The 68458-nt window shown below is 57.6% G+C and overlaps 8 protein-coding genes across 8 annotated transcripts in view; 7 read left to right on the top strand and 1 right to left on the bottom strand.

The window, feature by feature from the left end:
• Positions 1 to 11210: 11210 nt before the first annotated feature.
• VOLCADRAFT_104442 (uncharacterized protein) lies at positions 11211 to 13933 on the top strand (the record flags this gene model as incomplete). The annotated part of the gene is made up of 6 exons (XM_002949740.1): positions 11211 to 11615; positions 11871 to 11972; positions 12260 to 12343; positions 12810 to 12916; positions 13334 to 13408; positions 13775 to 13933. The coding sequence occupies exons 1-6, from the start codon at positions 11432 to 11434 to the stop codon at positions 13931 to 13933; spliced, it is 711 nt and encodes a 236-aa protein (XP_002949786.1). The 5' UTR covers positions 11211 to 11431.
• A 421-nt stretch (positions 13934 to 14354) lies between these two features.
• Positions 14355 to 32836, bottom strand: VOLCADRAFT_90164 (uncharacterized protein; the record flags this gene model as incomplete). The annotated part of the gene is made up of 38 exons (XM_002949626.1): positions 14355 to 14378; positions 14456 to 14509; positions 15023 to 15149; positions 16018 to 16082; positions 16493 to 16566; positions 16911 to 17031; positions 17117 to 17242; positions 17415 to 17494; positions 17881 to 17968; positions 18245 to 18394; positions 18699 to 18896; positions 19460 to 19603; positions 20032 to 20196; positions 20669 to 20848; positions 21046 to 21199; positions 21561 to 21649; positions 21842 to 21937; positions 22186 to 22539; positions 22747 to 22973; positions 23285 to 23455; positions 23807 to 23897; positions 24404 to 24565; positions 24705 to 25011; positions 25355 to 25494; positions 25998 to 26079; positions 26462 to 26560; positions 26704 to 26912; positions 27236 to 27388; positions 27902 to 28246; positions 28585 to 28788; positions 29164 to 29229; positions 29527 to 29704; positions 30056 to 30318; positions 30647 to 30999; positions 31469 to 31590; positions 31849 to 32072; positions 32447 to 32532; positions 32629 to 32836. 38 exons carry the CDS (start codon positions 32834 to 32836, stop codon positions 14355 to 14357), a joined length of 5979 nt encoding a protein of 1992 aa, XP_002949672.1.
• Positions 32837 to 33705: 869 nt separating this feature from the next.
• VOLCADRAFT_104441 (uncharacterized protein) lies at positions 33706 to 37771 on the top strand (the record flags this gene model as incomplete). The annotated part of the gene is made up of 10 exons (XM_002949739.1): positions 33706 to 33877; positions 33985 to 34070; positions 34151 to 34199; positions 34306 to 34671; positions 35260 to 35301; positions 36033 to 36131; positions 36434 to 36559; positions 36786 to 36887; positions 37174 to 37227; positions 37532 to 37771. Exons 1-10 carry the CDS (start codon positions 33860 to 33862, stop codon positions 37769 to 37771), a joined length of 1182 nt encoding a protein of 393 aa, XP_002949785.1. The 5' UTR covers positions 33706 to 33859.
• A 3475-nt stretch (positions 37772 to 41246) lies between these two features.
• VOLCADRAFT_90162 (uncharacterized protein) lies at positions 41247 to 43513 on the top strand (the record flags this gene model as incomplete). Its single annotated transcript, XM_002949738.1, has 4 exons — positions 41247 to 41552; positions 41642 to 41811; positions 42655 to 42746; positions 43434 to 43513. The coding sequence occupies 4 exons, from the start codon at positions 41247 to 41249 to the stop codon at positions 43511 to 43513; spliced, it is 648 nt and encodes a 215-aa protein (XP_002949784.1).
• Positions 43514 to 44249: 736 nt separating this feature from the next.
• VOLCADRAFT_90161 (uncharacterized protein) lies at positions 44250 to 46681 on the top strand (the record flags this gene model as incomplete). The annotated part of the gene is made up of 3 exons (XM_002949737.1): positions 44250 to 44470; positions 44611 to 44884; positions 45737 to 46681. 3 exons carry the CDS (start codon positions 44250 to 44252, stop codon positions 46679 to 46681), a joined length of 1440 nt encoding a protein of 479 aa, XP_002949783.1.
• Positions 46682 to 49827: 3146 nt separating this feature from the next.
• Positions 49828 to 52297, top strand: VOLCADRAFT_90160 (uncharacterized protein; the record flags this gene model as incomplete). The annotated part of the gene is made up of 5 exons (XM_002949736.1): positions 49828 to 49831; positions 50305 to 50333; positions 50738 to 50793; positions 51184 to 51361; positions 52232 to 52297. 5 exons carry the CDS (start codon positions 49828 to 49830, stop codon positions 52295 to 52297), a joined length of 333 nt encoding a protein of 110 aa, XP_002949782.1.
• Positions 52298 to 55550: 3253 nt separating this feature from the next.
• On the top strand, positions 55551 to 63294 carry VOLCADRAFT_120801 (uncharacterized protein; the record flags this gene model as incomplete). The annotated part of the gene is made up of 9 exons (XM_002949735.1): positions 55551 to 56207; positions 57234 to 57404; positions 58424 to 58591; positions 58737 to 59362; positions 59944 to 60092; positions 60482 to 60545; positions 61209 to 62377; positions 62429 to 62571; positions 62755 to 63294. The coding sequence occupies exons 1-9, from the start codon at positions 55791 to 55793 to the stop codon at positions 63292 to 63294; spliced, it is 3447 nt and encodes a 1148-aa protein (XP_002949781.1). The 5' UTR covers positions 55551 to 55790.
• A 2444-nt stretch (positions 63295 to 65738) lies between these two features.
• Positions 65739 to 68458, top strand: part of VOLCADRAFT_90158 (uncharacterized protein) — a gene marked incomplete at both ends in the record, with an annotated part of 15221 nt that continues 12501 nt past the window's right edge. The window contains 3 exons of the mRNA XM_002949734.1: positions 65739 to 66541; positions 66962 to 67385; positions 67918 to 68037. Coding sequence (XP_002949780.1) covers positions 65739 to 66541; positions 66962 to 67385; positions 67918 to 68037 — 1347 coding nt within the window. The remainder of the gene's footprint in view (positions 66542 to 66961; positions 67386 to 67917; positions 68038 to 68458) is intronic.

The raw sequence follows: 68458 nt of genomic DNA, 5'->3' as shown, positions 1-68458 counted from the left end.
TCTCGATTTGACGTTTATCGTCACTTGACATGCTGCAATACAATGTAGTGTGGGCATGTTGTGTATGGGATATTTGAGCGCAACGCCAAGTTGCGGTTGCTTGGCCGATGGCAACTTCGGTCGTCCTGGGGACGCGGCCGGACTGGGCCCGGAGCACGCTCGGCATACCCATAGACACGATTGTGCGAGTACACCCGGGGCCGGCTGGCGGTGAGATGCGGAGGGGTGGGGCAGTCTATCGCCAGGGGTGCTGGGTTCCCAAGTTACGGTTTGTGTGCTGGCACAGCACATGGCCCTGGCAGCTCATCGCAGCATGCTAAGCTCCTGCACCGTGCACTCCATCTGCTTGCGGCTTGTATCCGCTGTTGCCAGAAGCATGTGGCCCCACGGTTTCGCTGCTCCCCGCCAGGCTTTGCTTAGCAGGGGTTTTACCAACAGCGCGGAAGACCTTGCCGTAGTTGACAATACATAATCGTTTGGGAGGATGGGCGAGCCTAAAGCTGATCCCTGGCGAAGATTTGAAGCAAATGATACAGATACATAGCTCCAGGAGTTTTACCTTGACAGCAGGGATCACTCACAATAGCCCCTCAGGGGCTCCCTCCCTTCCCTGCGGAGGGGGGCCACGTAGATTCATACCCAGGCGCTTTGCGTGCAATCCATTCAAGGTGGGGAAGTGGCACACGAGGTCCTTTCGTGCAGCTCTTCGAGCGCCTGGAACCGCGGGCACCGTCTCTTGAGGCGTTCGGCAAACGGGGATGAGGCTTTCCTGCTGCTCAACTGGCGGACGGGCTGGGGTTTCCCCCTTCACCACGCTCTTGAGGAAGTTGCACTTTAGTCTGCGCCGCTATAACTGCTCGATACGCTGAATTGTCACGCCCGTCATTTGGATTGGAGGTGTACTATTTCTGCTTCGCCGCATTGCGTCGCCGCAGCCAAGCCCGACCTCGCCTACTCGCGCAACCGGGTCTCGGTGTCCCGTGTGCCTGGTGCGACCGCCCGCCCGTGAGTACAGTAAATGGGGCACCGGAAGGAAGCGAACAGCGATGGGACGAACCGAAACGGGTGCATGCGCAGCAGCACACGGGCAGCCGACCCAATTTCCTGGTATTTGCTTGTTTCGCTTTAAATTCGACTGGTGGGGTTGGATCCCATCCGTACTGTTGAGGGAGCACTATATAAGTGGGCTGACCCTTCAACTGGCTGGCTGACAGCTATGATCGGATCTCATGTCTCTGGTCATCGCACATCACAAGATCACAAGCACTGCTACGGGTGCTGGTTCTCCTGCTGCTGGTGGTCCTGCTCCTGCTCCTCAACCGGCGCAGGGAGGACGAGTATGATGTGGGCTACGTGTACGGCCCGGAGGCCACGCATCAAGACATCGCGGCAAGGTCGCTGCTGCCGCTGCTGCGCAAGTTCGTGGACGGATACAATGTGGCGGTGATGGCGTTTGGAGCCACAGGTGCGGACGTGGCGGGGAGCGCTTCCCTTCATACACACACATTCACTTGTGCACACATGCGCGCCGAGCACAACCAGAGGTTCTCAAGCCGGATGAACGTTCCCTCGCCTGGCTTTCTTTTCCAGACCGCAAACCTGACGTCAATCGTCCCTACCCTCTACCCGTCCGTTTGCGCCCTGCCTCCCTGAACCCCCTTCCCTTCTCCACAGGCAGCGGCAAGACGCACTTGTTGGAAGGCTCCCAGGCTAAGGAGCGCACCTCACCCGAGGGCAACGGACTGGTCCACATCGCAATCGACGAGCTGTTCAAGCTGCTGGCGGAGAAGGCCATCTACGTGGGTGAGTGGGGCCCAGAGGCTCCGGCAGCCAGTCACCTCGGCAGGAAGGGGCCGGGTATGCGCGTGCGGCGGGGATTAGCAACGTGGAAAAACGATTCACTTTGCTTTTGTGGGGGAGAGGGAGAGAGGAAAAGGGGCATATAGCTGGTAATGAGATCTGCAACTAGGGAGGGGCAATCCTGGGCGCTAAAGTGGAGGAGGCTTCTAAAAATTCTACCCAGCCGAGCAGAGAAGACTAAAAATCCCGCATCGTTACGACGAGTGGCACCTCATTTTGCAGCAGCATCGACTGGGGGGGTAACCCGGCTCCCCGACTCGCCTTCCGCGACCCCGCCCCGACTGCGGCGGACTGCCAAGCGCGGCGAAGACCAGGTCAAAAGCACCACCTAGCTGGTCAGGTCGCCAGTTCCCACAGCCATAGGCGTCCGGAACTCGGTGCTCAGCCTCACTCCTTCCACTCCTACAGTGTGTATCACGGGTATCAGCAGTGATAGCCGGCTGCGGTCACACCTCATCAAGCCCCGCCATGCACCTGCCCGCGCGGTCACCCCGCGGTCACTTGTTCGTGTCCCTGCCCTGAACAGGGAACGTGCTCGCGGAGAAACGCCGCACGACTTCCGCACGCGCGTTCGACTTCTTCCTGGAGTCGTCCTTTTTGGAGCTGTACCGCGAGGAGGCTTACGATTTGTACCGCAAGCCTCAGGCCTCCCGTACACCGCTGCAGGTAGGCGCTGCCTGGCTTTCTGTAAACTGACAGTGCAGAGTTGCAGCAGATCGGGTGGATGCCAGGCAGGCCCTAACCTCGTCAAGCCGTTAAAACTCTTCTCAGTCTCCTGCCTTCATTGCATCGCCTGGATTTAAGCCTCGGGTTGCACACCGCACGAGGAGGCGTTTCGGTTCCACTGCATATCGGCGTATCGGCTTTCTCACTATGCCCATGCCCTCTGCGCCAACGGCCCCCACCGCTTGTCTCTTACCACCACCATCGCCACCACCATCACCACCACCACCACCATCACCACCATCACCACCATCACCACCACCACCACCACCACCCTCCTCTCCTGCAGGTGTTCGAGGACGTCACGGAGGGCTATGTGGTGTCCGGACTGATACACCGCATCACCAAGACGGCATCCGAGCTGCGGACCGCCTTCAACGCGGGGAGGTGCATGCGGGACAACACGGTGAGCTGAGTTTACACAGTGACCATGTCGTGTCACACAGGGTGTGGGTGCCCGGGCAACGACGTACACGTCGCCGGGGAGCGTGCAAGGAAGGGAAGCGGGAAAGAGAGAGGTAGCTTCGACGGCCTGGCGGGCTTTGGTATTGGCGTTGGGGGGCTGCCGTGCGTGGCCCCATCATGATCGCGCATTCCTTCAGGACAGCCAGTCTCGCAGCTGGAGATGGTTAAGAACCATCTGTTCGGTTCGCAAAGTTGGGTTTCGCTGCTTGTGCTCGCTTTCGTGAAGGCCAGGCAGCGGGTTATGATACACACTTAAAGTTTCACCATCCGCGCCATCCTCACCCACACATGGCCTGCCCTTATCGCAGCGGGAGGATGTGGGCAGCGTGCACGACCGCGCCGCCGCCATCTTCACCATCCACCTGGCTCAGTACTCCCCGGCTTCGGGACCTGGGGAAGAGGACCGCATACTGGTGGGTGAGCGCTTGAGGGAAAGGCGAGACGGACATGTTGACGATGTTTTCGTTCCTTTGCTGTGGATGAGTGTGGATGCGTGTGGAAGCGGCCGCCACCGGAAACACACAGGAGAAGACATAGGGCCCTTTATTCCGCGGCCACTGCACAGGTCTCCAAGATCCAGTTCGTGGATCTGCCTGGATCCGAACGTCTGGCTGAGGATCCGGAGATCCTGCGCCTCCGCGAGGGGCCCATCCTAAACCGTGCCCTTCACGCATTCGGGGCCACCCTGAGGTCTCTGGCGGAGGGCCCCGGCGGAGGTCTGGCACCGGCCGCGGCCGCGGCAGCTGCAGCCGCCGCGGCGGCGGCGGCGGCCCGGTATGGCGGGCCCGCGCTGACGCCGGCGGCAGCCGCTGCGTCAGCGGCGGCCAAGGCCGCCGCCGGCGGCGGCCTGTCAGCCGCTGCGGCGGGGTCCGGGGTCCCGTTTGTGAACTACGAGGCGAGCGTACTGACCAAGCTATTGGCCGGTGGGTGTTTGGAAACAAGGGGGACCCTACGTGCGCTGAGGGCGGGCGCGCAGCTGGGGTGAAGCGATGAGTGCAGGTGCCGGCAGGGTAGTAGGAATATGGGCTTGTGGATCTGGCGGCGGATGCATGTCAGGTCCTCTGTTCCTGAAGCGGGGTGTTGAGGGAGAGCTGTGCGCCGGGGGATGAGGAGGATGAGTGGGTGTCGGTGAATGGGGAAGTGAAGAACGTAAGGAACATTTGGGCGTAGGGTCCCCGTTACTCACCCATGAAAATACCCCCACTCTCAACCGGTCAGTAAGACGCGTGGGACCAAACGCGCATGCTCGGTCCTTCCCCCACTCCTTTCTCGCATCCTCCCTCCCTGGTCCCCTCGCTCACCGCGTGCACACTTTCTTCCTCTCTCTCTATCTCCCATCCAGACGCTCTGGGCGGCAATTCGCTGTGTCTGCTGGCGAGCACAATCCGCCAGGCGGACGGCGTCGGGGGCCTGCAGGCACTGAACACATTGCAGTATCTCACCATCGCGGCTGCAGTGAGGAACTTCCCCATCATCAACCACGGCAGGTGAGGCGTGGGATGGGGGCGGGAGGTCAGGCATGTGAAGGGAGGGGCTGAAAGGCTGTCCATCTGCTGCAGCTTTCCATTCTGCGCGTCTTGCGTCGCAAGACGTGGATGGGTGACGCGGATTGCGATTGGGCGTCGACGTGTACGTCTAGGTGAGAGGTTAGCCGCGAGGCGCACTGGTCGGAGGCGTTACATGCGCAATATTGCCGAAGCAAGTAGTTCCGCCTTATGTGGTTGAGAGATGACTGAATTGCTTTGAAGATTTCTAAAAGGAGAAGGGCGCCAGAGTGAGCAGAAGTAGCCGTCGCTACAGCGGTGATGAACTGCTGCGTGGTGGGGTGCTAGGGCTGGGGTGCTTGGGTCGACTGCTGTGTGTGTGTGCGTGTTACAAGTTACAAGTTCCACACACAAGAGTGCGGGTGTGTCCATGAAAGCCGGGGTGGCCATGGACGTTGTATTGGTATTGATACGGGTGCGCGGGAAGCCATCATCGTCCTCCCTCCTTCGCTTCAGGGCGATGAAGTGCTAGGGGAGAGGGGAAACATCGTTGTGAGGCGAAGGCAGGGTATGTTCTTTTGTTTTCGTTGGGAACACTCCCGTGGAAATCGTGTCGTTTCAGAGATCTGTGCTTGTGTGCTTTGTGCACGTATGGGCCTTGCCACACCTCAAGCCTCGTCTCTACCCCCCCTCCCCCCCCCTCCCTGCCACGCAGGTCTCGCGGCCTCATTCAGAAGCTCCGGTACCGGCTGATGGCAGTGGTGGAGGACCGCCAGGTGGGGCTGGGAGAGGGGTGCGGGGTGAAGGGAAAAGCCGGGCGGGGCCCAGCCATCCGGGCGCGGTAGGCCAGGGGCGGGACTTGATTGCTGACTCATAAGGTAGTGTGCTGGTTGGTTGGGTACTGGTTGGGTACTGGTGGTTTATTGGCTAAGGAAAGCCGGCAGGTTGAGTGGCTATTGGCGCTGCGGGACGTCAGAAAATGTTGAGCTGCCGCCTTGGTGTCGGCTTTGAAGCCTCTACAGGGTCATAAGACCTGCGTGGCTGTCACCTCGGTCACCTGTGGTGCCACCCCTTGATAGCGCCCTTCCCTCACTAATGGGCCCCGCTCCGGCGCCCTCCTGAAGGCGCTCCGAGACCTGCTGGACTCTACGCCGGCAGAGGGAGACCCCAACTCCATGGCGCTACACATTGCGAAGGTGAGCGGTGCTACTCCGGGCGGCGGATGGGGGAGGGCTTGGGAAGAGGCTGCTGAAGCGTGTTGGGGAGGAAGGGAATCCGGAGCCGGGAGGAAGCGAGGAGGAACACCGCCACGTAACACAGGATTGAAGAAATAGAAGTTGGTGCGTGCGCGGCGCCTTGCCTTTCCCTTCCGCCTTTTGGGCCGTTTGCGATGGGGTATTGCCTGGGCCCAGTGATCTTTTCCTGGACCAGGGGTCGCTGTGCCGCGAACCCCGCCAGGAATCTTGTCCTCCCCCTCTGCCCACCCCCTACCCCTTCCACCCTTTCTGCAGCTCCGAGACCTGGAGGCCCGGCTGCTGGCGGTGCGCTCCGAAAACGCCGAGCTGCGGGAGGAGAAGCAGGCGCTGCAGGTACGGTATGGGAAGACGCGAGAGAGGCTATGATTGTGATATGCCCTTGGGGCTGGGGGGGTAGCTGGGCGGCACAGGGAGGCTTCTGCCCTTGTGCAAGTCTCAGGCGGGAGCTGGGGCCCGGGGGCTACTTCGTTTCCCTGCCAGTTGTTAATGAAGATAGGTAAGGCATTGCTTCGTTCGCATGGCCTGTGTTTGATGTACCCCTCCTTTTCCTCCCCTTGGCCCGCTCAACCCCTGTGACGCGATGTGATGTGATGTGTTGGTGGTGACGCTGCTGCTGCCTGCAGGCTCGTCTACACAAGATCCACAAGGTAGGGTACGGTAGTACGACATCCCGGTTGGTGTGTGGGGCCTCCTTGGCAGTCGGCCGAAGTTAAAATACCAGCCACCCTTGTCCGAAGGTTTGGTGTGTGCATCATGCCACCCCGGACTCTGCGTATGCTTTATCACTCGACCAATGTATACAGCCTGGTATTAATCTCTGGATGTGTGACCCAACCGAGATCCAAGACATGGATCCAATCCGCCGACACAAACTCTAACCTGAATTATTGCGCGAGCTGCCGCAGGCCGAGGCGGGTGACCTAGAGGAGAAGCAGGAGCTTCAGGTGAGTATAGGACCAAAGTGCGGGAAAGTCTCTGCCGTGCGCGATATTGCGACAGGTGTTGGTTGTGTGTCATGTATATGGCGACGTTCTTGTGGGCTGAAAGTGTGATTTCCTCTCGTCCAGCCTACCTACCTATCCACCTACCTACCTACCCACCCACCCGCCTACCCACAGGAAGCACTCATCCAGAGCGAGGAGCAACGGCTGCAACTGTCGCGCGCACTCATCGATTTCCAGGTGAGCAGTTGCTGTCGGTTGTTGTCGGTTGTCGGTTATACCCATTTCCAGTCGGCGGTGCCTGGTGCGAGCAGGCGTTGGGGTCCTCAACGTTTTTTATGTGTGCCCGGGTACATACCGCCGACCCGCCGGCCCTGCTTGCCGCCCTCCTGCGCACCAGATGGAGTACAATGAGGCACAGCAGGAGTGGGAGACGATGAAGTACGAGCTGGAAACCAAGCTCATAGAGGTGGGATCGGTGGGGATGGCGGCGGGGCGAGGGCAGGCCCCTGCCTTCCCCACTTCCTTCCTAGGGATCCCCCGCCTCGGACGCTCACCTTCCACTTCCGCAACGATAGAGCTACACGTTCTGTGCCTCCCGCTTCCCCTTGTCATCCACTTCCGTTACGAAGTTGGCGCGGTTTGGACAACGCAGGACAGTCGATGTGTGTATGTGTGTATCTGCCTGCAATGTTTTCTAGGTTAGCTCGCGTTAGCTCACCGCCCTCCTGCACCTGTCGCCGTGGAGCCGTACAGGCGGAGGCTCGGCAGCAGGAGGTGGTGGACGAGGCGGTGATTCGGTTGCGGAGCGAGCGGGACGAGCTTGCGGCCAAGGTAATAAGCGAGCACCGTGGGTGCCAACGCCCATCCGCTATTAGTCTACCATGTATGGCACTGGATGGCCATAACGACATTGAGCCACGGGTCAACGACCTTAAGAGTACCTAATGAACTCCTCGACAACCACCAAAGCAGCGGATGGTGTTGCAGCAGGGGGCCCGCGGACGCCGTGCTTCCCATGCAAGCACCCCCCTACCCGGGCTTTGGACCTCGGTAGCTGTTCCTTTGGCTTTCAGCTCATATAAGCTTCATCTTCCCCCAACCTTTGCAAAGCTGTGGGAAGCATCATCGGGTATCGCCTGGTAGTGGTTTGGATCCGGCGTCTGCCTGGACTTGCGGCCGGATGCGGTTGTACATCCCAGTCGCGCTGTGCCTCCCGGGGCCCCGCAGGTGGAGGAACTGACCTGGCAGCTGGAGCAAGAGATGGAAATGGATGCGGGGATGGAGGGGACCCTGGAGCCCGTTTCGGGTCCGGTCGAGGTGGGTACAGGAGGGGGGTCGCATTGCTTTGGGGTTGGGCCGCGGGTGCCGGTGCTGGTGCTGGTGCTGGTGCCACTGTGAGTGTGCTGGTGCAGTGGAAGATGCGGTGGGATAATGCATGTAAAGCACAGCGGTGCTTTCGCTTATTGTGCTGGAACCGGGCACTTGGCCTCTCCCAGTTTGATGAGGCAGCGGCGGCGGTGCTGACGGCGGATGGTGTTAAGGAATGGTGGTGGTGGCGGTGATGGTGATGTGCACCACCATTATCGCAGGAGGAGGAGCGGCAAGGGGCGGAGGGCCCCACGGAGGCAGCAGCCACCTTGGCAGTTGGGGAGACGGATGATGTCGCCGAGGAGGGGGAGGAGGGGGCCGCGGAAGGCAGGGAGCAGGAGGCAGCGGCCAGGGACGAGGCCGAGGCGGAAGGGGACCCCAAGAAGGGCCAGGTCGGCATGAATACAACGTTGCGTGATAAGGTGGGTGATGGGTGGGGTGGGGCGCGACGGAGTTGCTGCTTTCTCGATGGAGAGTAGGGTGTGACGGGGAGAAGGCATGAACGTCGAGGGTGCCCCGCTGCTGTCATCGTAGGTCTTCTAACACTCGACAGCGCTTTCCCATGCTGAAAAAAACCCATCCCCAGCTCTATCCCCCTCCTGCCCTCCCCCCTAGTTCTACCTTTTCCCGCACCTTCGATCCCGCATTCCTCCCTTTTCCCCTTTCCCCCCTCAACGCTCTCGCCCTCTGGTAGGAACGGCGCATAGAGGAGCTGCAGTCCGAGCTGAATGAGGCCCGGAAGGAGCTCGAGTCGTTGCGGAGCGGCTCCCTGCGGAACGAGGTGGCGGCGGATGAGGTGAGGGCGCTGCGGGGTGTGGGACCCAGGTGCTGGAGGTTAATGAATTCTGTGACAGAAGATTCTCAAAAGATCGTTGGTGGATGAACACTCACCCAACACAACACTTGAAGTGGAGGTGGAGATAGAAGAGAAGTATGTTAGGGGGGGGAGGCGGCAACTCGCGTGAGATATGTGGCTGCGGCTGTGGCCGCGGCTGCGGGGGAGTGCCACAGCTCTTCATTACATCCTCTCGCCCTTCGCATATGGGCGTGCCAGCACAAACACATCTAAATACACACAACACTTAGCTGGTACTCCTTTACCGCACGTACACATGTCGTACACAGGTCCGGGAGACGTACCGTCGCAAGTTGGAAGCCCTCATGCGCCACCTGGCTGCACTCGGGTTATCAGTGTGGGAAGGGGAGGGAGCCGACCCGCGGGTCCGTCCGGAGGCGCTGTTCCGCGCACTGCAGAGCCTGGCAGACGAAAATATCAAGGTGTGGCCACGTAACAGCTACCGTCGGGCATCATTCAGTGAGAGTGTTTTTATGTGTTTTTATGTGTGTGCATGTGTGCGTGCTCTTGTAGTGCAGTCCTAGGGCTTTGCCGGGCAGTATTTCACTGCTGCAAAGAGGTGCCGCTGCGGCGGGCGTAGACGCTTTGCACATCCGCACGGCCTCAGATCTCAATAGTTGGCAATGGCGCGCCACGGCCAAGGCTGCTGCTGCTGCTGCTTCCATACCTTTACTCGTGCACTGACTGGGCGACACACCCCTGAGCTCATGTCCGCTAGGTCGGCAGTCCCCCTACCTTCACACCCTCCTCCCTTACTCCCACGCGCCCACCCCAGGTGACCGAGGCGCGTGAGGCGGACATGCGGCACTCCACGGATGACGCCATGGCCCGACTGGTGGAGCTGCGCCGCAAGTTCAAGGCGCTGTATGTCGCCTACCGGGAGTAAGTACATACATGCTAACACGTACTCTCTCTCCGGGCTCCGTTCTTCACCCCGGGTTCCCTAGCCTCCTGCTTGCTGCCCCCTGGGTCCTGGAGTTGTGTAATACCTTGTGCTGCTTACCACTACTAAACCCTCTGGTTGTCGACGAACCTGGTCCCCGCTGCTTGTGACTAGCTGCGTCACTTTTGAATCCATCTGGGACACGCTCCCTCACCCCACCTCTGTTTCTCGTTCCGCCGGGCAGTCTTCGCCGGCTGGTCGAGGACCGCTGGCCCGGCCCCGACCCGGCGCCTGCAGTCCAACACGAGGATGAGGTGGTGGGCGGGGCCATGGAGGGGATCATAAGGTGAGGACACAGCACGCAGAGCTGGGATACGTGCCGCGGCGGGAGGTGTGTGTGTGTGTGCGTGACATACTGCGATGTGGTGCGGTGTGCCGTCCTGTGTGAGGGGTTGCTCGTTGGGAACTAGGGGAGGGACCAGTTTGCGGTTTACTTGGTATGTGGGGAAAAGACTTAGGGTGCGGCTGGAAGCTGCTCATCGTGCACTGCACACACTGCGGCTGCACAGCCGCATCCGATTTGCAGCTGTTGATGCACCCACCATCTCTACCCTGCACCCGCCCCGTCCCCGCCACCCTCAGATCTGAGGAGGAGGCTGATAGGCGGACCATCAACCGGCTCCGAGACCAGGTGTGTGCAGTAGCTGGATGGACCACCTTGTGCTACCCGGATGCCTCGCGTCTGCTAGCTGTCTCTCCAAACATGTGTATTTCCCGAGCCCCTGCTCCCGAGCCCTACTTATTGATCTCCCCCCCTGGAATCCCCCTTGGGGGCCCCCTCCTCACCCTCCCTTCACCTTCAGGTCACCCAGCTCCAGGGGCAGCTGGAGGCCATGCGACTGACCCGGGGCATCCAGGAGGTGATGGCGGGGCCGAAGGCTGGAAAGGCCACAGAACCCCCACGGAACAGCACCAGCAGCACTGCCCGACCCACCTCCGCTGAAACCTACAACACCGCCGCGCCCGCCATGACTGGCGCCGCAGGCGAAAAGGGGCAAGACAGCAAACGCGCCTCCGGCGCCTCGACCGCCGGCCGGGCATCCGGCGGGACGGCTCCGACCGAACATGAATATCCTTCCACTCCTCCCTATACCCGAGCCACGGCCAACGGCAACGATAACACCTACAGCCCGGCCGACGACCGTGCCGTCAACTCGTCTCCCCTCCCCGCCGCGTTGCCGCCGTCACAATCCTCTGCATCAGGCCCTACGGCCTTTCCCCAAGCCATCTCCCGCAGCCCTACCCCTCCCCAGGCGCCGCCCGCGGTGGACTCCAGCCAAGATTACCCTCCTGCCCTTGTTCCCGCAGCTGACGTCCAACGCCTAGCCAGCCCAACGCCGCCTGCAGGGCCCCCGGCTTCTGTGCCCCGGTCCCGTCTGGTGTCACTAGATCTACCTACGGAAACGGGAGCGGCCTCTTCGCCTGTCCTGGCTCCACCTCCAGCAGCTACTGCGGCGGCTCCTCTGCTGGCTGGGGTTCCCGCCCTATCCCAGCTCCAGCAGCCGCAGCCGGCCCCGGAGGTGTCTTCAGTAATGCCAGCCCACCTGGAGCAGACTCTGGAGCTAGAGGGGATCTCCCTGGAGCCGGTTTCCAGTCCCATGGCTGCGGTCACCTCGGCGGAACCCCCGGTCTTGGCTGGAATGGATCAGTTGCCGCAGATCATCGCAGAGCTGCCGCCCCAGGGTCCCCCGCCGCTCCATTCGCCGCAGTCAGCAGGCATGTATGACGACTTTTTAGCTGCATCTCACATAAGGGGCTCCCACGCCATCTCCGTTTCCGCCTCCATTTCCTCGGTCTTTCTCTCGATACAACTGCCTGCTGGATTCCCCATGAACCCCATCACTTCATACGTACACACATGACATAAATTCCACAGCGATGTTGTTGTATCCGCGCCGCAACTGTCCTCTGTCCTGTTCCGGGCCCCAGCAACCTGTGCGAAACACGCGGTGTCATGCGCTTTTCGTGCAGGGTCCCGGGCGGCCCCCCAGGTAGATCCGCAGCTGCAGCTAGAGAACCAGCGAATGAGAGAGGAGCTGGGGCAACTGCGGAGGCGCTTGCAAGCGGGGTCGGGTGAGTCTAGCGAAGGGGACCCCAGGGGCCCCGCCTCTTAAATCGCCGGCGCATTCATGGGAGCGGCGCGCCGCAGTAGGTGCAGGTACAGGGCCACCACACACGAGACAGCGGACCGGAGCCCCATGGTCAGCGATGAGGATGTGCGGTTGCGGGACGATTGTGGATGATGCCATGCTGTGCTATAGCGCTGCATACCGTCTCAGCCTTTCAGGCCCTCCCTTCTCTGTGCGCGAGTGATATACCACGCCCAGTAAGTGGCCGCTTGGACATGCCGTACGTTGCAGAGGTACCTGCCGCCTTGGAGCTGGAGAACCAACGGCTGCGGGACGAAGTGGACAGCCTGGTTAGGAAGCTGCAGGTCGCTGCAGGTGAGGGATGAGGTTTTGGCTGTTGCAGGTGACGGGTTAGGTGCGCGAGGGAGTGTGCGCGGTAGTGAGCGCTACAGGTGCATCGGTTGGCTGCAGAGGAACAAACTTTGGAAACCCTTTAGGGGGTGAACTAAAGGGAATGACTTCCCAAAGTCTTCGTCCCCTTTAGTTCCCCTAAAGGGGATGAACCAAAGTCAAAATATCAAACACGTTTAATACAAAAAGCGCTCCTTTTACGCAAAAAAAGTAGGCGCTGTCTCTCCCCATGCATCTTTTCCTTCCCGTGCTCTTGCCCGGGGCCCGGATCGCCCAGCAATAACAAGCCTGGCCACCAGGGCAGTGCCAGCTGCTTAAGCTTCACCGTCCTTGCCTTTCCCTGACCCTTAGCAGCTGCATCATCTGCTGCTGTTCGTAAAATCAAAACAGTTTCCTTCCTGATGGGCGCCTCCCTCTCCCAACCGGCCAGAAGCCTCCAAGGCCGCCGCAGCCTTCAATGGCAGCGGGGTGAACCCGGGTAACACCGCCAACGAGAGCCTCATCCGGCAGCTCCGTGAATTCAACCAGAAAAAGACGGTGAGGTGGGGCGTGATTTTGTTGTATTAGAAGGACGCCGGGATGGCGCGAGGACGCCGTGCATGGGCGCGTTGGATGGAAATCCGACAGGCGTAACAGCAATGCGCATGCAGTACGTTACCAGCGTGCCTTGCCGCAATCCCGGAGTCTCTCTTATCGTTTGGCAACTGCTAGCATGCACGCAAGGCCGGCACTGCGCTCCAGTGCTTTTTCGCCTCCATTTCCCCTTGCGTCGAGTTTTATGCAGGCGACCCTTGGCAGCGAGGTTTCCTAGCTAGCGCTGCCTGCACTGGCGCCTGCTGCCAGCTAGCTCCCCTGACTCGCCAGTCTTCATTCCTTCCTCATGCTCCTGCCGTTGCGTCGTCTGCTCCTCGTGTGCGCCGTCCTCTTGCGCCTCGTCCCCGCATGTGTCGTCAGTCTGAGCTGCAGCGGAAGGCGCAGCAGTCGGAGACGCGGGCTGTCATGGCGGAGGAACAACTGGAGCAGCTGCAGGTGCGCAGGGGCTCGGCTTGATGGATCGGTTGGAGAGTTGAAGAGGGTTGTTGGTTCCGGGCCTCCGGGCCGAGTCGTCAGCTGGTTTGCAATCCTTGAGAGCTACGGTGGGCTTGAGCCCCAATCCCCAGCCTCCCAGGCCCTGTATCCACGACTTCCTGCAGCTTTACTTCCAGCGCTGCATGCGTTGCAACGACGGAATTACATTCTAGTTTGCCGCCACGGAGGGCAAGGCACTTAGAGCACGCACGTCGCCTGCCATGTGCCTGTGTTCTGCGTCCCAGAACCCCGATCTAGAACGTAGTCCATGCCTTGATCCCTACGCTAGGTATCCTGATCCCACACCCCAACGAATGCCTCTTTCAGGCCTACCTAGCAAAGGCCAGCGTTGCCTATCAGAAGGAAATCGTGCGGCTCAGGTCCATCATTGGCCAGATGGAGACGTCGATGGGGGCGACAAAGGCAAGCGCGCTGGGGGCGTGCGGGGATGGGTTTCGTGAGGTGGTGACGGGACTGGCACAATGACCGTAACCAGAACATGCATCTTGACACGTTTGTTTTGGCCGCCGGTGCGGCCTAAAGACGGCGGTATTCAGTAGGGTATGACGGCCGGGCACGACAAGTACCGGGATTGGGCTGGCACACTGTTGCTAGTTGGAATGAAATCTCGTTCATTCCTGTGAACCTCATGTTGAGCTGTTTCTGTCTCCACCATTCAAATACCTTCTGGCTGTGCACGGACCGCATGGTTTGGGACCGCAGGGCAGCTACTTGAACCTGAATCCGTTGGAGGGCGTCGGCGGAGGCGGCACACTGCGGCCTGCGGCGTCGGTTCTGGACGAGTTAGCGACCCGCGGATCGCTTTCGCGCCGCTCGAGTGGACAGGGCCTGGCGATGGTAACGACCCCGCGCGCTTCCCGCAGCGGTGGTGGGACCAGGACTCCCGTCAGTCCGGGTATCTCTCCTTCTCCTGCGGGTGGTGGTGGTGGCGGTGCCACAAATGGTGCTGGAGTTGGTGGAACTAAAGCTGATGACGGCGTCCTGCACCTGCCTGCATTGTAGCTCAGGTAGGCCCGTTTTGGGCCGGTCCTGGTCTTGTACCTGGAACGCAGCCGCACAGTGAAAGGTTGCAGAATGCAGGGAGCGGGCCGCCAGGGGACGTATGGGGTTCACGGGAATTGGAAGCAGCCGCGTGAGCCTTTGGGGTTATGGTGCATGGCCACTTTCGTTACATGTGCGCGTGTGTGACAGCTCGTTTGACAGCCGAAGGAGATCAGCTCCTTCTCAGGTGTGATACATCCACGATGGCTCGTTATTGGCAAACCATTCATCTATTTAAAGTACTGGGGGTTGTCCGCGAATCTCAGGTGTGGGGCTTATGTGCACTCGTTGAAGGGAGCACTTGCTTTCTTTCTGGGCGGCATACGGCACCCTTGCGAGCTTGCTCGTGCGCACGGGAAAGTATCCTAAAGGACAAGTCCATCCGCAGCGAGGGCCCTACCTTCTGAATGCCGCATCGAGTAAGTAAAGGCTCTCGGCCAATGTCCCCTTTCAAAAGGAGGGCAATCCTTTCCAGGAAGCTAGGCAGGATGAACAATAGAGCGAGAACCTCACCGTGGCCGTCGCGTCACGTAACCCTTTCGGGTCGGAATCCCAGCCCGCGGAAGCATGCCGCCTTTGCCGTGAGGTGCCGGTTTTGGGGTTAATTGCCGGTAGGTGGATGTGTGCGGAATAATTGCGGCTGCAGGCACACCTGGCGGGACATGTGTCACGGGCCATAAGATGCTCCCGGTGGCTCGGCCCACGGGATGCGCGATAGGTGATTGCGGAAGGTGATTGCGATACGAGTGGCGATACCTTGTGCCTAGCGGTCTATTAAACGTGCTGGTCAGTGTGGCTTGTCTCAGCGGGATAGAAGTTGGGTTACAAGTCCGCGTGGGATAACGAAGGTGATCGACACAGCAACACGCGCCTGCCTGGTCTAAGCGTTGTCGCACATGGTGAAAGTCTAATTACCGACGGAGGTGTCTGGCGAGTCCGGGCACCCCGTGGAATAGTTTAAATTTTGAGGAGATACCTCTTAAGACCGTCTTGGTTATCGCGGAGTGATCCAAGGAACGGTGACAGCGCACGCCAAAAGAAGTATTCGCTACCAGTACACTGGTGCATCGCTTTACCATATAATTTCTACACGCACAATAACGGGCGATCACCTGGGCCACCGACTATGTGCGCAGTGGACCCTGGTTTGGTCTCTCAGGTATCGAGGTGTGACTACCGCAGGTGCGAGGTACGTGGCCCTTTTCTCAAGGTCCACAGTCGTCTAAAGTCCATCCATCCACACCGTCCAGAATTAAGAATAAAAATGGAATGGTATTTACTACGCACAACACGCGACAACTGCTACAACTGCACATTGACACTGCCCCGTGCTACCGTGCACAGAGTTCCAAGCTCGACTTCCCGTGCTACTCGGACGGAGGTCAGGCATCCTTTCACTCGTGCATTATTTACAAAAGCATGTTAACCTCAAAGCTCACACACAAACGATGCTTGCCCAACAAAATACATGCATATGTGTATACAACGTCATAACTCAGTGTACTCACAAGTTCAAGTCCAAGCGGCGCTTAGCGAATAACGCATAGGCGAATGCACGCCTGGCGCACATCCCCTAGGCCCAGACGCATCGCACGTATTCTGTACGGGCCCGGGGGAGCCCACTGGGCCCTGGAGTAATGCTTCCCAGGCCTTGAATGAAATGCTTCTCGGGTCTTCAATCCTCAAGAGATGCATGGTGTTCCACCATTCCATGAAGCTCGATGGGCGGGCCTTGCAACCCGTGTCTTAACTGTCTATACCGATACAGCAGTACGACTAAGCAACACGGTCATAAGTACAACCACTTGTGCTGTTAATAACATAAGAACGTGTTACATAAAAATACAACCCGACATTATTCACATTGCGACCCCTCCACCCTCCCTGGAACGGCTTACAGAAAAAATATTCGGCTCACACCTGGGAGGTTCGAGTAATCCATTAGCCCCTTATGGCCGCCACGTAAATCCAGATGCAACACACGAAAGCCGCCCCTAGGGGCTCCACGTAGACGGCTGTGGAGAACTTCACCCGCTCGTCGGCGATGCGGTGAATACCTGCAGACGAGGGTTGGCGGACGGGCAGTCAGGTTGGCGAGCTGTGGTGCTGCTGGAGTGAGAAGTGACATGGTTGCCCTGTGTTTGCCGGTATTAACAAAGGGCACCCTGGACAAGGGTGCTTCCCTCTTGACCTGCTTCCTCGGTATTGCTGGCGGCTAGCAGCAGCAGCAGTAGCAGCTGCACGGAGGCATCGGCATCTACATGCCGCCGACATCAGCAATCGCATGCATGACCCGCCGTCGGTACCACCAAGGGTGTCAACTGCCAAGACCTAGCCAGGCCTCAAGCTGCAGCGAGGATATCTACCACCGGTATGCCGTCCTGCCTCGCGTACTCCTCACCTGTGTTTGTGACCGCCTCGCTGACGGCCTCCAGGTAGCGGTCGCTGAAGGACATGGCCAGGATGTGGCCGTGTACCGCCTCAGCTCGGGACTCCCGCCGGATGCGCTCGTTGTGGCTAGCCTGCGCACACGTCCCGCCATCAACACACGCTAACGGTCAAATTAACGACACTGTGTCGCACAGTGGCGTCAGTGGCGGCGCCCACCTGCAGGCCCTGTATGAGCTTGTGCCGCTCGCCCAGGTAGGCGGGCACACCTGTAGGGCCTTTGCCACCCGTCTCCGCCAGCTCTGAACTGGCCTTCAGGGAGGCTGCAGCGATCTTTTCATGAACCTGCAGTAAGCCGGTAACTCGGTAAGCAAACACCCCAGCACCGTGTACCGATGGGGTTCCTGCCACTGGCGAGGGCAACAGCAAGACACAGGCCGCCGAACTAACAGCGCTGCCGGAAGCAACCAGTGGCAGCTCTATCCTGTCCAGTAGCCATATTGCCTAGCACGCCTACCTCGCGCATCTCCTTGAGGAGGCTCTTAAGCAGCCGGGACACCTTATTGTCGGGTTTTGTAACAAAGATAGACCGCGCTTCTGCAGGTGCAGAGGAACAGCGGGAGCAATGAAGAACCGAGAGGTTGGGCGCAACTCTTAGTCGCGCAACGGCTCTTCGCCTCGGACCCGCAAACATCACTCTGCCGTACCGGCAGCCCGGGTAACCACTCTTGCTGGCAGCCTTCCTTTTTCCAAACCTATTCCAGACCGATATTCGCCCACTGAACTTCCAGGCCATAGCCTGTCTGCCCTAACGTGGGCCGTTCCATCCCGAGCATCTAAAATGCCATACTGTGCCAAGGGTCGCATTTGTTGGACGTGCCGTATGGGGAGGCCATGTCAACACGCGGCGCCGCCGGCCCCACGCCCCTCTATCCCCACACACCATAATCCAGGCTTCATACACACCCGAACGCCCCACTCACTGCTGAGCGCCTCCTCCACCCGCTTCTCCACCCGGCTCTCCAGCTCCTCATAAAACCGGCTGTCCAGCTCCTCATACAGCGGAGTGGTCTGCAGCCGCGCAGAGAGAGGGGAGCAGCAACAAACCGTACACGGTGCACAGCGCCCCATCAGTATCAGCGAGCGTGAAAAGCTAAAGAGTAGTCAGGGCGTCGAATTCAAACTTGCTGCTGGATTGCAGGGGCCTATATCCGTGCCACTCCGAGGACTAAAGAAAAGCCGTCGTGCACGCTCCCAGGCCAATATGCCATACAAACAAGGGGCGGTCACATCAGGCCCCGCGCGAACGCACAACCGACTCTGTGGAAGTGCCGTCCCCCCAAGCACCTGCAGGCTGGCGATTTCCCTGGATGGAAGTGCCACTCCAAAGAACGGGTGCCAATCCTTGGCGGCTCCCAGGTTCCATCGCATCTCCCAAGGCCGCCCCGTGGACTGTGAATTCGCCCAGATGTTGGTTCCGTCGTACAGCTGACCCACCTGTGGGCACGAACACCAGGTCCAAAAAGCTAGCATTAGGCGTCAGCTTGTAGCGGCATGGCGGTCGCAGCACGGTGTCCTGGGAAAGCCAAACATAGGTCAACTTGTCGAGCAAGAGTGCATGGCGGACAATTGCACTGGGAATGTGGGACATCTTCTTAACAAGGACAATTATAGACAGTGGCACAAACAGAAGCGTGATAAGCCAGTAGCCTCCTCTCTCCGCTCTTTTCCGATTTCCCCCGCGGCTGCATCACCAGTTTCTTGAATGCCTTCACACGACGCGTGGCGTCACATCACACACCTCGCGCAGCTCCCCCGTGGGGTCCTTCACCGCCATCACGGTGCCGGTCACGGGATTCCATAACCGCAGCAGCGCTAGGTTCAGATCCAGCGCGGGCGGCTGCTGCTGCGGCAGCGAGGAGCTGGCGGCGGGCTGGCCGGTGGTCAGCACATAGTGGCTGCGTGCACCGCAGATGGCGGTGCCCATAACCACGAAACACTGGCGGGTCGTGTCAAGGCAGGGCGGCGGAGGAAGAAGGGCGGCAGACGGGGGGAGAAATCAGGTCCTTCTAAAGGTGGCATTGTTAATCAGGTTTTCACACATGTGGCTGCGCGTGTCGTCTTCAGATGAGGGCAAGGAAACGCTGCCATTTCACTTGCTGGGCCCCTAACCGTCAGGTCTCCTGACCCTGAGGGCAATTCATACGACCTCCCGCATACACTTATTACACCACCCCATGTCCACATACGACCCGAAGCAGGGCGAGGAAATGATGTTCGTCCGCTAAGCAAGGCACGGGCGATGTGCGCGCCGCGACAGGACAGGCTGGGCTGTGTGTCCACCTCAGGGAATGCTAAGATGCGGAGGTCCCCGGACAACAGACAAGCAAATGCATGACACCATCCACCACAGCCACCTTAAAGGGTGCAGGGCTGCAGAGCTGCATGCAGCTGCCGCCCCAGCCCCGGTCACACACATTTCCTCGGTTTCGGCCCCAGGAACCAGAGACTGCGACACAGCCCTCCCGCCGAAATCTCAAAACAAATGTTGCAAGGCCGCACCTGCAATCCCAGCTGCAGGAAGTAGCCCGCCAGCAGATGCGCGTGCTCCTCGAAATCCCCCCCAGTCAGGTGCAGGAACTCCGCATTGGTGGTCCAGATATCGTTGCGTTGCTTCTGGATCCCCACGTCCTCCATGTACGGCAACTGTACGGAAGTACGGTGTAGGCGGGCATGCGGGTGCGCCAGTATGCGGTCCACAGATATACATAAAGCGAGGAGTATCAAGTGTGTCTTTTGGGGGAAAGCTCGTTACGTATTTACACGATGCGCCCGTGCCGTCTGCGTACATCGCGTTTTCTCACTCCACCTTTGCCCAAGTTTTGGTCCTAACACAGCAGCGCAAATCCGCAAAAACCGCAGCGCAAATCCCCGGTGTGCATAGTACTTGCTTTGTGTCCCAGCGTGAATGGCTTTTCCTTTCCTAACACACGATAAGCCAACCTAGGCTTCCTACTCCAAAGTCCAAACTCAACAAGCACCCAGGCAGGCAAGTGGGCAGGCAGGCAAGTGGGCAGGCAGGCCCTGTTCCAGCCCTGACCCCAGTGCACTGGGTCAAGGACACAGCCACTCACGTGTGCCACGAACCGGGCCACCTTGAGCATCAGAGCCTCCACACCGCCCGCCGCCGCCGCGTCGCCGCCCGCTGCCACCAACTGAGCCAGCGGCGGTGGCAGCGGCATCGGTGCGATGTAGCGGCACACCAGGACGGCCGCGCCGTCCGCGTCCACCGCCATGACCTGATCGCCAACACGGCCGACAAGACACAGTAATTTCGGGAAAAGTATTCACGAAGGGAGCTGCCGGCATCATTGTTGATCCAAAGGAGAGGAACACGACTCCGGGTTAGCAAGTGAGGGCCGAGGCCGGGAAGTCCTACCTGAGGCGGGATATGGGCCTCTCTCCCATGGGTCCTTCTCTCTGGCTGTCGCTTTTCCCGCTCTAAATCCTTCCCTTCCTCACGGTGCTCCTTCAATTCGGCCCCAAGCCAAGACGATTTCCCACCGTGTTTCCCAATCACGTGTTTCCTGCGCTCCTGGACTCTACCCGCTGGCCGTGTCAAACTCAGGCGGGCCGACCTAACTTGCCCAGCTCGCCAACCCAATCGATAGAACTTCCTGCCAGCTCCCGGTGGCGCTACCCTCCCCCTTCCCCCCAATCCTCGTACTCCAGTCCATATTCATCATCCATCTGCCCCCAGTCCTCCCGCACCTTCAGGATCCGCGATCGGCACTCGGGTCTTGCCAGCAACGCTGCCAGCCACTTTTGCGCATGCCGGTTGACCTGCGCCTGCTCTGAGCTGGTGACCCGCTCATCCAGCTCGCCGGCAGGGGCAGCCAAGCGCGGGCGCATGGTCATGTGCAGCGTCAACGTGGCCGGCCGGTCGCTCGTCTGCGAGAGCAGTCGACAAACGGTTTATGACCATCGTTGCACTCGGGCCAGTACGCGGACCGGTATGGTAGCGTGAGCAAGGCCAGGGGGATAAGTATGAGCCACCATGGGGAAAGACGGGGGCTAAACCCCAAGGATGATTGTGGCAGGTGGCCAGGTTATAGATTTTAAGAGCGCTGCCGCCGGCTTGGGCTTACCTGCACGTACCCGAGCACCACGGGCGGTGCTTCCAGCTTGAATGTCCCCTCCAGCACCTGCAGCTGGTAAACGGCGGACAGTGGCACCCGGACGCAGCCTAGGAAGCGCCTCTCGCGCTCGGGCAGACGCACGGGGTCACCCAGCTCCTCATCCCTGAAGGCGCAAGGGCAGGCAGACGGGGACGGAGACGTGGAGCGAGAGCGACGGAGAGGAATAGCATGGTCAAGGAGAGGGCTAGCAACGCAAACGACTGGCAGTACGTAGGCAGTTCCCGCAGAGGAGGGGGGGGGAGGTGCTCGGTGGTGGGGTAGGCATTGAGGTTTAAGAGGCCCGGGGTCTGGCGTGAAGCGGGATTACCGAACTGGGTACTAGCTGGGTTACCAGATGCGGACGTTGCCGCAGCCAATGCTAATGGCGGGGTTGAGGTGTAAGATCGCACCGTCGTTCCAAGCAGGGATGCTTCCCAAACCGTCCAAGACCCTGACCTCGTGCAGACAGCAGGGGTGCATCTTACCCTGGCCTACGTCGCCGCGTAGTCGCCGCTTCAGAGGGATCTACGATCAACTCGTCGAAGACGTTGAGGGTGATGAGGTCGTTGTTGGCCTTAAAGAGGAGGTAAGAGGAAAGTTAAGGCAGCAACATCGGCAGCGGCAGGTCAGTGGCAATGTTAAGGCCAGAAGCTAAGGCTGTTGTCAAACAGCGGCGTGAGCAGACGCCAGGAGATGGTAGGCGACTGGCTTTCTCTGACCCCGAGAACACGTGCGCCTTGGCGGCCCGTCAGGGCCCCTTGCCCACCTGCAGTGCGCTGGGGCTGGGCTCCAGCCCCGAGCCCTCCTCGGCACCCTTCTGCTGCTGGTCGCTGCCATCGTCTCGGAAGACATCCAGGTCAATCTACACAGCAAGGCAAGATCCAACGGAGAAGCACAATTCCACGAGGTTTGAGTTGAAGAATGCAATGGTGCAGGAAATAACGTAGCATTTGGATGTGCAGTAAATGCACCGGGCAAAGCATTGAGGCGTGGCGTGCATCCCGGCCTAGTTCCTAGAAGGAATTTCTCCGCCTTCCATTTTAAAGGCAGGCCCAGGGAAGCGATCAGCCACTAGGGCCTGCCCCAAATCCAATCCACCCGAAACCATACCTGTTCGTTAAAAAGGGGAAACTCCCCGGGCACTGCCTCCGTCCGCCGAACCAACGATCGGAATCGAACCTCAACGAAGCAGTTGCGCTGCTGCGTCTCTCGGTCGGTAGCGCTCAAGAAGCCCTCCTCCGTCTGTCCGTCGGCGTCATCGTAACCGCCGCCGCCGCCGCCGCCGCCGAAGCGGCCCTGCCGCCGCGGAGTGCGGCCGCGGCCCCCACCACCGCCAGCGGCCCCGTATCCGGCCCCACCGCTGCCAGTTCCTTCATTGACCATCCTGGCGGGTAGGTTTGCGGCTCGCTGGACAGTCACCATGAGCTGCGTCTCCCGGGGCACCGACGTCATGATCGACTTGACCTGCACAACAGTTTTGGGAACGGTGCTGGGGATTTAGGGTCATTGCCGGAACACGTCTGCCGCGGTGCTTCTCCGCCCGCGCGGCGCCTTTCCTCCCCCAAACCAACCTCCCCCGTGCCTATCCCTCCCTTCCCTCCACCATCTCGCCCAGCAAAGCCTGACCTCAGATCTTCATTTTTTTCTCTCCGCCCGCCTTTTTATCCTTACCAGCTTCCTGGAGCGCTTTAGCGGTCTCCGTGGCGCCAGCAGCTGCGTGATGACACCTAGTTCCAACTTGAATTGTGGCAACGGCATATCGTTGACCACGTCTTCGGTGCGAAAGCGCCGAGCCATCAGCAGACCGCCGGCCACACGGGCAGCGGCGGTGCGTACACGCAACGCAAAGGCACGGATGCGCTCCTCGCGCTCCTTAATGGCGTTGCTCAGCAATGCACCTTGGGTGAGGAGGTGAGGAGGGGATTTTAGGTAGATAATGCAAGGACGACTCGGTGAAGTGCGGGCAAAAGGGGCGAAAGGGAAGGATAGGAAAATACATCCATTTGAGACATCCAGCGACTGTAAAGACGCCTGCAAAAGCCGCAGACCATTATGGGAAATGTACAACTGTGCGTCGTAGGAAGGATTCAATCCTGAGGGAGGGACGGGGAGTGGACAAAGAAGGGATGCACATAGGAGGCCCCCAAAATGCCCTCAGTCCTCCAGCTGCCATCCCAAAGCCTACGCTAGCCTGCCAACCCTAACCCACCAATCTGGAGCTGCATGGCCTTCTCATGTCGCGCCATCATGACACGGGCCAGTGCCAGCTGTGTGCCCTCGCTGGCTTGCTCCAGCAGCGCCAACTGATCCAGGTATTGGTTTTCCAGCTTGTCCGTCTCGGCAGCGGTCAACGGTGCGGGAATGGCCACCGAACGAACGCCTGTGTGCCGCCGCAGGCGCAGCATGGACAACAACAAGGATAACAAGAACAAAATAAGAGCAAGGTCGTAGGCGATAAAAGCGGAATTTGGGTTCGTGAAATGGGGAAGAGGAGCTTGACACTCCACTTTGTCGTGAGGTGAAAGCGCGTCCAGCCAGGAGCTGAGCCATCCACCATCAAGCCGGCCTCCAATCTCCCTAATGCCATCAAGAGCTACAGGCGAATCCGGCACGAGCGCATCCTGCGTGGACCTCCGCTTCTGCCCATGGCTATCGTCCTCCCTCCTCGCTCCCTCCCTCCCTGGACGCCTCCGTCCTGCCCCCTAGCGCCCCGCGGACTTGCAACTCGCACCTTTAAGCAGGCTCCTGTCCGGGGCGCGGTAGATGCCCGCCAGCCAGCGCCGCTGGAGCACGTTCATGCGCCTGGCAGCCGCGCGGTCCTCCTGCCAATACCGGGCGGCAGTACAGAACCCCATCCGACGGGGAGGACAGATCGTATTATGAAAGCCGTCAGGAGCGGGGAAGGTGATGATGAGAACACTGATGTTGCTACCTTGCTACCGTCTCACTAGGAAGTCGAGATGCAGCGTTCCTTGAGCGTTGAGGGGTGTGAAAGCTCTGCCTGTCCACTGGTTGGACCACGGTGATTTGGAGCCGGGGGCGAGGCGGTGGTATCTTCGGCAGCGATTCATAGGTTTGAGCAGCGAACGGGCAGCAACGGCGAGACTGCGTCACCATGCTTTTCCACGCAATGGCCTCCATTGCCATTGCCGAGGAGGGCTGTGACGAAGACATGATGCCCCTAAGAGTTAGTGCGAGCAATGAGGAGCTGGAAGTACAGCGAGATGGGGCAGCAACGTAAGGCCTAACGCTAAAGGCACTAGGCACCAGGTATTCCCCAAAGCACCGCCATATCGCTGATCACCGGGGCCGATGCAGGTGCGCTCACCCTCATTGCCACGTCCGGGAATATGTCCAATCGGAACAGGTCGCCCAGGGCGCTGGCGTTGGCCTCGTGTGTCTTTAGCAGCTCCAGGAGAGGCGCATTGCGCGGGTCGTTGGGGTCAATCACGTGCTCATTCAACCAGCGCATGATCTGCGCGCGGTTGGCCTGCGGTTGACGAGCGGACGGCGTAACGAGTCAAGAGATGTGCTGTGTAAGATGAGAGAGGAGATATGGCCGAGGTGAGGATTACCGTTTTGTAGGCACCAGCTTTATAATCCAGATAGACACCCTTCCACAGACGCACCTTGCCGCCTATCCGCTCCGCCGCTCGGCGCAGCATACGGTCGATAGGCACCGACGCGCGTGGTGGCATCAGGCTCTTGCCCGCCTCGATGTCGTTCCAGGTCGCTGCTGCCGGCTGGCCCCGCAGCGGGCTGTTGGCGGCGGTCCGCTCAGCCAGCGGGTTGTCGTACGTGATGACGGCGTTGGGCTGTACCGTGTCAGCCAGGCGGCTGCCGGGTGGGGTACGATCCGAAACCCAGCCGCACCGCACGTACATGACGCCGGCTGGGAAGATGGTATTGAAGTTGTAAGAGGAGTCTTGGAATTGGCTGCGGGCGGGGAAAGGGAGAGAAGGAGCCCACCGAGCATGCATGTGCGGTGTCAGGGGTAGTAAGGGCCATTAGAGGGGCTCGCGCATCTGTCTATAGCCCCTCCAAGGTGTGACACGACAACTGACGACAGCGTCGCCGCTCTCCAGCCGACCGCCACATACATACCAACACACACACACACCCAGAGCGAGAGGTGCGCCACTAAACCTGTTACCAAGGACCATGACACCAAACAAAGAACCACCCAAGTACATTCAAACCGAACGGTCCATTCTTAAATCGATTCCGACACGTATACAGCTCCCGACCCTATGGAGCTCCAATCTAAGCGGCAACGCACGTGTCGGGCATGAGTGGCACAGGGCCGGGGCCCTGTGTTGGCAGTCGCGGCCGCAACGGCGTCAGTGCCGTGAACTGGTAGGGTCGCGCCTGCGCGTCCACATGGGCGCTCCCCGCTAGGCCCGGGATGGCGATGTACACCTGCATGAAATGAAAAGACACCAGCGGGAGGAACACACAAGCGCCACACAGGCGTGCAGGAACCCCGCCTCGCGCTTTCCGAACGAAGAATGCGTGGAATGTTGGACAGGCTGTACCGCACGCGACTAGCAAGGCCTTCTCCCTTTTCCTCCTGTTTGCTACACCAGAACCCATTCCACCAAACGATCCATTTGACCGCGAAAACGCGATTGGCGGGTGCGGTGAAAGGGGATGTGCAGGCCCGCGACAAACGGCTTCTTGACCCGTACCCGGGACCATGGCGACCCACCCTAGGCCCGGAAATCTGCTTTGCATGTACTTCGCTGCTCATCTGCACCCTGCCTTATTCGAGCTGACGACGTTAGAACGCTGAACGGTCGCCGACGCAGCCCTCCGCCGCAACACAGGGGCGCAGGCTACGCTGCAGCTCTCCTATAGAGGATTTTCTCCTCAGGAATACGCGTTCAGTTTTTCGCGGTAAATAGTGCAAAGGCTCGGCGCACCTGCCCGATGTAGCTGTCCCGCAGCGTGTGGCGCTCGAACAGCATGGCGCTGATGGACTCAGGGAAACGGGACACCTGGATGCTGCGGTTGAGCAGGTTTTGGCGGGTTAGGAGGAGGTCAGGCGTTTGCATGCTGCTTTATGCGGTGTGTATGTGCATACCGTGGAGAATGCCTCTATATTAAATGTGCCCTATATTTGTGATGGCTGCGCAAGACGGCAGGAGGCGGCTGTCGTGCTTTGCTTCTCGCCCGCTCGAATGTGTGCTCGAGGCGGGCCTTATCAATGCGATGTGTAAGAGGCGATAGGGCAGGGATTGGACTATGTTTATGTCCGCAGGAAACCATAGTAGCTCCTGCGAAGGTTCCCAATGAGACCTCTTTTTGTTGATCAAGCCATGGCCCACTTGCCTCTTCCGCTGTAGCCAACCAAACAGCCCCTCTTCAGTAACCCCCGATGGCTTACGTGAAGGTGTCTTTAAAGTCGCCCGCGAAGTTGTCGCCCAGCGAAGCAACCTCGGATGAGTCCACGTAATAGTCGTTGACGAACAGCTTCACGTAATACCTGCTTGGGTTTGGCCGGGTAAGGGGATGTGTTCTCCAACTACGAGCAGTAAAAACGGTGCTGCCTGAAGCAGAAACGAAAGCAAATAGAGTTCCGCGTAGACAACTCTCCAAAATATTGGAAGGACTATCAATTTTCCTCACCTGCCCTTGCTGCCCTGCTTCAGGTTCGGCTTGGGCGGCAGCTGTGGTGGCGGGGGCTGAAATGGCGCCACTGGGAAGGGCCCTCCGCCAGGCTGCTGATACTGCTCCTGCCCTGGCTGCGCCGACATGACCATCGGCATTTGCTGCTGTGGGTCCCTTTGGCTGATGGTCAAGATGGGTGACAGCTGAGGCATCCGGCTCACGAAGATCTGCGGCCGCAGGCGAATGGACGCGAAAAATGACTCCTCACGCAAGGGGATGCTACGGGGACGCGAAGCCTGAAGCTTTCATCCATATTTTAAGCCCTTAAACCCGCAACCGTTCACCTACTCACCAACATGTTCTGTGTTGTAGCTCTTTGCTTACATACACGGCCTGCGTGCGCGCCAAGAAACTGTGCATCCCTTCCATGGCTTAAAGCGTTCCCCCCAACTACACACCAGCCTGGTGGTAGTTGCATTCCTTAACCCCCCGTGTTTTGGCATTAGTTGATGTTCCCCTCTGCAATGCACAGATGAGTCCAAACACGCACCTGGCCTTTCTTCACCATCTCCGCCGCCTTAATCTGCAGCTCCAGCTGCTCCTCGCTGGTCATGGACACACGCCGAGGCGCACGACCCACCAGCGCCGCCTGCTCTTCCACCGCCTTCAGGTCGGCGTCCTCGGGGTCTGCCGAGGGCCGGTTCTGGGAGGCGAAAAGGGCGGCGGTGGTGACGTAGGAGCTTAGAGCTTTAGTGCGCAGCCGGATGTATGGGGGAAACAGAGGTTGGCGGTAAAGCGATAGTAGGCGTGCGTGTGTTTGCACAGCACCACAGCACAATATGAAAGGATGGGGGGTTGTCCCGGCGGAACAGACGGAGGTCTGCTCCCATATGCCGTCACGCAATTCAGTTCCGTGCATTTAAATGATGCTGCAAATGCGCATCAGTGCACAGCGTGCCCTACACTCAGCCGGAGACCATGTCCACCCAAATGCATGGACCCTCTCCTCTACACCACCACCTTCGCCCGCAGTGATATGGTATTGCCCCTGGGGAAGCGGCCCATCCGCAAACCTCCCGGGATCCTCGAATCCATCCGAGTACCGATGGCCTGTATCAAAGCATACATGTGCTATGCGTGCGAACGTCACTATAGCTCCCTCGTCCCTGGCCGCTATCTTCGCTTCCACTGCCTCCATTGGGAAACCGGCACTCACCTTCAGTGACTCCAGACGCGCAATGACGTCCGCCAGGGCAGCCGCGTGCGCCGCACACGTGCTCTCACAGCGCCGGATCCGGAACACAAACGGCTTCTGTGCTGTCGCCGTCGCGGCAGCCAGTGGGTCCATAAGCCCCGAATATCCGCCCATGCCCATGCCCGATCCAAGAGGCGCTATCCCTTGTCCGGCTGCGCCAATCTTGGGGCCCGGGTTGACTTGGGGCAGCGGGAAATCGGCCATGTCCGGCACGGGCAGTGGCTCCGGAAACTTGGGCAGCCCCGCGATCTCCTCCATCTCAGCCGCAACAAGCAGCACGTCCAGGCGCTCCCGCGTCAGTTCGCCCTTGGCACCAAGCAAAACAGGTTGCATGGAAAGGAAGCATTGGCAAGGGGAGAGGGACTGCCACGCATATCGCCACACCGGGTCGACGCCTATGCTCGAACGCCCTGGTAAAACCTATGAAACCTTATCCAGGTCCCACATTCTTGCAACCCCAAGTCCGCTGCAGCCCCATCAGCACCTGGCCTGTGGGCGGCGAGCACCAGAAGCCTTCCCAAAAGATCCAAATCCATACTAAACATAGGGGCAGGCACAACACCAATGTTATCCCAAATCCAGCTCTAGGAACATAGCATAGCAGCATCAGGAACAGCGAAGGCGAATCATCGCGTCTCGCTCACCCCGCCCGCCCTCGTGCGACACGTTACCTGCTGCCATGCTAGCTCCTGCGGCGGCTTGGTTTGCACCGTGAGCTCCAGGTTGGTGAGGGCGAAGCCCTGCTGGCGCCGCAGCCCCTGGATCTGGCCATAGAGCTGTTCTATCGATCGCACTGTTCGGGTGAGCAGCGCCTCCTCTTCCTCCTTCAGCTGCCGCATCTCGGCCACCTGCGGGTGGGGCCAGGCGCACGGCAGGCAGGTGCGAGCTATTCTGTTGGCATTTCCTTTTCCTTTCCGGTGTGTCACTTCGTCAATGGATTCAAGGCACCAATTCGTGCCCAGCAGCGAGAAGAGGATTGAATGGACAGGTTGGTGTGCGGGAGCTGACCATAGGTATGTGGAGCGGAGGCCCACAGGCCGCGTGGCATGCCGTGAGAGCGAGAACACGGTGGCGCAACCGTGTGTTGCACACAACACACGGAACTTGAAGCATGCTACTTGTGCGGACGCAGCAGGCGCACATCATTATCGGACTAGTATCCAGTGATTGAACCCGGTGCGCCATCCTAGAAACTCTTCAACAGCTTCCTGCCCAATACTCACCTCGCGCTCAATCTTCGTGAGCATAGCGTACGCGTCCAGGACCTCATCGCTTTGTGCCTCCGTTGCCTGCATTACCCAGATGCATTAGCACAGGCGCGCACACAGGGTTGCGCAAGCTAGCCTCCTTGTAGAGCGGAACATAAGCATTCCTGCCCACCAGCACCTGCCCACGCAATCTGAGCCGGCAGCCGCCCTATCTATAGCAGATACCAGACAGGTGACGCAGCTCAAACCTGCCATGCCGCGACTTTGGCTCCACTAAAAGCTGCAAATCCGCATGAACCTGGCATGAATCCGCATGAGCCGGACAAGTCCTGGCAGCCCTCGGTCGGCGCACGCGGCACCCTGGCCTCTTGGACGCACCTGCAGCGTGAACAGCTTCTCCCGGGCGCCCAGCATCGAGTCCTCCAGCGCTGCCAGCTTGTTGGCATAGAACATGACCAGGCCCACCGCCTCACGGCGCTTGAAGTCGCGGAACATCGCCAGCAGCCGGGCGGCCTGTTCACGAGACACGGGGACACGTTCTTGTTGTCGTTTGGACCTCCGAGTAAGACGGGTGCGCGGACCTGGGAGCAATCATTGCGTGGACTGGCAGTCAGGTATGTCTGCTAAGTCCCGAAAAAAGCAAGGCGCTTCCATTTATATTATTTGCACACGGAAACACGCGTCCAGGATCAGTAAGATGTCCGAACCGTGTAGCCTTTCCGGACTCTGTTAGCTTCACACGCACATCAAAAAAAACGCCCTCGCTACCGCCAGAACTCGCAGCCGCGGCCGATATCACGCAGCCCGGTGCCAATCTTTGGGCAGCCTTGCAAGCAATGACGGCGACTTGCAAGCAGCAGTCCTGCAACCCCGGTCCCGCCGGTACTCCTCCTCCTCCTTTTCTTACCCCTGCCATAACCCCCATGCGCCGCCCCAGTCCCAACGCCATGATCGCCCAGGACCCCAGGAGACCTCCCTAGACCCTACCAACAGGTCCTCTTGTGCCATGGCGGGGTGCACCAGGAACTCCAGTCGACCCAGCTCAATGTCAAGTCGGTACAGCCGGGACTCGCCCCGCAGCGAGGCGGCCTTCACTGGCCGCCGTACGTATGTGCGGATAATCTCTTTGTCCTGGTCGTAACGCCGCGCGGGCCGCTCACGACCGGGCCGCTGCCGGGCGCACATACGACATAAGCCAGGCAGAGGGCCCAAAGGGAAAATGGTTCAAACACTCAGCAAAGAGGATTGCAAGCGGGCGAGGGGCAGCCAGGCGGCGGCGCATGTATTCGGCGACACGGGAAGATGTGGAAGCTCGTAGTGCCTTGTGCAAATGCTGCTTAGGCAACACCCGCAGCGGCAAGCGCCTACATGATGGCTTTTTAACGCATAGACCGAAAGGTCAGGAGAACCGGTCGGCATAGATCTGTGCGCTCGGCCCACGACCTTTCCCTTTCCCTGGGCCCTCGCCGCTTCCTCCTCCCTACCCTGCCCCTATCACCTTGAGAGGGTCGGGCACATACACCATCAGGCCATTCTCGTCAAGCCATTGGAAGGCGTACATGGGATCCATGATTGTCGCATGCGGCGGGACTATGCGCGGGTCAAACCCGGCAACGGGGTTCGGATCGACAGGCTGTAATTCCTGTTGCATGGGCTGCTGCTGCTCAGCTCCAGAACCTTCGGCGTCGGTTCCTGCGGCCTGCAAGGATGCCTCAGCGGGCTGCCCCGGCTGCAGCTGTGCTTGGGCGGTTGGCTGCGGCGGTGGCAGCTTGAGCACCTCTGATCGCTGCTCCTGTGTGCCGCCCTCGCCCTGCTGGCCCTCCGGCTCCTCCGTCACCGTTGGCAGGTTACCTACCGGCCACATATTCACAGCCCGACAAACGCACGATAGCAATACGAGTCTCATATGACGCAGTAAGTATGCCAAGCTGGATTGTCATTTCAGTGAATAATCAAGTCTCAGTACAATGGATTGATGCAGCAGCGGAGAGGGGCTCGGAAGTGTTCAAGTGTTGGAAACGATTCCCGACCTGACGGCTCAGGCGCCTGCCAAACTTGCCCACAGGTCAACCTTGCAATGCCGTCCATGCCAACGATGGGCCGTGCCCACCTGCCCAGTTCATGCATGCACACCGTGATGAACGATGAACAGCATGCCGCGTGTTACAACCCCTGTGCCGCAACCACAGCGACCTAAGCCCAGCATTTAGGTCATTTAACAAGTGTCATTTAACGAAAACCAGAGAATGCGCGGCCCCCTACCGTGAGCAAGGCAGCGCCTTACCCATGCTTCAAAATTAAACCAACTGCGCACACTTACCGACGGTTATTAGTTGCTGTTGTTGCTGCTGCAGCTGCTGCTGCTGCCTCCGACGCTCCATGATGGCCACCTGCTGCTCCGCGGCTGCGGCGTCACCGCTGTCCATCTGGGCCAGCAATGCCCTGTACCGTAGCATGAAGCCAGCATAATACTCAGCACGTGCGTTGAGATGCAACACCCCAGCATTGCGCAGTACTAGTCATGAAGCGTTACTGGATCATGGTGTGGACACGGTTTATACGGGCGCGTGAGCTAGAAATGGGATAGCAGCGGGATTTGCCACCGCCATGTCAGGCTCATCGCGCGTCCCTGGCCGCAACATAGCCACAGACACCGTCCGACGGGCTGCCCACGGCATCCCAACCTGCCCCTCCACTCACTTCTCCAGCGGTGCGCCTTTCGTGATGCGCTGTTCCATTTTGTTGAGAGAGTGCTCCGACAGCACGCACTGGAGCTCGCGGAAAAGGCCCAACTCCTCGCGCGCGAAGCGCCCCTCACGCAATGCCGTCAGGCGCTCCGGAAGTGGCATTGGAGCGCCGCTGATGCGGCTCACGTCAAAGGTAAGCAGCACGCTGGCCGCCACGGCAGGCGAGTCGGCTCGGTGCTGATTTTTTTCGTTCGTAGGATGGGAAAGAGAGGGAGTGCGGGACATATGTGGGACAGGCGAAGTGGCGACATGGAGCCATTTGGGTCCATCTGGACACTACAGAAAGGGGAACCAGGATGCCAGGCGGCTTAACATAGATTGCAAGCCCAGCCAGCCAGCCAGCCAGCCGGAACCATGTATTGCAGATGGCACGGTGCGGGAAAGCCCAGCAATAATAACTGCTTGCCCTGGACACGCAATAGCGTGCCTCAGCAGCCCGACTTGTGGGTCTTTCCTCTATTCAATAAGCATCCCTGCGCCCGTAGGAAAACACCCGCCATGGCCGTTGCCCTTCCCTTCCACGCGCCGCCCTTTTAGCCTTCGTAACGCACCGTGTAGCTCCGTTCATAGGACACCACGGCGACCTGCAATGGATCTTTGTCCGACAGATTGGCAACTGCTGCCTGCTGCGTGCTATCTGTGAAAGGTGTAGGCCCGCCGCCTTGTGTGAAGCCAACTTGGGATCCAGCCTGCGAACCTTGCTGGCCATCTTGCTCCTCGATTGGCTGCCTACCTGACTCAGGGTCCTGGGGTGGCCCTGCACCTGGCTGCTGCTGCTGGCCCTGTTGGCTTTGGCCTGCGGGATAACGTTCGTGGCGAATTGCACGGCAAAAGGAGACAGCCATTCGAAGTGGGTTGTGGGTTAGCTGGTCTACGTAGCTTTTTGTTAACGTGAAGCCCACGGCATCTATGGGTTGCATCTGGACGCGTACCATAGGCATACTAAGACGGAACACGGGGGATCAATCATGTGTTTGCGGGGAATCAAATTATTTGCGGGGAATCAATTATTTTGCTTAAAAGGGAGACAGCTAACATAGCCAACTTTTTAATAGGGCAAGATAAAATAACTTGTGGAGGGCACATCTTACCAAAGCCGGGAAAGGCCCCTAAGCGACACACGCACACTTGCCGCGCTTGCGTGTCCCTTGGCAACACTCTTGTGCAACCTTCCCTGCACGTATCCTAATGCCAAGATTGATCAGGCCCAGAACCTAAGTACCTCTTCTAAAGAAGCTTAGGACGCTCCTAAGAACAGGCGCGCCAGCAGGGGGAGCTACACCGGTGCTGGGCTGCTGGACGGGTACGGATGTGGGCATCGCACTCCCAATGTCCGGCTGAGCTTGAGCTTCCTGCTGCAGCTGTGGGTCCTGGATCGGCTGCTGTTGATATTGGGGGCCCTCCGGCACGGCTTGGTACTGGACTGGCTGTGGCTGCATTTCGGCTGTCGGGAAGAATCCGCCAGGTTGAGGCTGAATTCCTTGAGCTGGCGAACCATAGGGATATGTTGCCTGATGATACACGTCCTGGTAACCTCCTGCCGGTGCCGCCATTGTTCTCTTTCTTTATAGTGTTGGGGGTCTACATGGCCATAGTCAAGGTTGACCCGCACGTACATACATGTTCGAAAGGTATTACCAAGATTATGCAATATGTGGTGCAACGGTGTACTTAAAAATGTTAGGCTTACATCTCTCATCGCCTCGGTCAGCTCCTCGCTCGTACCTCCCGCTTGGATCCGGCAACCGGAAAGGAAGCACACCTTACCGAGATTACTACTCAAGCCGTAATTACTGACCGACCGATAAGGTGTCATTACCGGTTTATGCTTATATTTTGCTGCTTGCCTGTGAAGCCCACCTCCAACCTCCGAATCAGAAAACCGCATCTGTGTAGCGCAGTCGCTTGTTTGGCAGTCGCAGACTTTTGGAAGTCACGCTGTGGAGTACTCCATCGGGATCCAGATGAATCAAAGCTTCCTGGTGTGTTCGGGAGTTTCGTTATTTCTCTTGCCGCCACCCAATCAGGTCGCTGTGTTGCGCTACGGGCGGCGCCCCTCCTGAGCTTTATTCTAACACTGGATCTGCAGATACCACTAGCATCCAACGGCCATACCCAGCGGGCTCTGCTTGGTCTGGTACAGCCCCTGGCAGCGTTTGGGACTGCACACTTAAGGTGTGGCATGCTGTTTGTACATTTTTGCTTCCCTTGACCCAATATCTATCATGCCTGAAACCATGAGCGCGGTGATACAGGGCCTTGTCGACGTCACGTTGCGGACTTAACGAGCAGCAAAAGGCCGAGGTAAATATTAATCGATATTAAACGTGTATGCCCCCCAAATATTCGGAGTTTTGCCGTGTGGAAGGCCAGCGTTAGTGATTACTGTCCGCGTGCATCGCACCACCAGGGCTCACAAGCAAGTACCTCAGGCGGCGAACAGCATGAGCAACAGCAACGGCAGGATTCGACTTCGTCAAGCGATCACGCGCAGAACTTCTACAATACGTTTAAGGCGGGCTATGAGCATGTGAAGTCTAAAGCTGCTGGGGCAGCGGGAGGCGGCAGCGGGCAGGAGCCAGCAGCGAAGCGCCTTTTGCAAACCCTAGCACAGGACCTCCGGGAAGTACTGCTGCCAGCGCAGGACATCACCTCGGCAACGCGGGTTTACACGGGGCCCGTCGCCTCCGCGACGTATGATGGCCCCACAGCGCTCGTCCTCGCACGGCAGCAGGCAACGGGTTGGCAGAAGGCATGGGATACAGTTCAGGAAAAGGTGAGACATGCGGATGAGAATGTGATGCAAAGGGAAAAGCGGGCATCATTACCTACATGGCCCATGTGGGAGTGCCACGGTCCATAGGCCACCCAGTTGCCCAGCTATGGGCAACAGCGAACAAAGCGTGTTGAGCTTCTCCGGCGGCGTGGACGGATTCCCAGTAATAGGCTGCAAGCCTCAGCTGTTGAAGTGTTGCGGGTTGCTCGTTGGGAAAATGTTTGCCAGCTGCAAAGCCAATCGCAGCATTCCGGGTTGGAAATCCCCTGCCAAGAAGGGCTCTTGGTAGTATGTCACGTGGTGACCGTTAAGAGTGTGCAGGACTTGGGACATGTTGGTTCACTGGGGTATGTACAGGTTGTAGATTTTGCATGTCTCAATCGGCAGACCTTCGGAGGGGGCTTGCCTGCATGTTGGCCGGCCTTCCTGGCTCTGCCGTGCGCCCCTTCTGGTATCTTGGGCACGAGTAGTAGTTAAGATGCGATTGAGGTATGGTTGTGGCCGCATTTGGCAGGACGCCGCAGCTCATTTAAGGATGTCCGCCCTCTCACCACTGCTGTTCCCCCGCCCTCCTTTATTGCACGTCAGCTGAGTGGCATCCCGGTGGTGTCTAAGTTGCTGAACCTCAAGGTGAGGCGAACACGGGCTGGGCTGACGCGAGCGATGCATGCACGGAAGTAAGAGACGAGCATGTATAACCTTTATGCTTGCCTCGAAATTGTGACAGCGCGTCTATTTAATATAACGGGACATGAATCGGCCGTTGTGTTGCCGTGCTCCTCCAAGCTTAGCCTTGTTCTTCATGCGAGGGTCAGTCTCATCCCAAACCCCCTCAAAACCCAAATCAAAAGGAACTCTCGTTAGCGGGCCCATGTTTGGCAGTGCATGTCTTTCTAATGCCGCGCCTGGTTATTGCTTGAGCTGTGATGTGGCATCTCAAGCCGGCCTTTGGGCGGTGCGGCACTACACTCTGGCTGTTTACAGCAGCGCGCATACAGCAGCCACTGTTGCGAATATCGAATAGCTTTTGCGATGTGCATAGAGTAGCTGTAGCAGTTTATAAGCTTGTTGAGGCGGCCCTGGGTCCGATGCCGGCTGGGAGCGTAGCGTTGCGGCTGGTTTTCCTGTGTGGGGCCACCAGGTTTGCTTCTCCAGGGGAGATGGCCGTTGCTGCCGGTCCCGCGTTTGCTTTGGACATCGTCCGGACCCGGCGTCATCCGGCGAGTCTGTGTTTGGATCCACAGCAGTGTAGTGAACAATGCCCCCTTGCCGCTTGCGCCTTTACTGCTGTTAACTTGTGGTTAATTACTTCCCGCCCCGTCTCTGTTCTCCCTCTTCCTGTTCCTGCTTGATCTGCGCAGGTGACCGACACCGCGGCCTACAAGAAGGGTCAGGAACTAGTGGAGGACCTCAAGGACAAGTACGAAACCAGCGATCACCCCGTTGTACACAAAGTAGAAGTAAGGCTCTTGCGCGACCGGTCTTCCTTTTGTTCCCACATGCTGTGTCCACCTGCTGTTCCCTCGTTGATGAGCTCAAGGATGTCCCTGTTGGCAGCCCACTAAGTCTGGCGTTGTCCCGTTGCCGACTAAGCGTTAAGGTGGTGATTTGCATTCCGGCGTACCTTTTCTTTGCCTGCCTGGTTTATTAACATATGGAGCTGCCTGCTCGTGCTCAGTGGGTCACCCATTCCGACCGTTTCAGGGGTTTGCAAATAACAACCATTTGTCCAAATCCCGCTGACCCCTGGCCCCTTTTCCAGGACCTCAAGGCACGCATGTTCACGGGCAGTGAGGCCTCCCGGGCAATGCGGGAGATCCGGGTGCGCGACCCTGCCTTCGATATGAACCGCTTTGTGCAGTCCGTAAAGCTGGATGCGCCCACGGTGGTAAGCAGATTCAGCTGTTTATGGTTGTTTGGGCGTTGGCTGTTGTCGCCGTGGCTGCCTGAGGCCCCGGAAGTATGGCAGCTGGGACTGAGCGGACAACTGTTGGGTTCCCTCTAGACAGCTTCCTGGGGTCGTGGTCACTTGGTGTCTCTTGTCGCACGATCCTTTTTGTTAGGTCGTTGTGTTGATACACACACCCCGCTTTGTTGTTCCCACTCTCCGTCAGGTTCGTGCCTTCCTGAAACATGACCTGGAGGCGCTATCGCAGCACTGTGGTCCTGAACTGCTGGAGCGCTTCGCGGGCATCTTCAAGCACTTTAACGAGCAGGTGCAGAAACGGGGGATGGGGCGTGGGTTGGCAGTGTGGGATACGTGAACATGCGGTACTGCTTTTGTTGGGGGGATGGACGGAGGATGCGAAACCTGTACGGAGGAGGTGCGATGGGCCTTGCGGCGGGGTTTGCTAGTCTCTTCCCGCCAGGCGCTGGGGGCCGGTCGCTTGCCAGTTCACTGTCTTCATTTTTCCCTCTTCTGATCTGTGGCTGCCGTATTCGCTCGACGTACTTACCGCTCTGAATGCTCCCACGTTGCCACACTTCGATGGCGTTTTTCAGGGCGTCTTTGAGGATCCCTCCATTCTCTTCATTGGCGATGTGGAGATTGTCGAGGTGGGTTTCGGGAGATTGGGTGGAAGAGCTGGTGTGGGATCTGCATGGCAGACCGGCCATGCACGCTTTGGTGCTGGGAAAGCCCCTGCTATATATGCGATCTGCGCTGGATTGAGGGCCGCCAGGCCGCCACATACATTCATGCCGGTCTGCGCGTTTGGTGGGATTCGCCTGTCTGTTGCGCCCGAGGCTCCTGGGCCTGGCTTTCCTTGAGTTCTTCGCCATCCAGCAGGATCCCTTTAGCGATGCATGAACAAATTCTTGTCCGAAAACGCGTGTGTCGTTTCCCCGCGTGCCCCGCCAGGTCCGGCTGATGGACGACGACCCCTTCATCATTGCGCAGTTCCACTGCCAACAGCTAAAGTGCACTCGCGACAAGTTTGGGAACGTGATTGATGGATCTGCTAACCAAATCCAGCGCGTGTACTATTTCTGGGGCCTTCAGCAGGAGCGCTCACCAGTGGTGACTGCGGAGGGCAAGGTGCTGCCGCCGCGATGGGTGATCAAGGACATGATGTGGCAGTCCATGTTGGCGCTGGTCTAGACGAGAAGGGGGAGGACCAGGCTGCCGGGAGGATGAGGAAAGGCGGAGTGGAAGGGAGCGTTGGGAGCGCCAGGAAAGCAAACAGCCTGACAAAGGCCGTGGGTTTCTGTCTGTAAAGGTGTGTTGAGGGCGAGGGACAGCTGGTGCAACAGCTGGTGACTCAGACGGCTGAGCGGAAGAGTTGCGGCTGGATACCCTAAACCAATGGCGACCAGGGAATGGCCTTGAAGTCGCCATGTGGAATCTGGTGGTGGCCAGGAGCGGCGTAGTATGAGGTCAAAGTTTTTTTGTCCAAGTACACAGTTAAATTCCGGTCCTTGGTCCCCAATTGTTCAAGGGAGCTCTCTGTTAGGTCCTCGCACGTGCGCGGTAGGAGTGCAACGGCGCCTTTCCTTAAGCTACCCTTTTCCTCTCAATATATGTTTAAATTGTTGCAGGCGTCGTGAATTGGTGCGTATATGCATGTGCAGTAGGTATAGTTCCAATGGTGCACTACGTACCGGCATGCGTAATTAATATGGGCGGGTGGCAGGATGAGTGGTTACTTTTGACAAAATCTGTTTAGGTTGGCATTGCGCAGCGTTGTGTTGGTCCTTGTTAGCACTAGGCCAGGTGCTAAGACGATGTGGAGATAAGTTTCTACGGCGGCTTCATTTTGGAAGGATTGGCCCGAACACGTGAAGTCACAGCAGCAGCAATGTAATAGACTGCAAGTCGTCCGCAGCAATGAGTGCATTTGGGGAGGACCATCGTGTGTGGCAAGGAATATGGGATGATATGGGCAGCGCAGCCCTCAGAGAACCAGACCGGGAGTGGCAGAATGCTAGGCTATTCGTTAGTGATGCTGGCATATTGAAGCAACTTAGTGATGCTTGCATATTGAAGCAAAAAATTCTCCATAATTCCTCAACCGGCATATGTTAATGTCAAACTGCTAAGTAGGGCGCCAACGGGCCCTACTGGTGGCCCCAGATAGAGCAGGCGATAGCTTGTGTCATGGCGAAGGAGTACTAGGGCAGTCCAATGTGCGCAGTTTACCGAGGCTGACTGGACCGGAACGATTGGCGAGGTAGGGACGCTGGCAACGCAGCTTGGGTTGGGGCGGCAGAAGTAGGCCGTGCGTTGCGCGTCGTTGCTAGGTAGGATGAGTCGTACATTAAGGTGCTATTGCGTGTTCGTTAAGAGCCCCTCGCACAAATGTGTCCGGTCGTACTGTGCCGAATAAACGGTCCATACAAGACGCCCCAAAAGCCAGGAGCGAATTTTACCGCGCGGGTGCGCGCGTGCGATTCACAAAATGCGCGTGTACAAGTGTATATAATTTTTCTTGGCGAAAAGGCCGAGGTGCGCCAGCGCGTTGCGCAGGTGGGCATGTTGGCCACAGCCGCACGCGGCATGCAGGCCGGAAATGTGGGTGGCTCCTTTGCCGTAATTGAAAGAACTGAAATCATACAACTTAGCTTGCAAGGCTGGGCTCATGACACGGCCGCGGGAAGAGGAAGCGTTTGGCGAAGCGACACTCTTGTGCAAGCAAACGGTCGCGCCTTTGGTAGCGCAACGTATACAGCACCTTGTTCAGAGTAAAGTCAAATTACAAAGTTGCGCAAAGTATAACATACATAAACTTAATTAAACATAAGAACAGATAAGACGTTGGACGCCGCTGTTGGCTTGGAACAGCTATTTGCTGTGCATAGGGCCGTGCCCGCGTTAGCCGTGTTGCAACAGCTCAGGATGGATTTCAGCCAGCAACAGGCGCAAGAGCTGCTGCACAACCACCGGGAATGTCTTCAGTTGGACACGTATAGTTTTGGTCGGCGGGGTCGAGCATCGTACGCACTGCGCACAGAAACCGAGGTGCAGCGTCTCTGTAACATCGCCAACATATCCGGTACGCGGTGGCAGGCTTGCCGAGCACGAAATGAAGGGGGGGTCGCATCTCACCATTCAACTAAGCATGCTCGATTGAATGCTCGGTAGCGTGCGAGTTTACCTATCAGGATGTTTGTTTGCAAATCCCTCCAAGCGAGAGGGCTTGGACCTATGCTGATGTTCGTTACAAGAAGTGAACTGAGGACTAATGCTACACGTCATGTATACGCGTTGCTTAGCTTGCAACGAGACGCGCCCACGATGAAAGGTATGCACGTAAATTCGCCCGTGCGCCGAACGCCTTGTAACGCTTCAACTACACTCACAATATACTGCTGCACTATTCTCTCCAGTCCTGCCACATTATGTTTCACCGACGTACTTCGGCACCTTCCACATCTATATACTTTTCGTACGCGGTCAGCTGCTTCACCAGGGCCCCCATATGGAAGGTGCCGAAATACGCCGGTGAAACATAATGTGGCAGGACTGGAGAGAATAGTGCAGCAGTATATTGTGAGTGTAGTTGAAGCGTTACAAGGCGTTCGGCGCACGGGCGAATTTACGTGCATACCTTTCATCGTGGGCGCGTCTCGTTGCAAGCTAAGCAACGCGTATACATGACGTGTAGCATTAGTCCTCAGTTCACTTCTTGTAACGAACATCAGCATAGGTCCAAGCCCTCTCGCTTGGAGGGATTTGCAAACAAACATCCTGATAGGTAAACTCGCACGCTACCGAGCATTCAACCGAGCACATGCATGCTTAGTTGAATGGTGAGATGCGACCCCCCTTCATTTCGTGCTCGGCAAGCCTGCCACCGCGTACCGGATATGTTGGCGATGTTACAGAGACGCTGCACCTCGGTTTCTGTGCGCAATGCGTACGATGCTCGACCCCGCCGACCAAACCTACACGTGCCCAACTGAAGACATTCCCGGTGGTTGTGCAGCAGCTCTTGCGCCTGTTGCTGGCTGAAATCCATCCTGAGCTGTTGCAACACGGCTAACGCGGGCACGGCCCTATGCACAGCAAGGGTTTTAGGGTTTCCAAGCCAACAGCGGCGTCCATGTCACCGACAAGGCTCTAAACGTCTTATCTGTTCTTATGTTTAATTAAGTTTGTATGTTATACATGCAGCATGTCGTGGGATCGAAACTAATACGCACATGAGGCACTTGTAAGCGGTCCTCTTGCAAAGTTTTCTGTAAATTCCTTAAAAGTCATGTGCTTTTGGATGCCAGCCCGAGCCAATCCTGCCAAATTGACAGCCAATTCGACACCCTGAACACGCTAATTCGATACCCTGTCAGGCCAATTTGACACCCCGAACAGGTCAATTCGATACCCTATCAGGCTAATTCAATACCCTGTTAGGCCAATTCGGCACCCGGACAGGCCAATTCGACACCCGGACAGGCCAATTCAGGCCCAGCACAGCCCAATTCCGAGGCTCCACAGCGCAATTCGAATACCTCCAGCGAGTCCGCCAGAACAATTCAAGACCTCGACAGACCATTTCTTTTGTCAGGAATAAAATCCAGGCTAATTCTGCGACAGAGCTCTTCCCTAATTCCAGCCCGGATCCTACCCTCCTGCCAGCATGACGGACGTCCGGGGCTTGAGTGCACACCGCCGGCTGTTGGAGGTGCTGCAGGTGGAGCTGGATGCGGCAACGACACGTGTGATGGTCACACCGGTGCTGGGCCGTGTGCCGGTCAAGCAGGGCGACCTCGATGCTTTGCAAGTCAGGCTGCACGACATCACGGGGCCCACTCCGGTCGTGGTGTGTGGCACCGCCCCACTGCTCAAGCGGGCTGACGAGGCGGCTGGGGGCGAGCGGCAAGCGGAGGGTGCCATGCCTGCTTTGAGCGGGCAGCAGGTGACATTGCTGCTTGTGAAAGTCGAGGTGTGTGTGGTTGGGGAAAGGGTGCACGGTGGGGAACTGTTTGAGTGTGCACCGTGTTTGCACATGACAGAACTGGCACACGTTTGCAGGTGGACGACCCTGCCACTGTGGAGCTGGTTCGGTGCAAGGTCGCTGCACTGGATGTCGGCTGGCTGTGGAACAAGCTACCTTGCCACAAAGCAGCAGGCAGTGCTATGCACCAGGTCGACATGGTGGGCCATGTGTATGTGGCCACCGACAGCAGCAATCTGGCTGGATGGTAGGGTGGGCAGGGTGTGTATGCAGAGGGTGCAACAGGCTTGAGAATGCGGCGATGCAGGAGGGCAGGCGTGTCAGAAGTAGGCTGGGCAGAAGGGCATGCGCAGGGCATGTGCCTGGCGTGCACCTTGATGGGCTAAGTCCTTTTGGCACCCGCTTCTTGCACCCGACATCATGAAGCTGTGGATCACGTCTGCGGGCTCACTGCGAGCCGATACAGCCATACAGTTCATATATGACTTCGGCATGGATGCGGCCGAAGTCCTCGACTCAACACAGGAATTCGCGGTATCGGTTCTGGAGGCAGCAACCAAGGCCCGTGCAGTATGAGAGCCTACCTGGTTACTTAGACGGATTTAGCGACTAGACCACTTATGAAGGTGTTGATTAACACCAGGGGTTTCCCTTGGGGTTTTATAGTCGCTTGCAGTCCATCGGAGGCGCTCGAGATAAGGTGCCGTACAAGAGTAGATTCCTGCGGAAGAAAGTCGCACCTTCCAGAGAAGAGTTACGATACCGGTCTGCAGATGGCAAACTGCTCCCCTTCACCGAGCCGAAACACCCAAGGTCGCCATCCGACAGTGCAGCAGATTCGGGCAACACCAGCCACGGAAGGGGTGCAGCTTCAAGCACCTGACTATATACCATCACTTGCATCGACAACGGCCGTTCATATGGCCGCTCATATGTACATATGGCCGTTCATATATAGCCAATCCGTCTGTCCTAGCCGCCGCTACAGCACCCATGCCCGAACCCCGCCCAAACGGATGCAAGCGGACACGGCAACTTACAAGCCCTTCAACCTGCACTTCCACCTGAATCTCCTCATGTACTGCTGCAGTCGGCATGTGGCAGACATCATGGAGGAGTACTACATCGACAAATACAATGCCCTGGGACCGCACGGCTACAATATCGTGCCTGGCGCGCCACGTGCATGGCCAAGACTGCATGTGCGCCTCGCTCGCAGCAACATCCACACAGCACAGATTACACACGATGTGTCGTTGAGGGACGAACCGGCATCATCGTCATGACGGTACTCATGCCGTGCAAGCCTTGAATCGGAAATAACTACAGTCCATAACTACTGTTCTCCACTTGGCCAAGCTGCATTACTTCTGGTGTGCTTGTCATGACACTCTTGCGTGAAAGTGGCCACCGCAAGCACCATTGCCCGGCAAGCATTTCGTGCTTTGCTGCAGAGCTTTGCTCTAGACGGCTACAAGTACAGTTCCGGTGGTCACACCCCGCCCCGTCTGCAAACCGTCATTCCTCTTGTCCGTGAAAGCAGGCAGTCACTGCTCGGGCTACACCTTGTAATACGTGTTTCGGATTCTCATCACGCTTTTTACAGGTCATTAAACGTGCGGGCGCAGCCTCAGCTCTAGATGCATCAAGGCAGGCTGTACTGTGCACTCAAACGCAAAGTTCTTGTTCGTGTAGTGCAGCTGCTCTTTCCGTTCGGCACCTGTGAGTGATACTTCCTGTCGGTCACACGCACCCAGCACTACTCCACCAGATCTCTTCGTCCAAGTGGACACTGCAAGCAGTCGTCTTACTCTTCTTCATATAAACGAGCCGTAGCCCCCTTCGCATTCCACACTGACGCATGCGCAGTTGAGTTGAGCCCTGTCCAGTACGGCAGCCATCCACTAACACAACAGTACGTTCAATCCTTCCGCTTCCAAACCGAGTAATGCGCGGCCAGCTGCTTCACCAGATACCCACGATGTTTTTTCGGAAATATTGAGCAAAAGGATTTCGGTGTGGCGGAGACGGGTAAGGTTGTAGCGCTCCTAGCTCAGTACTCAGCAATCACTCAGGAGCCCAGCCAGTAAAGGTGTGCCACTATTATTTATAAAAAAAACGGATAACTAGAAGTATGTATGTATTTGGAAAAATACATGTCGTTGACGTTGTGGAATGCGAGGAGATGTGCATAATTGGCGCAGCTACAATAGCATGTGCCTGATTTAGTAGCATGAATGAAGAATAAAAACACGCATTGCACATTATGCTTCATGTATTGTGCGGTGCTGCTGTTGTCCACTTACCGTACTCGACGACGCGAACGTCGAATCCAGGCAAAGACTTGACGGAGTAATTTCTTGGTATTAGAATATTGTGTTTAAAAATCGATAAAGCTTTGAATAAAAGAAACCAAGCATAGCATCAGTAGCAAGAGCTGTTGTCCTACCTTCGCGTTCTGTGCAATCCCAGTTACCCACGTAAAAAAATCCATCTTTCCTGCATTCAAAAAAATCTCCTTGGTATTCTGCATGTGCGAGCGAAAGAGAACTATCCGGATCTCGAGCTCGACGCCAACGCGACTCTACACCTTCCCGCCTCACTGACGCCGTATACCAATAGGAGTGGCCAGCCAGAACTTTACAGGATTACAAATCTATTAAATATTTGGAGCCTAAGGTAAAAATGTTGAAGTGGGATGTCATGTTGAGCTACCGTACAGCGGACACGGGCGCCAAGGAATTTGGAGGTGATGGCACCGTCCTGCAAATAAAGACGTATTTGGAGGAGCATGGCTACACTGTCTACCTGAATGAGAATGTCCTGGAAGGTGGACACGACTGGAGCAAGGAGATCCAGCAGGCCGTGATGAACTGTATGGTTTTTGTGATGCTGTGCTCGCAAGGGTAAGCGCATCTATGCATGGCCTGTTGCTGGGCCGCACGCAAAGGTCAGCAGCAGGGATTCCGTTCGACCCACCCAAGGGTGGAAATAGTCTTGCCTTCTCTTCCCCTCGGGTTGATCAATCCTCGCCACTTGTGTATAGCCAATCCTTACGCCTCGCAATGCCGGTGCATTCATGCTTAGAAGCTAATGCTGTACTTGGCAGGTACGGCGAAAATAAGTGGACTTTTGGTGAGTTCCAGTTCGCCGAGAGCGAGCGCAAGCATATCATCCCGTTGTGGCACAGCGGAACGTACCCGCCCCCACCCCTCAAGGTCATGCTCGGCAACTACACCCGCGTCCCAAAGGGCGGAAAACCGCTAGTCCAGTGCGACTTCGACACCTGTATGAAGCAGCTGGAGAGCCGACTGGGCCAGGTAGGTACGCCGTACGCGGTAAGGTACGGCTGTACTGTACCGTACGGCCCGGGGTCCGAGGCGAGGCATATCAGGTATACCTGCAGAAGCAACGCCTGGCGCAGTAAAGGAGACTTAGTTGGGCGAGCTTACGCTGCAACAATCTCTGCAAATGCTATATGCTACTAATCTCCGGTAAACGACTGGCAAGGTCGTCGGGAGGAGTTTACCTGAAGGGGATTTCCCCAAGAAGGCGTGTCCGAAAACTAGCTTGCTTTTGCATGATAGTCCTTAGCTTACAGCCATGCTGCTTGTTGCTACCAAAGTCGGCTCCAACGTCGATGTGGTGTGACCCCCAACGTCACGGCCGGCCCCCCCAGTATGGGTGCAAGCCAATGCGGCCACCAGGACCAGGATGGCGACCTGGTCCCGTACCATCCGCGACATTTGATGATGCCCAATCCCGGTCCGAGGCAAGGGCAAAGGCAAGTCCGGGGCTATCTGCGTGTCTCTTTTCCTGTTCAGCGGGCAAATGTGCTGCAGAGGGCTGAAATGGCAATCGATTAATGCAGCCGTACATGGCACATGGACATTGTTGCTAGTTCCGTTTCAAGTCTCATGGCACAGGTGCTCTCGTACATGGGTGGCTGCTGGCCTCTCACAGTGCTTGTGTGCGTGCTCGGTCTGCACCAAAACCACGGCGGCACTATATATTCCTCTACGAATGTACACAAGCAGGGAATCGCTTTATGACTTAAAAGTCAGTGGCGTGACAATGGCGAAACATTGAAAGCAAAGGGATCTCCGGTGCAGACTCACCGTATTTGTTGTGACTCAATGCATTTTAATTGGCTGTACGGCGCAATCGTACAGGCGCTGGCCAAGACCGCCCAGGAGGCCGCTGCAGCTCGCGACGCCACCAAGCCCTCCACCACACCTACGAGCTGCATCCGCAAGTTGATTGGCCATGAAGATGAGGTCTTGGTGTTGTGCTGGTCGTCCGATAGCCGCACACTAGTCAGCGGTGGCGCCGACAAACAGACACTGCTGTGGGAAGCTAGCTCCGGCCGCTGCATGAACATGCTCCGGGGCCATCGACATGAGATCTGCGCCCTGGGATACAGCCCCGACGGCCGAAGGCTTACCACCGTAGGAGAGGAGGGCACCGTGCGGGTTTGGCACGCGGAGGATCCTCAGTATGAGCCGCCGCTGATCCTGCCCGGCGATGGGAGCTTAACAAGCATGAGCTGGTACCCGGACAACTACCACTTGCTTACGTGCAGTCGTGAGCGCGTCTTGCGAGTATGGAACGTGTGGCTAGGGGCGAGGGAGCGGTTGTTACGCCTGCCAGACAATGTAGGTTTCCATTTGCGGCTATCACCGGATGGCTATAAGCTAGCAGCCAGCGGCAGTCCACCGATAGTTTGGGTGTTGAAGGAGACCACGGGGGAGCCCCTGTTATCGATGCAAGGACACGCAGACACCGTCACGAGCTTGGCGTGGTCTCCGGACGGCAGATTTCTGGCGACGACGAGCCGGGACAAGACCGCGCGTGTGTGGGATGTGGCCACTGGACAGTGCAGGATCATCTTCGCGGGGCATACTGAGTTTGTCACGGCAGCGTGCTGGTCCCCGGACGGCCGACAGCTAGCGACCGGGAGCGACGATAAAACACTGCGCGTGTGGGATTTGGGCTCGGGTGTGTGCCGCCGTACACTCAGTGGGCATGCGGGAGCGGTGACGAGTGTGGCATGGTCACCAGACGGACGCCACGTGGCGACAGGCTGCACCGACAAGAGCGTGCGCATCTGGGCCTAGTTCTGCACCGCGCAAAATATAAGTATCGTTTGCTATAAATATAAGCGGAATGTGATGTGTGAGTATGAGTGCTTAGTGTTATTATAAGGGGCAGCATGAAGGTGACATAACATGTGATTGTTGAAGGCAGCTGCAGGGCTCTTCACCAGGGTACCCAAAAATTTCAGTTGTGCCCTCTAAAACCCTGAAACCCTTGAAAACCACAAAAACCACGAGGATCAACCTGTTCATTACAGCAGGCTAAGGCCAAATATATTATACATCGTGATGCACATTGTATTTCTGCAGCATGCGCTTTTTTGTTGCAACCTGAAAATTTGCTCCTCTCTGACAAAGAACACATCGACCAGCTGCAGGCTTTCACCCGAGCCGCCGCACAAAGCACTGCGGATGGGCCAAGATGGGGACACAGACCAACACTGCAGAAGTGCATGATACTATCGATTTTTTTACTGTTATTACGGAGTGGGAGGCTTCTGGGTAACTTGAGGTATCTATTTCCGAAACAGTGGTATCAGCAGCTATGTTATTACACCATACCACAGTGGAATAAATCTTTCTCCACATTCCGTGATGCAGATGCCTCGATGCAGATGCCTCGATGGACTTTACATTGAAACTCTTGCGGACATCATCGATATGCATGACGGTGTTAACACCGGGGCACGGCCGGAGGATGCACCGAAGGTTGGAAATGAGCGAGTGTGCATCCTCCTCTATGCCGATGACGTTTGTGTTCTGGCAACGACACTGGGACGCATGGGGGAGCTGCTGAACATTGTGGACATGCTCTGTGATGATTTTGGGATGGGATTTTGGGATTGGTGAGTGGTTGGAAGCATACGCGTCTAGATGTCCAGCAGACGTGTACCCGTCTGGCGAAGTATAGGCATTGGATGGGTCTAGCGGCCGAACAAGCGGGGCGGAAGGAGATAATATCGGATATCACAACGTTTATCCCGCGTTCAGCGAATCGCAAGCTTATGCAGCTTAGGCTTTGCTGTTGAGCATTGGTAGCTAACCGGGCGCGCAAGGGACGGCGTTATATACCTGGGGAGGAGCGAGTGGGATGCCTGCTGCGGCACTTATAGCCATATTGAGGATGAGAAACAGATTTTGCTGGACTGCCCGGTGTACGACAAAATCCGATCTGATATTGATTTCCCACGCCTCGAGCATAGGAAGGACGCTATGAAGTGGGAACGTGAACGTCTGGCAAGGATGCTGGAACGTATATGGTCCCACCGCAACTGTATCGTTCCCTTGGTCGTTAGTATCCTTTATCACTTGCTTTGTCTGAAGTGCTAGGTAGGATGGTGCTTCTAGGCGATCTGGCAGCCCTTGAGCCCTCGGCTCGTATTTGGGCAGTTTGCAGGTACGGGGAACGCACCCACGACCATGTAACAAACACACACAGATGCCTCAATGCAGATGCCTCGATGCGGATGCCTCGATGCGGATGTGGATGTAAACATATTGCCTTCCCACCTCCCTTTTAACCCCGGCCTTGCCAGCTAAAGGAAATAGCCTGATGTGTTGTACTTGCATGTATACCCTGTTGTATGATAGTGGCCATCAATACACCGAGCCACCGCGCCATGGTGCCTCCAAGCTGTGGAGCCACCAAGCAGGAGAGCCGCTGAGCCGCCAAGCTTCACAATCAAACCTCAACCCATCAGCCCCCTGAGCACACTTCCTGACGAGCCACCGATCTGAAGATCCCCCACCATCATCCAGGATCATATACTCACATGTGTCCATTGATTGCAGCAATAATGGCTTCCGTGGCTACGCTCAGCACCCGGGTCGCGGGGGTCCACCCATGACCAGCGGGTGCAGGGGGCCAGTAGAGGTTATTAAGACACGGTGTAAGGGAAGGCAGTGCTCTGAGAGACATCTTACCTGGATGTCCAACGTACACGTTTGCGCACAGAGACCTACGAAGGATGTTCAGCATTCGTCAGGCATCTGTAACGAGACTGCTGTACAAATAAAGGCATAACTCGTGGGAGGTGTATCTCATGCAGGAACCTGAACTCAATTCGCTTCGCCAAGGTCCCCGCGATCCTCTCCTTCACATCCGAACATACAGGCGCGCACCTCCATGCCTCCGAGGCGGAATTGGCAGACCCAGTGTTATCACCCAATCTCAAATCATCATCAGCTGCTCATCCCACGCTTAGTATTCTTTCTAAGCTTCTCCGTGCTGTAGTTTAACAGCCTTTTTGCTATGTGTTGCTTGTTGCTGCGGCCGATTCGGGAAAAAATGTTTAGGTGATAGCGCACTGATTCAGGGCTCGCCATTCTCTAGCTCTGTGGGGCTAAGCAACTAAGCCAGTCCGGAGGTGTATGTAGACCACGTGGATGCACCATCCCTGTAGTCCGTTACCGCATCGATACAGTGAGAGTCTGTGAGGGGATCCGTGTAACCGTCGGGCAAGGATGAATGGACGAATGAATGCTGCCATCCCCTTGAGGAGCGCCATCAGTTCATGAACCCCACCTAGCCCAACACTGCAGGGTGAAAGCCAAAACCGTCAACCTATGGAATTCTGAGACTGATACAATCAGATTGTGTGCCGGATTGACTGGGTTCCTAAAGTTTTAATCTTTCTCGCTTCCATCTCGGTAAAACGAAATGATGAGTATGCCGTGGATGGGTTTCGTTTTTCTCGGACAGATCCGCCTCAGCTAGCTTTTTTGAACAGTCAGCACGCCCGGTCCGTTCGCAGCTCAGGACGGGCTGATGTGCCCTGATGGTTGTTAGCCCCGCTGGGGCCCCTCGGACTATCCGAACAGCCGTCACCCGTTCCCAGATCACGATGCTCAGTACCAACAGAATTCACCTAGCAGCAAGAAGCTAAACAAGAAAGCAGTTCCAGTATCACCAACTTCACCAATACCCGTTCCCTGCTGTGTGCTTTTCATTCCACCTCTTCAGCCCACCTCTCGCACACGCCGCGACCTAGGGGAACTTCTTATCTACGAAAGCCTTGAGCCCACACAGAGCCGCATCCAGGTTGGGGTTCTCTCCTCAGTCGGTAGCGCGCTATAGCCTGGATTTGTGGGTGGGTAGCAGTACTTACTACCTGGGCCTTACGTTCGCGGCCTACCGGCGGTTCAGCGGTGGTTTATTTTTGGAAACCATGGGTGAGTGGGATAGCTAGGGCACCACCCGACCAGAAGTGAAGGGCCAAGAGAATAGCGTGGCCCCGGCGTCTGTGGGTGTTTCGGTGTTGTGTTTCTCAGTATCTCCCCTTTTAAGGGGGGGCCCCGGTGGGGTGTCTCCCACCTCATTTGAACGCCCTAAACCTCAAGCCCTGGTCACGGTCACCCCTCGCTCCCATCCCTCGCCGTCGTGGTTCAAGGCCCATGACCGGGGTATCGGGCGCTGTGTGGCAACCACTTGAATAGCTGCTACAGCTCATGCATCCTCCTTCAACAGCAGTGCGTAGGCTAAAACACACATATCATATGTAACATATGTAATATATATAACATGTTACATATATATCATATATAAAATATTTATACACGCGAGGAGCACCCGTTCCAGGATCCTGCGCCCTTGCGCCGTTTTGCACCATTTCACTCGCTCTTCCCCCCTCCACCCCTTACAACAGCTGCGTACGGCGAGGACCTAGGGAACCAGGTAACTGGGTAGTTGAGTGGTTGGTTGGTTGCGTGCTACGGCCTATATCCTTCACCGGTGCCAGCACCATCCTTCGCTTTTCCGTCAGCTGCTCTGCGGAGGGAGGGAAAGGGGGGGAGGGTCACTTCCCCACCTTCCTGTAGTGCCGCCGCCGCCGCCACCGCCGCCACCGCCTCCACCGCCGCCACCGTCCTCCTCGTCCTCCTCGTCGTCGTGTGATACATAACAGAGTGCCGTGCCATGTGGGATCCGTTGGGGTTGTATGTTGGTGGCCCCGAGTGCTTGGAACGGGCAGTCTCCCAGCCCTCCATCACTTAGATCCCTCCTTGTACATGTGCAGCGTCCCGGGCCAGCCGTCCCCCCCTCCTCACTCCCTCATCCCGACCCCCCTGGGTCCCGCCCAGATCTTCGTGACGTTGCGACGCGGGGACGAGTGGCCTCCAAGAACTGTGGACGTGAGGTGAGGCGAGGGGAAGGGAGATGGCGCTGACAAGAAGCCCCAAGCGAACCCCCGAGTAACCGAACAAGGCGGAGGAGGTCCTGTTTGAATGGAGTGGGAGCGGAGGGGGTGGGAGCCCGTGTGAGAGACCCAGGGCCCGGGTCTCGAAACCCTAAAACCCTAACCCCTCGTATCTCACCTACGAGGTACCGTGCTGGGCCTCCATGCGCCTCCTAAACATGCCGCCATCCACCAGGCCGCAATAACATCCGTGATCACCACCACCACCACCATCACCACCACCACCACCACCACCACCACCACCACCACCACCACCACCACCACCACCACCACCACCACCACCACCACCACCACCACCTCAGATCACACAGCCCTGGGGTTCCTGCGCAGGGTGCGCTACGAGCAGACGATTGGCGACCTCAAGGCCGCCGCCGCCAAGGCGCTTCAGGTACCGGTTGACAAGCAGCAGCTCTTCTGGCACGGCAAGGAGCTGACATCAGCATACGACAGTCGTACACTGCTGGACATGGACATGCACACCGGCTTCGCCCTGCAGGGGTATGACCTGGTGGGTTGGGCCTGTGCGTGTGTACGGACGTGTGTACGGACGTGTGTACGCGCATGCGGGAGGCCATCTTTGCGGAGTGCGGGGGTGGGGAGCGGCTTTGTGAGGGAAGAGGAGGGGCGAGAGGGGGTTAAGGAAGGACACGGGGAGTCGCCAATTTCTGACGGTTAGCCGAGTGGGGGTTGGGATCGAGGCCCCGCCACAGGGAAGGTTGCGTGAAAAGGAAAAGGGCGCAAAGGAAGCATCCAGTGTTCTTCCTAACGTGCAGATTCGTGGGTGAAAACGATTGGGGAGTTGCAGGAGCAGGAGGAGTTAGGAGACGGGGCTCAGGCTCCCCCTGTCCCACCCCGGTGCGATATCCGTGTACATATTTCTGTTGGCAGCTGATCGCACCCGCTATTGCTGTACCTCGCTATGAGGGCCTATGATGAAGCAACCCATAAAAGAAGGGCACATGCACACACCTGCGCCTGTGATCTCTTTATCACCGCCGCTACACGTCAGCTTGTGCCGTCAACTGCTGTGTTACCAGCTCATAGAAGTCAATAGTTTCTATGTCCTCGTTTCTCCATTTCAACACGCCCTTAGGCACGTCCGCATACATACACACTTTATATACACACAGAGATACATACATGGCTCATGTTGCTGTTGTCAGCACTTTTTCTCGCGGCTCAGCTCACTGAAACACACAATACACATATCGTGTGTGTGTCTGTGTGTGTCTGTGTGTGTGTGTTGCGCCTCGGTTGCGTTACCCAGATGTGAGAGGTGTAACGAGTGCCCATACACGAGTCAGCAGAGGCCCAAGAGCACATAACACACACATATACACGCGCACGTCGACTCCCTGATGGCCACTGCACCCCTCAGACGGTACCCCCCAAGTTCTGGCCGCCAGTGAAGGAGACCCCCGAGGGGCTGGTGGTGCTCGCGTGAGCGGCCAGAGGGATTACGAGACGCCGCGGTGCAGCGGGGAACTCCAGGCTGGGTGCGATACACAGAAGCAGCAATGGACGTCTCCAGGAGGGAGTGAAAATGGCATATGGCACAGTACGGCAGCCCTCGTCTCTGCGGCCTTCATCCGTTTCCAGACCTTGCCTGCGGGGGCCTGCTGTCGCACCACCACATGGCTTGCTGCCGGGCAGCGGGGATATGACTCCCTTCCCTCCCTCCCTCCCTCGCTGTTTGGGGAGGTCGCTGTCCAGGGAGGCGGTTGCCGGGCTACCCGCCTGCCTGGGTACACCTCTTCGGGCTTTTTTCCTGGCCCGTAAAAGCAGTACCGATGGGAATTGGGGAAGGTCCAGATTCTCTGTGAGATGCGTAAGCGCAACGTCTCTCCGTTGTCATTTTGACGACCAGCCAGACGTAGTGAGCACGGAGAGCGGCGGGGGTCCTAGATATTAGGCGGTCAGAGAGTCGGCAAGAGTGTGAAGACAGGTTCCGTGTCAGCGTTCCAGCACTGACTAGCGCAAAGCAGCTCAGCCGCAAGAGCTGTAGAGCCGAGGGAAAGAGTCCTGCGCAGTAAAATACAGTGTACGGCGGGGACAGTACGACAGCTTCGACATGTGTAGCGGGAAATGCTGCGCTTAACTAACTGCAGGAACCGCTGGACCTTTAACATGACGCTTCTGGGGAGATTACTTCCGTTTAATCATGCAGCTCCTCTGCTACACCATCGAGCTTCGCGAAAGCCTTAGCCTCGCATGTGCCGACCATTACAGAGGTTAGGTTCAATACCATACATCGGAAAGCCTATTCGCATGATTCAGCCGTGGTACGAAGCACTGCCAGAGTGAGGAAGCCATCTGCCAAATGCGGCAAATGAACCCCCTTCAGAGCACCCGCGAACAAGGTACCTGGGTCACCGACATTGCCAGAAAGATAATCGTACGACATAGTACGGCCAAAATCTATGTGCAACACCACACGCTAAGATGCGGCCCCAGCGGAAGCCCAAGTCAAGTCAAAGAAGACCCTGACCTTGACTCTGATGACCCAACTCTACAGCGACGCCCGCACTGTAAAAAATCCTTACATGCTCCGTATGCATATGCACATCTGGCCATATAGCAATATGTCTTGTGCGTAGAATTATATATCCGTGCTGCATCCCGTGTGTTGCAGTATCCGCGGTACTAGGCACCAACTAAAAATAACAAACAGGTATGGTAAAACTGTTATTAATGTGTGTACGTATGTATGGATGGATGTATGCATGTATGTCAAAAGAGGTCTCCACACGAAACAAAAGATGTAAGATCCGCATCCCGCCCCTCGTGACGTAAACCATTATTTAAGCGCCACACGGCACCCACACGCCGCCGCCACCAGCAGCATCAACAGCAGCAGCTTATCGACCAGCTTATCGACCAGCTTATCGACCTGGCCGCCAATAAATACAGACACACAAGCGTCCATCCCCGCGAGCTATCAACATTCCCAGTGATGACCCCCAAATCGCGTCCTCCTGCTATCCACATTCCACTCCAAGAGCTGTACACCATACACCTGCATCACATGCATTCGGCACAACGTGCGGGGACCTCCATACGTAACCATACAACCGCGCGCCGAGGGAGGAGCGGGACGTGATGGGCAGCTGAAATGGCAGCAGCAGTTCGTGCGCGGTGCCTGTCCATATTGCATATGTTCAAGTGGTAAAAGAGGGCCAGTGGAGGGCAGTGTGAAGGTGGGTGCTTAAGGGTGGTCGCGCTCGTTACGTGCTCTCGCCACGACAATCCTTCTCCTCTCCCACCACACCGCCGTCCTCCTTTTTCACTTTGCGCGCTTCCCACACCCTCCCCCAGCACCCAGCATCCCACTTTGCCCCAATCTAACAGGTCACACAACAATGCCCAGCCACGCAAACCAGACGGTCAGCAGTCAATGCGCCGCTAAGGGCGTGGGGTATGTTGGGGCGCAGCTGCTTCGGGGCCTGACGTCCACTCGATCGCCTCCTTGCTTCCGTTGGGAGTCAACAACCCGACACGGTCTTGAGCGCTGATGGCGCTAACAGTATGGCCACGTTCAAGCAAGTCAAGTAAAAAGTTATCATATTGCACATGGGTCAAAAATTGCACAGGGGTATATTTGCCGGTCAACCCCAAAAAGCCGTTAGCGGGTAAGCTCCAAGGGACCCGTGGATTGGAGGCTTATCGAGGAGGTAGTGTCCAAGACAGGCAGGTTGAGGAGCCGGCCTGGGCAAAGCCCGAGGGCATATAGTGGGATGTTGCTGCTGCCTGACGCCTTCTGGTGAAGCCGTTTTGATGTTTTCAATAATGTCCTGCTGGCTTGCGTGGGGAGGTGCCGCGCAAGGGAGGGACCTGCTGCTGCATTGTTCGCCGCAGCGTCGTGGCCGTGGTGATGTAGTTTGTAAAACTGCGGAGCAAGATTGCGGCGGGGCCCCATCGTGCAGGGTGTCGTGTTGTGGATTGAAAGTGGTTTTGGGATGGCCGCAAAGTCGACCAGCAGGACGGAATACATTGTATTTTGTCCTGATAACCAAGACATACTGACCTTTTCTCGTTAAATGTTTGACCCGGCAACTGGTTGAACTCGTGCTTTCTCTGTGGGATGCAGACGGACACGCGGGGAAGCAACAAAGCACGATTGAGGGCCAAAGGTCTAACAAGATGGAACTTGTCCTAATGTAACACTCGCATAATACATACATCAGTGAGAATGAATACTGCCCATCGAAAGGGATTAACAACCGAGCGCCTCTACTCACGTTGAAGTTGACAACATGGATGCCCACTTCTTCATGAGATTTGATGTGGTGCCTCCTGCGGAAGACGTTTGTGCCGTGGAAACGCATTGAATAAGAGGTGTTGCGTGAAGGACATGCCGCTGCTGCGTGCGGGGCCAGCTTTATCTTACTTGTCGATGCCTTCTTGAACTGCCTCGCGCGCCAGGAATCCAATATCGCCTGCCCGAACGGTGCGGCTTGGCATACTTGGCAACGGAGAACTGCTCTGCAAAACGCTAGTTTCTTTGGGCTGTGCAGCAAAGCTTGAAATGTAGGGATCCATCCTAGGTCTATCTACAGCAGTTTCGAAGTAAAGACGGGTTGTGGCGAAGAGCTTTAATCAGCTTTCTTAGTACGAGTTTATACGGCAATAGTCTCCAATCGCAGCAAGTTCTGTGGCTTTTAATAAGAATGAGTGCATATATATTATGTTCGTAAGCACATACTTACAATGCAACGTTTTCATCTGTGAGGAGGCGCAGCCCACACCCGTCTGGACTCCTCGGAAGGGGCTCGGCACTTTTGATATGTGTCGGGCCCCTGAGTAAATATTGAAGCCATCACACAACGCTCATTGGTTCGGAGTTTCTTGCTCCTGCTTCTTGGCGCCTGGGTCATCTTCGGGACTACAGGTAGCGGCAGCTCCGCGGCAAGCTCAGCCGCAACAGGCCGGGCGTATGCATGTCTACGCGTAAGGGTGCAGGCCCTCACAACCGCCCTCAGTTCACCGAGGAAGAACTGCTGCGCCGGCAGATAGCAATAGTGCAGTCGTTCAAGGGCTTGCTGCAGAACGAGGCGTCCGTCGCAGCACAGACCGTCGCCGCTTTCAGCGACCTGCTGGACGACTGCATCCTCGACGTGGCGCAGGAAGTCCACCGGGAGGCGCGAACCGGCACACTACCAGCCCCCTACGCCGGTGCCGCGGTGGGCCCCGCCGGCAGCCCCTCGCCGGGCCCCTCTACGGGGCCCCCCTCAACCGCAGCCCACCCGCCGCCACTGCCAACCAAGCCCGGCACTAAGGGCCCTGTGGACGTCTTCGGTCAGAGCCATCCGCCAAAGGCAACGGACATCGTAAGCTGCAGGAACTGCGGCCGGCAGGTACAGGCAGGCAGCTTTGCACCTCATCTGGAGAAGTGCATGGGCAAGGGGCGCGCGGCGGCGCGAGCGGCCAGTCGTAGGATGCAAGGGCAGTCGTGAGAGCGCTGGGGCGCTGGCTTGGCGCCGTTGGGGCAGGCGGGCCAGGGCTGTTCGTGTCAGCGGCACAAGGGGGCTACGCGCGTTCCGTTAGTGCATGTTGCTCTTGCTGTCGATATATTAGTGGGTTGGTGCGGGTTGTTTGAATGCATGTGGAATGCCATGAGCGAGTTTTGCGTCTGCCACGGTGGACTGTGGATAGGTTTGGTGGAACTTAGGACAACGAGATATAAGTAGTAGAAAGAGCAGTAGGATAGGCTTTGATAAAGGGTTACGTTAAGCGTTATGCTGCGGCTGTTCTCTTCCAGCAGCTAGCGGCCACGGCTCCGGCGTTGGTTGCGATGTGATGTTTCGAGGGTCAGTCTTGAAACCTGGAGTGAGGATCCCGGCTAGTCAGGTGTGATTGTTGGTCGGCAGGACCTTGGGTGGTCTTGAATCGGGTTCAAGATTCGCGACTGTTGTGTTGGCTGTTTTTCCCATGTGCACGGGCCCCGCGATGGCTGACTTGTGCTTGGGACGTAGTGACTCTCTTGACGATGAAATGTACGTGGAAATGACTGACTTATTTGACAGCATATCGGATTACTATTGTTTGTTGTTTTACTGCAGTACTACAGCGGGTCGTTAAATCGTTATATCGCCGGGATGCTTGCGTCTTGTTCTTTGCAGCATACGGTGCTGCATGAAATGTAAGAAATTGGCATGGTTACAACGTGGAGACCGCTGTCTTCAGGACCAGATACCTGACGGGACGGGAAGAATGGTCGTTGTTTGCATGCTTCTATCATGTCCTTTTGCACGCTGGCAGTTTCCTTGGTATGCAATTCAGCCCAAACAAGCACCCAGATATACATATCCCATTTACATATTAGTGTAAGGGCTTGAAACATGGTCGCACGGGCTTCCCTTATTCCACCGCAATCCATTCAGTTGAGACAGGACACGCAGCCGCCGGAGCCACAGGGAATTCTGTTATATTATAAGTATGTTCCGTTGCATGGAAACGATGCCGAGGACGTGCAACGTTTCTATACAGAGCTGTGCGGCCGGCTAGACCTCAGGGGGCGAATACGGGTCGCACGAGACGGCGTCAACGTAACGGTACGGTCTCAAGCACGTACTCTCATGCCTTAACTTCGCTAAAATGTGATAAAAGGCGGCTTTAGCACTTTCTTCTGCGTTCCTGATGTATGTCACGAGAACGGAACAATGGATCCTTTTAAAGTGCAGCAGGGCCTTGGCAGCATCAAAGATATGATGCATGGGCATGTTAGAGAAACCTTCGTAAATTAAAGCTTGTTGATGCCCTCGGTGGGGCTTTTACCGTCCATCACCCCATCGTTATTCCCTCCCGCCAGCTCGGCTACTTCAGGACAGCCAGCCCAGCCATCACAATTCGTAGACCTAAGCTCCATTTTAGTTGTCTCTTAGCCGGCTCCACATTCACGAACCCATGAGCCTCCTTCGAAGAGGTTCCCTGACTCCTAAGCAACCGACCCCCTCCCTCCCCCTCCCTCCCAGCCCTCCCAACTCAACAGCCTTTCCCCGTGTTTCGGGGCGCAGTCATCCTTACCACCCATATGTGCTGACTTAGGGTTCTGAAATCATTCTCTTCCCGGGTTCAGCGCCCACCACCGGCATTGAGTGGAATTTGCCGAACCAACGGTAGCGACAGCTCCTCTCCGGGTCGCTCCACTTGCATGTTACGATGAATCTAGAGCATGCAACTGAGCTACTAGCATCTCGTCCAGTTCCACGCGAAGAAACAGCAAAGAATGGGGAAGGCCCAAATGCGCCGCGCGCCATCATACAATTTCTTCCTCATCCCCACTCTTGAGAACACAACTTCTATACATTCCACGTGTCCGAAAGCACAGTGTTCTAACATATTGCTGTACACGTGCGGAAAACACACATACACACGTTAAAGCACACAAACTAATACAACCCCCAAGCTCACACGCCATTCCCACGACCACCAGCCGGTGACAACACCCCCCGGCCCCCCACCCCGCCACACACGCCCACATACACGTAATACACACACGGCTCACCCCCTCATCCCCCTACCTTCAGACATCAAGTCATCACTCAAAAAACCCCTCTATATCCGTTAACAGGTAGGGGGGTCCATGGCCGCGCTACAAGCCCACATCACCGCGGTTTCGGAGCACCCTGTGCTCCAGGGCGCGGACATCGATTTCAAGCTGGCTTCCTCGGGGGGCCCTCGCAACGAGGCCACTCGCGCCGAAACCAAAATGGACCGATTGGTCGTACGGCTGTGCGAGGTACGGGTCCTAGGGGAGGAAGTGGCTGCACTCCAGGGAGCCCCAAACCCAGCTCCGTGTGCACGACCGCGAACTCCACCTTGCTGACGTCCCCCCCGGCCCCCCGCCCGCCTCCACCTTTGCTCCACCGTAAACTGCCCGTCAGGAGCTGGTGACGTTGGGTCCCCTCGCCCGGCACCGTGCTGACCCACGGGTCAGTACCGCCCCCCACCTGACACCCGACCAATTCCACAAGATGCTGCAACGAGCCACCACCACCACCTCGTCCGCCACCAGTACCGCAATGAGGACGGTGGCGGAGGCGACGGCGCCAGCAGCTGCAGCGGAGCAGCGGACGGCGGAGGCGGTGGCGGTGGCGGTGGCGGCCCGGCCGTCACCTGACAGACCGTCAGATTCAGAGTGTGAGCTGGCGGATGTGGCTGGGGGCTGTGGAACAGCAGCGGCGGTCTTCAGGGACTCCACTGCGGGCGGGGAGGATGAGCAGGCGAAAGGAGGCTTTGCCGCCGTCGCCGCAGCTACCGCCGTTGATAATACTGCTGCCAGCGGTGGCGGCGGCGGTGGCGGCGATGTTGCTATTGAGAATGGTGGTGATGGTGGTGGTGGTGGCTCTGCGGGTGGTGCCGGTTGTGGCGGTGTATCAGGAGGCGGGTTTGGTCCGAATGATGGCTCGGGGCCCCTTGTGCTGCTGGACGCGCGCAACATCTACGAAACGCGGATCGGGCATTTCGATGCGGTATGTACGACTTTGCTTGGCTTCGTACAGCGTGTCGTGTAAGCGTGGATCTTAATGATTGGCATCCCTGTTGCTTCCCATTGTACGACCATATGGTTTCTGGCTTTCTGCGGCCACCCTCCCTTCCACCCCTGCAAAACAAAGCAATACACGCACGCACACGCACACACGCACGCCACGCGCCTTTTGGTCCATCACCCCTTATCGTGTGGGGTGTTTTATGAACCGTGCATGAACTTAGGCGTCGCCCCTTCCCCTCCCCCCTCCCCCTTTCCCCCCACCACACACACGCACGAACGCACGGGCGTCCCCAGCCCCGAAGTCTTCAAACACGTGCAGCTCGCTTGCCCACACGCTGAGATCCCTCCCTCCCTTTCTCCCTCTATAAAATCACACCCCCCGCATCACCCCCCGCACACCCAAATTCTCACACACCCACAACCCTTCCCACCATATTCGTACCCCGTCCCTCAAACCCCCCTCCTTTTTCCTATCCCCCCCTCCCAGCCCAGCCAGATTCCCAACCCCTCCCCGGGGCCCCCCCAATTTCCCCCCCCCCCAAAACACACGCATAGGGCCCCTCAATATCCACATTGGACCCCCGCACCCGCTGCTTCAGCGACCTGCCCGCCTGGCTAGATGCGCACGAGGACCTGCTCCGGAACCGAACCGTGCTCATGTACTGCACGGGGGGGGTGCGGTGCGAGAGGGCATCCGCCTACCTGCGGGAGAAGGGGCCCGAGTTCAGCCGTGTCTTTCAATTGAGCGGTGTGTGTATGTGTGTGTATGTATGTGTGAGGGAGGGGGTGAAAGGGGTGTTATGTTACATATCGATCGGGGCCTGACACCGGCCAGGGGCACCTAACCCGGTGTACCCCCACGGAAATGAGCGACCGCCGAAGCACTCTCCTCCTTGTGTGTGTGGGGGGGGGAAGAGGGGCGGTGTAAAAGGGGTGATGGCGGTGGTGGGTTTGGGATTTAGGGTAGGGCTCCCCTCGCTTCACATTAGGGTGGGGGGTCGGTGGGGTGGGTACGGAGGGCTGGAGGGAGAGCTGGATGCTTGGAGGGCGAGGTGGGTGTACGGGAGGGCCAGCAAGTAACGGGTGTTTTCCCCCCTTTTCCCCGCCCCCACCCTCGCCCTCTCTTCCCCCCCCCAGGTGGTATTCAGAGGTACTTGGAGCGATTTCCAGACGGCGGTTTCTTCCGGGGCAAAAACTTCTTGTGAGGGCGGGGGGGAAAAGAGGGGAAGAGGGATTGGGGGAGTGTGTGTGTGTGTTGTGCTGTGCAGATACACACACATACACACACATGTACACACACTCTCTGGCAACATCACTCATTGCGACCCACTTCCTTTAATTGCACACACACGTACAGACATACGCACATACACACATACACACATACACGCACAGATTGGGGCTTAACCCAACCCCTGCTAAAACCCCAGGTACGATGACCGTATCGCGGTGGGCCCCCAGCCGGCGGCGGAGGAGGAGGAGGCGGAGGAACACCCCGCAGCCACCTGCACCTCCTCGGGTGTGGTTGGGGTGGTTGGTCGTTGCCAACTGTGTGGATGTGCCTGGGACGATTACGGAGCCCGACTGAGATGCAGGTATGAGAAGCTGTTGTTGGTTGGTTGGTTGGTTGGTTGGTTAGTGTGTGCGTGCGTGTGTGGGCCCACGCGCTGCCCATATTTGCCTCCGGAGCCCCCCGAAAACCGGCAGCCACGCTCTCCTTTTTACCCTCCCTCTTTCCTCTAGGTTCGCACATACATACATATGTACACACTCTAAGTACACACGCACCGAGTTGGAACTCATCTCCCTCCCTTTCCCTCCCTTCCTCTCTCCCTGCCGCCGCCGCCGCCCCCATCATCATCAGTCGCTGTCGATTGCTGGTCCTGGTCTGCGATGAATGCACCGCCGCACACAGCGACCAAGACCACCCGCGCCGCCACCGCCAGCAGCAGCAGCAGAAGGACCGCCGCAGTGCTTCTCCCCCTCCATCACCACAACCACAACCAGCACCACCAGCCAGTCGCGACGGAATGACCCGCGGGTCGGTCCATCCCCTCCTGTGTGAGCTGTGCACCACTGCCACTGCCACTGCGGCAGGAGGTGGCGGCTCCGGCAGCGGCCTCATGGACGCGCAGGTGGCCGCTGTTGACGGGATGCAGGGGGGCGGATCCGTCGGTGATATCCGGGGCCCGGCGGGGACGGCAGTAGCAGCGGCTGACTCCGCCGCTCCATCTCCGTCTGTTCCTGTGGAGCCCGCCGCCGCCGCCGCCGTAAGTGCTGACGGATCGATATCGCCTTTTGCGCCCTCGTCACCGGGGGGAGAGACAAGAGCGCTCGGGAGCGCAGCAGCAGCAGCAGCAACTGCAACTGGTGCTACTGCCATTGCAGCAACTGCAGCAACTACAGCCGCAATGGCAGATGCGGCTGGCGGTGTGGGCACGGCCGCGCCTGCAGCGTCGCCCGCCGCCGCTGCCGCCGCTGGCGGTGGCTGCTGTGGCGGCAGTAGCAGCAGCAGTAGCGGTAGCGGTAGCGGTCCTCGGCGGCTACGTATCCTGTGTCTTCATGGGTTTCGACAGACCGGCAAGCAGTTCCAAGGCCGTACCTGCGCGCTGCGGAAGAAGCTCCGAGACCTGGCGGACTTTGTGTTTGTAGACGCGCCGCACACGCTGCCGTTCTTCGTCAAGCCGGGGGCAAATGTCGTCGCTGGCGGCGGCGGCGGCGGTGTTGATGACGCCAATAGCACGTATCATGGCGGCCCAGATGAATTATTATTGGATACCGGCTGCGGTATCAAAGGCAACGGCAGTAGCAGCTGCGGTAACGTCGAAGCGCTCATGCGAGACGACGACGGCGAGCTGGAGGAAGAGGTGGCTGTGAATGGTCGTGCCGTACAGCTATCACAAGCTTTTACAAGGTCGTCAGAGGGAGCGGTAGGGGCTGCGCCGCCGCCGCCGCCGCCACCGCCGCCCGCTGCCAAGCGCGCCTGGTTGTTACCGCCAGAGCAGTACGGCGGCGGTGCAGCGACCGGAAATGGTAAAGCTCCGCCGCTGCCGCCACCGCCGCCATCGACGTCACCACCATCAGGCGACGGCTGGCAGGAAGCCCCGGCGTATGTGGACGAGCTGCAGTACACACGGCAGACGGAGGGTTGGGAAGAGTCGCTGGCTGCCGTACAGGCCGCTGTACGACATCTGGGTCCTTTTGATGGTGTGTTTGGCTTCTCGCAGGTGCGCAACTCGGCTGTTTGTGGAGGATGTGAGGCATATGGACGAGGGGGAGGAGGAGTACCGCAACACTACCTCTTGTTTGTTATGTCTGTATGTATGTGGGCCCTACCCCACTCCACTCTCACACGCACACACACACACACTTACATACACATGCACAACGCCCACCTCGCCACCCGCCAGGGCGCGTCTGTGGCGGCTGTCCTCTGCGCGCTGCAGCAGCTTCAGCAGCGACGTCGTCAGAAGCGGCCATGTCAGGAACACAACCATCCGGAGCGGCCGTCCCCTCAACAGCAGCACCACAACCACCACCACCACCACCACGGTAACGTCACCGATGCGGGCGCGGGGCCCGATGGTTGCGATTTCGGCTTCCGGTTCGCCATCCTCGCCTCCGGCTTTCCTTCGCCGTTGCCGCTGCACCGTGAGCTGATGGCGGCGGCGGGTCCACTGGAGCTGCCGTCGCTGCATGTGTACGGCAGCGCCGGTGCCAGCGGCGCCTGCGGCGGCGCTGACCGTCAGATCTCCCCCCGGGAGAGCGAGTCTCTGTCGGCGATGTTCAGCTGCGCGGGCGGTCGGCGGCGCTGTCTGTGCCACCAGTCCGGCCACCTCATCCCCGCCACCAAGGGCCACGCCGCTACCTTCCGGACGTTCCTGGCGGCGCAGCTCCTTTCTGTTTCCCCCGCCCCTGCACCCGCCCCTGCACCGGCCCTGCCGCCGTAGCTAAAGTACGGGGGGAGAGGGGAGGGGGTTGGAAACACATGCCCTAAAACCCTAAGGACATATATCAGGAATTAAACGCCACCGTCCAAAGTTTGAATATGCTGGAGTCCATCCAAAGCGATGAAGTCACTGACCCACGGTTCCGGAAGTAAAACGTTACCGACATTTTTATATGGTGTAGCCGTCGTCATCAGGTCTCGTGATATTGTCCTTGAGGCCCTTGAGGCCCAGCGTAGTATAGATGACCTATAGCTGCTGAACGGATATCCTAGTAGTAGTAGTAGATCTCGAGGTAAAAATAGGTAAACTGGTCAGTTCTGGCTGACTTCGTCACTAACTCAAACACTGGCTGCGACTTGTGCCCGTTGCCTCAACTTTGGAAGCAGCTTAGGGGAGGGGGGGAGGGGGGGGTGAGGAATCCAGGGGAGTGCAGTCATACAAGGAGGGTAAGCGGTAGGCGGTGTGGGGGTAGTGGGGTGCGGGTAATGCGGGTAGCCCAACGTTTGTGTTTTTTTACTAATGACGGCGGTTAGTCGGATGGGCCGTGACTGTAGTAGGTTGGTCGGTTGGTGGGTAGGTCGGTAGGTACAGAGGGGAATGTGTTTTGCGACCTGTGAGCCAGTGACACGTTCTTGGCGTCGGGGGGCGTCAAGTAGTCCTTCCACAATGTGATTCCAAGTGTGGCGAGGCATTGACATACGTCTCCTTAGATATTATACCGTCGTGTATATCAAACTTGTGTATGCGTGTGTGGCGTGCGTGCGTGCGTCTGCTCGTCAGTTCGTCTGTCTGTGTGTGTCGTAATGGCCTAATGTCTTATTCAGATATTCTCTTCGCTGTCGTGCATGTACGCCTCTTTCTGTCACCTTGTAACTTTAAAGGTGACCAGCCGGTATGTTGTGGCATTAAACATCAAACGACGCGGAACCGAGATCTGGGGAACGATTCGCCGCCGGTGCGCTTTCATAGCGCTGCAGTTGCAGTACAGAATGCAGGCGGAATTGCAGCAAATGCAGTCCGTAGTAGTAGGAGGGAAATACTCTGCGCAGCCAACACCGGTGCAGCTATGATACTTAAGTCCGCAACTGACCAGAAATCAGTTTACACGGCCTTCAAACAATTCACCATTGGCGTCAACAACAACCCCTTGTTGGCCCTTGTTGGCTGTTTCTTAAACCCAGCGGCCAGCACTAACGTCCAGGTGAGGTCCGCGTTTATGAGATTGCAAAGAAACACGGTATATACATTGTGGTGGCAGCCAAGCTTTGACACGGCGGGTGCACGTCACGTGGAGTACAGGCCAGAAATCCTCGGGGGTTGCACGGGGCCAGAGTTGAGATGTGGTGACATGAGAACATGCAGCCTTGCAGTGGCTGGCGCGCTGGCCCTGGAGTACATGCTGACTTTGACGTTTGAGAAGCGGGAAGGCCATGCCTGGGCCGTTTGCAAGCAGATGGAATAAATAAGTGCCCGGCTAGTCCCTGGTGGGCTGGCCCGGGTTGTAATTACGGCCTATCTGCCTCACAGGCTGTACGGGGGACGGATGGCTCAGGGAGTATAGAAATAAGTTTGAGCGCAGCCTCCAACACTCCATGGAATGGCTCCAGGGAACCTCCGGAATCTCCACCATCTGCGTGGTGGCGGCGGAGCCCGTCCGCGTTAGCGTGTGTTCTTGCCTGGGTCTTTGCAAAAGTCGACAAATGAATGAGATAGATTTGCCTTCTTGTCCGCCCCTGTCATACGGGCCGTACAGTGCCGACCTTTCTTAAATGTAGCGCACACTGGAGGCTTGGCAGGGTGGGGAACCGCTGCCCTGCAGGCTTTGCCCGGCATTGCTGGGGTTCTGTCCTCATCGCCTGGGGTCCTGTCCCCAATCCAAGGTCCTTAGTTTCCGTCATGCATCGTAATTACATATTGCCATGGGGTATATCGTTAACGCCCACACGCGGTGCGCAAGGGCAACTGCTTCCGGCGCGTTGATCCGTACGATCTGCGTAATACCAGGTTTACCCAATCCTGTAAGATGCATGTTCGCGATGAAATGAGACACGTATCCCTGCTGATTATGTTTGGTTGAAATAGTGAAGGAATACCGTATTCCCTCCGTAACGGAAGCTTGCATCTACAGAGGCACACGTTGGATACCTTAACGTGTAATGCTTTTTAATTGCTGTAATGCCAACTCCAGCTGCTTTAGCAGCTAAATTTCATTTGTCCAAGTTGCCCCGCATAGGACTGTGTACGGCTTTTGGGCTCGCCTGCTTTCTTTCCCAGGATGAGTTTGTAGGTAAACAATGGGAAGTAGACAAATCCCTTGTCATCGACATTGTTTAAGGGCTAACTGTTTCAGAAAGGCGACGTGAAGAGGACGGATAGAAGAATGCCTGCGACTAGTGACCGTTTGCAGTGACCCAGATCCGCTGAAGCCCGCGGGCAGCCTCAACATGTCTGGAGTTAAGTCTCGTCATCGTGATAATGGAAACGCGGGCTTTTTCTCGCGAATATGGACCTCCGACATTTTGGACTGTGTTGTTGCTTTCCTTCCGCCAAACGTTGTTGCGTGTACCATCCGCCTTGTGAACAAGCTTGCTGCGGAGCAATTTAAGCGGTACTCCACCACGCGGCTGTCGCAGCTTGTACCTTGCCACGCCTTCCGACGCCGTTGGGCCGATCCCTCTTCATTACGCACCATGACTTACGAGGAACGGATGCGCTTCCTGTGCCTGGTAGCGTCCAGCGGGAGTATTTACAACCTAAAAGTGGCAATGCAGAGCACTGGTCTCCAACTGCATTCGCGAATACTTTGCGCCGCTGCCAAAGCGGGGCGCATCGACCTATGCGCCTGGCTTGTCGACGAGGGCTGCCCAAGCGACGCGATGGGTTTAGGTGACGCCGTGGGATATTCTCAAAGCAAGGATTTGTTTCATTTTATTTTCAGCGACGGCATCTTCTTCGACATTCACGTTATTGCTGACGACGATGAGTCCTACGGAAACAACGCGGACGGCTTCGTCGCGGCGATTTGGGCCGCCCTCTGTGCCGCAGCCCGCAATGGACATGATGACTTCTTTCGGTGGCTTCTGCAGCAGCTGCCGCAAATCCCTCGGCTGTCTGCTCACAGCGACAGCTTCGGTATATTTGAACCCGCCGACCTGTTTGAAGCCGTGGCGGAGGGCTGCAAACTGTCTACTCTGAAGTGGTTAAGCCGGCGGAAGAGACTGCCGCCGCTCTGGATGGGTCCCAACGGGTGCCTCATCCCTGAGGATGTCCTGCACCTGCTCACTGCTGCGGCGTGCAGTCCCATGCAAGATTGGAAAGAGAGGATAGAGTGGCTAGAGGGCTGGCTGCTGCAAATGTTGCCTCCGCCTCAGCAACAGCAGTTGCAAGGGCTGCAACAGCAGCAACAACAACATCCGCAAGAGCAGCAAGAGGAGGGGCAGCAGCAGCAACAGCAACAAGAAGAACAGCAACAGCCATCGCAAGAGGGCGTTGCATTGGGTGCCGTCGTCGCGGCGGAACTGGCTATTCAGGCCTTCGAGCCATTCAACATGCTCACGGCTGCTGCGTCGCGTTCCGAAGACGGTGCGGAACGGCTAGGCTGGTTGATACGACGCGGCTACCTTAACCATGGCACCAACATCGAATCGCCTCTCATTCAGGCCTGCAGCACGGGCTGTCTAACGGCCGTACGAATGCTGCTGGAGCTAGGCCCCACCTCCGTGGTAGCGGCAGCACTGGAGGCCGCCAACGCGGGGCACTTGCACGTGCTACAGGCCCTCCACGCCTTCAGACACTTAGCACAGGATGCAGCCGAGGATGGAGAGCCGGAAAAGTGGCTCTTACATGAAGCTTTGGTAGGGGGGCACTTGCAGGTAGTGGCGTGGCTTGTGGAGGTCCTAGGGGTCGACGTTCGTAATGACGCGGATTTGGATTTAATGTTGGCGGCTGCCAAGTCGGGCAGCTTGGATATGGTCGTGTGGCTTCACGAGCGTGGCTGCCCCTGGCATGTCGACGGCTTCATGAACGCGGTCAAGGTGGGCAATACGGCAGTGCTGGAGTACATGGCAGAGAATGGCTGCCCCGTGCCGCAGGTATGCGGAGTTAAAAGAGGGAGGAGAGGAGGTTGGGGCGGGTAAGTGGGTCGCGGCTGGTTTCAGAACGTGCATGTGTGCATGCATGCACTTTATGCCCAAAGCCCTGCATGTGCTGTGCGGGAGGAAACGTACCCAAACGTTCATTTAATAATCGGGCACCGTACCGTGTTATCATTACAACTTCGCCCTGCTGCGCTAGGAGCCGCGGCGGCGGCAGTAGCAGCCAGGTTGGATTGGTGGGTGGTACCTAGAAGGGATGCTCTGGTGGGTACCTCTATCCGCCAACCCACACATAATAAAATTCCCAACTGCCCTCCCCGACCGACCGACACGGCCACGTGCCTCTACTTGGGCGCTGTTCCGGTGGCCCAAACCCACAAAGGCCTTCCGTATCAGGACTTTATGCTGCTGCTGCTGCTGCTGTTGCTAGAGACGAGCTTTGCCAAATAGCTCTAATAAAAACAGTGACCCTCTTACCTATTTGAAACGTCTGACATCATTTTTTTTATCATCCGGCTATGCTTCGCAGTGCGGCACCCCCTACGTGCACGCGGTTCGAGTCAACGATTTGAGCGTCATGCGCTGCCTGCGGCGGCTTGGAGTTCAATGGCATCCTCGAGGCCGTACCTTCACGGCGTGCGTCAAGGTGGTGGGTACAGATCTCCATCGCGTACGGCTTCTGGAATGGATGGTGGCGCGGGGCTGCCCTGTCAATTGGACGGTCGCCCTCCACGCCGCGCGCATGGCGACCAGACGTGATGGTCCATTCTCTCGGGCCGCACTATGCCGGCTCGAATATTTGCGGGAGCAGTGGAAGGAGAAGAAGCAGCTCAATCGTCAGCTTAGGCAGAAGAAGAAGAAGAAGCGATAGCAGCAGCCGCAGCGGCAACAAAATGATGAGGCCCAAAAGTAGGAGCAAGCACCAACGTCAGCTCCTTCCGCTCTGTGCGACGCGGAGAGATGCCAACGTTGCGGCCGAACATCCTGGAGGGGCAACACACGTTGGTGCAGGATAGGCGACCGAGGGTGATCCTCAGATGCCTCACACACCGCACATACATACATACATA

The sequence above is a fragment of the Volvox carteri genome (genome assembly GCF_000143455.1).
Source record: "Volvox carteri f. nagariensis unplaced genomic scaffold VOLCAscaffold_15, whole genome shotgun sequence".
Taxonomy (NCBI): Eukaryota; Viridiplantae; Chlorophyta; class Chlorophyceae; order Chlamydomonadales; family Volvocaceae; genus Volvox; species Volvox carteri.
Note: the sequence above shows the minus strand (reverse complement) of the source record. Positions and strands in the feature narration are given on the sequence as shown.